This window comes from Asparagus officinalis, chromosome 1 (genome assembly GCF_001876935.1).
Source record: "Asparagus officinalis chromosome 1, Aspof.V1, whole genome shotgun sequence".
Taxonomy (NCBI): Eukaryota; Viridiplantae; Streptophyta; class Magnoliopsida; order Asparagales; family Asparagaceae; genus Asparagus; species Asparagus officinalis.
Genome location: NC_033794.1, coordinates 81,706,057 through 81,778,145, shown reverse-complemented (window position 1 = coordinate 81,778,145; position 72,089 = coordinate 81,706,057). Strand labels below are relative to the sequence as shown.

At 36.8% G+C, this 72,089-nt stretch overlaps 2 protein-coding genes across 2 annotated transcripts; both read left to right on the top strand.

Annotated features, from left to right (window-relative positions):
* LOC109836564 lies at positions 11,632–14,441 on the top strand. Its single transcript, XM_020404500.1, has 7 exons — positions 11,632–11,741; positions 12,372–12,793; positions 12,912–13,056; positions 13,135–13,200; positions 13,308–13,415; positions 13,804–14,050; positions 14,211–14,441. The coding sequence occupies exons 1-7, from the start codon at positions 11,632–11,634 to the stop codon at positions 14,439–14,441; spliced, it is 1,329 nt and encodes a 442-aa protein (XP_020260089.1).
* Positions 52,389–53,219, top strand: LOC109842991 (UDP-glycosyltransferase 73C5-like). The gene has a single exon (XM_020411911.1). The coding sequence runs from the start codon at positions 52,591–52,593 to the stop codon at positions 53,047–53,049; it is 459 nt and encodes a 152-aa protein (XP_020267500.1). The 5' UTR covers positions 52,389–52,590; the 3' UTR covers positions 53,050–53,219.

The window sequence follows — 72,089 nt, the reverse complement described above, 5'->3', positions numbered from 1 at the left end:
GGAGAACCCCAGCAACAGGGTAAGCGTTCACATCATTTGGGTTCTCATAAAAAAGGACCGCATCAGGATCAAAGGGGACGCAGATTTCCGAGCGCATGTTTTCATTATGGTAAATTTGGGCATAAGGCAGCAGACTGTCGGAGGGCACCGACGGGAGGCCATCAGAGCAGAGGTCAGGGTCAGCAGCTACAGAACCGTGGACATGGACAACAGCAACAGAGTCATAGACAGGGTCCACAGTAGCAGGGCCGCGGGCATGGCCAGCAGCAGAGGATTGAGGCACCGTTAGTAGTCCCGAGGATTGAAGGACAGATACGAGCTATTCAGGAGGCACCACAGGGACAAATAGTCCCATATTTTTCAGAGCCTACAACACAGCAGCTTTCAGCTACCGGCAGAGTTTATGCGGTGGTGCCGCGCGACCATGGTGCAAGTGGGGCTATGGTGGAAGGTACGTTCCTTGTAAAAACCTTTCCAGACCGTATTCTTTTCGATTCAGGCGCTTCGCACTCTTTTATCTCCTACGATTTTATGATTAGACTTCAGCTTGTAGCGCAGCCGTTAGATACCCCATTATCTATGTCTACTCCTTTAGGAGATGTCTCTTTTAGAGAGTATTTGTAGGAGATGTGTCGTCAGCTTGGATGATTCTGGGTTTGTGATTGATTTGATCATGTTACGTATGTCTGAGTTCGATGTTATCCTTGGTATAGATTGGTTATCTTCCTACCATGTGAGTATTGACTGTTTTGCGAAGACAGTCAGCTTGTGAGCTTGTGATGGGTCCGAGTTAGTGGTAGCGGCCTCTAGAGGTAACCAGTTTGCGGAGTCATTTCTGGCATACGTCGAGGAGTTGATGTTGCGGGATTGAGGCACAGATTTGACCGAGACGTGAGTGGTCTCAGAGTACCAGAATGTCTTCTAGGACATACCAGGTTTACCTCCTGTGAGAGAGGTCGAGTTTTGCATAGAGTTGCAGCCAGGTACTGTGCCGATTTCCCAAGCTCCTTACCGTATGGCGCCTACTGAGATGAGGAAGCTACAGATCCAGTTAGATGAGTTATTATCTCAGGGATTCATTCATCGAAGTCATTCTCCATGGGGAGCATCGGTCCTTTTTGTGAAGAAGAAGGACGGAAGTATGCGATTATGCATTGATTATCGCGAATTGAATAAGGTCACTATCCGGAACAGGTACCCATTACCAAGGATCGATGGCTTGTTTGACTAGTTACAGGGAGCACAGTATTTTTTAAAGATAGATCTTTGTTCTGGTTATCATCAGTTACGAGTTCGGGAGATGGATATTCCCAAGATCGTCTTCCTGACTCGATATGGGACTTTCGAGTTTTTTGTCATGCCATTTGGGCTGACCAATGCACCCGCAGTATTCATGGATTTAATGAATCAGGTTTTCCGTCCATACTTGGACTAGTTCGTGATAGTTTTCATTGATGATATTCTTATTTATTCGAGGTCGGAGGCCGAGCACGAGCATCATTTACGATTGGCATTGCAGATTTTGAGGGAGCGCCAGTTGTATGTTAAATTTAGCAAGTGTGAATTCTGGTTATCAGAGATCAGATTTTTGGGCCATGTCATCAGCCGGGAGGGCATTATAGTTGATCCGGCTAAAGTAGAGGCCATTCTTGATTTGGAGCCACCGAATACCATTACGGAGATTCGTAGCTTCTTAGGTGTAGCTGGCTATTATAGAAAATTTATTCAGGACTTCTCAAAGATAGCGACGCCACTTACACACCTTACTAAGAAGGGCGTACAATTCATTTGGAACATAGAGTGCCAGGACGCCTTTGAGATATTAAAGGCTAAGTTGACTTCAGCGCCAGTACTGATCATTCCCAGTAGTGATAGGACATTTGTTGTCTATACTGATGCATTATTATCGGGTCTTGGAGGAGTTTTGATACAGACCCAGAGAGTGGTGGCCTATATTTCGAGGCAGCTGAGAACTCATGAGCAAAATTATCCTACGCACGACTTAGAACTAGCAGCAGTGGTTTTTGCACTGAAGACGTGGAGGCATTATTTGTATGGGGTACAGTTTGAGTTATTTACAGATCACCAGAGCTTAAAATATCTCTTCTCACAGAAAGAACTTAACCAGAGGTAACGGCGATGGGTAGAGTTTATTAAGGATTACGAGTTCACTATATAGTACCATCCGGGAAAGGCGAACATGGTAGCAGACGTGTTGAGCAGGAAGCGACGTCGCGGGCTTGCAGCTTTGAGGTGCTCGTTATACCGAGATCTTCACACCCTTAGCTAGTTTGACTTTAGGCCAGAGATTGGCGGGAGTAGCACATTTTTAGGAGCTATGGTCGTGCAGTCGTCTTGGACTGATAGAGTGGTTAGCGCTCAGTTGGGAGACTCTTGGATTCAAACTCGTAAGGGGGAGATTCCTAAAGAGTCTAAGGCTGATTGGACCATTGGAGCAGACGGAGGTCTTCGAATGAAGGGCCAGTTAGTTATGTCGGATAATCTGCAATTGAAGTGGGATTTATTTGATGAGGCTCACCAAGTACACAGTGCATCTAGGTACAACCAAAATGTATAAGGACCTGAAGAGATATTTTTGGAGGAGTGGCATGCGTAAATTTCAGAGTATGTGGCTAAGTGTTTTACCTGCTAGCAAGTTAAGGCAGAACATCAGAGACCTACAGGGACCCTACAGTCTTTACCCATTCCCGAGTGGAAATGGATAGATATTTTCATAGATTTTATTGTAGGGTTGCCTAAAACAAAGAAAGGAAATGATTCTATTTGGGTGATAGTAAACCGGTTGACGAAGTCAGCGCATTTCTTACGTGTGAGGACGACTTATATGGTGGATACATATGCGAGGATTTTCATCCGAGAGATCGTTTGTTTACACGGAGTTCCGAAGATGATCATATCAGATCGAGGCTCGGTCTTCACATCACATTTCTGGAGGAGTTTTCAAGATGCTTTTGGCAACCAGTTATCATTTAGTAGTGTTTTCCATCCCCAGACCGATGGTCAGACAAAGAGGGTGAATCAGGTATTAGAGGATATGTTACGAGCATGTTGATAGATTTTAAGGGCAGCTGGGAGGACCATATCCCATTGATTGAATTTGCATATAATAATAGTTATCAAGCGACTATTTGGATGGCACCATATGAAGCATTGTACGGGAGGCCTTACAGATCGCCTATATGTTGGACAGAGCCTGAGGATAGCCTATTGCTTGGGTCGGAGCTAATTAGGCAGACCACAGAGAAGGTGACATTGATTAGAGAGCACATTCTTACCGCACAGAGTCGGCAAAAGAGTTATGCAGACCAGCGGAGACGACCACTAGAGTTCCAGGTCGGAGACTTAGTGATGTTAAATGTATCACCGATGAAGGGCGTTCAGCGATTTGGTAGACGGGGAAAGCTTGCCCCGAGATATGTTGGTCCTTTCAGGATTATTGAGCGTATTGGAGCTGTTTCCTATAGATTGGAGCTTCCAGCATCGATGTCGAGTATACACGATGTCTTTCATATTTCGATGCTCAAGAAGCATTTGCGCGATGAGGAGCACCAGAGGGTGATTGGTGCACCAGAGATCGAGATCCAGGATGATTTGACTACCGTAGAGATTCAAGTATACATTCTTGCTAGAGAGAATAAAAAGCTTAGAAATAAAGTCATTCTATTAGTGAAAGTTCAGTGGAGCCGGCATGGAGCCGAAGAGATTTCTTGGGAGCGCGAGGAGGATATACGTCGCGACTACCCACATCTGTTTGAGCAGGTAAGATGTTGATACTCATATGTGCTTATATGCATTGGTAGTTATGATTATATATGCTGTTTGGTCATATTTATATTTAACACAAGAATGGGGGTATTAACACTTAGCTCCTAATTATTCAGAATACATGATATATATATGGGGGGTTTCTTGTTTGGATTTTTCGCCCGACGTACTAGTTCCGTTTAGTTAGGGGTTAAATGGGAGTATTCGCATTTTAGATTGTTAAGCATAGATATTACTAGTGATTCATATCTAGGGATTAATAGTATTAGATGTGTACGGGAGGGTTTCCTTATCTGAGTTATCCCTTCTTAGTACTTTTCTCATATTATTAATTCCTAAGATACGATTATGGAATTTCGGGGGCGAAATTCTTTTAAGGGGGAAGAATGTAAAACCCCGTACATTTGAATATTTCATGATAAATAATGATAAATATGTTATATAGTAAAAATAATAATATATTTTAATGTTTGAGTATGATAAGAATTGATTTGAGATCAATTCAATGTATATTTGTGAATATATGAGTGCAAATGCACAAAACATGCATGAAGAAAATCTGGGAAAAATGACCAGTTAAGAGTTTCTATATTTTACTCAATGATACATTTGAAATCTGAAAAAACTCAAAAAATCAAAGTTGTAGGTCTCTTCAATAGCTTTCCAACAAATCATAGATCACCTCATTCCGAGATTGTACGAGAAAGTTACAGCTAAGCTGACAGGCTGTTTCCAGATTCTACTAGGTTTCGGGTTTGGGCTTTTTGAATCGGGTTTGCTGCTATATAAACACATGTTTGTACACGAAAAATACCTATCTTTATCAAAATTCCAAACCCTAGCAGCCCCTACCCTCCTCTCTCTCAAACCCTAGGTTTAGTTCTTGTGTTTTTGGGAGAGTTCGTGAGGCGAACATCGAAGGAAAGGCGAGATCTGTGGCGTTTGGCGGCGGGGAGTTGTTTCACATCAGTTTTAGAGCCTTGCACACGTCTTTAAGGCAAGATCACCTCTGTCCAAACCCTTCCCTAGATTAAAAAATCATGTTTTATGTAATATATGTGTTTGATCTTGTGTTTAGGGTAAATCTAACGTGTTAGAGTCATGTTTATGATGTTTATTGATGAATTAATTAGGATTAGATCCCTAATTAATCGAATTTACTTTGATTAGTGATGTTTAGGGAAGTTGGATCTCAAAATCATGATTTTTGTTAGGCTATGGAAATTTTTGCAGGCGGGTTCTTCGGCTATATGAGTTTAATTTCATAATCAAGAAGGTATTTTCCTACTGCCAATTAGTTACTAAGATTTAAGGCTGGCACATATGCTTAATTCTATAGCTAGCAATAAAGATCTTGCTAAGAGAATTAAAGTCGGATTTGTTTGTCTTTTTTAAATAATTTGTAGTACCTTCTGCTTCAGAGCTTTTAGCTTGATGACTGCTTGGCCGTCACTGTCAAGTTTGTGCTGGGAATTATAAAGTAATCTTTGACAACAGGGTAGCATATATATAACTTTACAAACTATACCAATTGGAACAAGTTTTCGTACATATTATTAGTTGGATGTAGGTTGCATCATATGTATATGTATATATATATCTTTTTATGTGAAAACACGTGCAATTGTTTAAGATGCAGACATTAATATTTGTAAAGAAATTTTAGAATAGTACCTTAGGTATTTGGGGTTTTGTAATGTGGTCCTGCATATAGGATTGTTTTATTTGGGTGATGCTTATGTTGTTTATTTGAATACAAGGATAAATAGGTGCATGCTTTCAATTACATTTTTCTTGGAGTTGGTGGTGGAAATTTATATAGCAATTTGCTGGCAATGCAAATAAGTGAGGGTTGAAGGTCTTCGAGCTGATATTTCTCGCTTCACTTAAAACACAATCCCCCATTTTATATTTCCAAGTCCAATCATTTTCGATCCGTCTTTGGGGTTAGTCAGGTCCCGCAATGAGACCGCGGATGGGCTACACTCTGAGTGTTTAGTTCGGGACCTGCAATGAGACCGCAGATGGACTACACTCCCTTATTGATCCGCACGGAGATGCGCAGAGGTTGATATACCTAACTATTGGTCCGCATGGTTATACAATGAATTGACATACTTAGTTATTGGTCCACATAGGAGTGCGATGAATTGACATATCTTTTTACCAGTCCGCATGAGGGTGCGATGAGTTAAAGAATTTTAGAGAAGGACGATTTGATAAATAACCTAAGTGTAGGTGAATTTTGATATCATTGATATGATCCAATGTGAAGGTGTTTCACAATTTAGTTACATGAGATAGTATATCGATATTAGTTTTGCCCACTAATGGTAGTATGATGAGTTGATATGACATTTTTGGAGTGTATGATATGTCATTTACTGTATTGTCTTTCTTGTATTCTTTTACTCTAGGTTTGGAGTTAATATTTAGCGCTTCATAATTTGAGACATATGGTATATACATGAGGGTTTCCTTGTTTGCATTATTTCGCTCGACGTACTAGTCTCGTGTTGTGAGTTTCTAAGTATTAACCCCAGTTTAGTACAGGGTAAATGATCTAGGTAGACTATACACTTATAGGTAGAGCCTCCATCATACTTAGTAGTCCTTCCCCTGGGGGCGGTTGGAGATGATCTTCCTAGCGCTCTGACACTATGGTTTTCACTTCTTTTCAGGCAGCGGAGCAGAGTTTCGGAGAGCCGCAGGTTGACGGACTTTCAGCATAGTCACCGTCACATATTTATAGTAGTTCTGCTCCACACATGTTTAATTTATATTTCTAGTTTATGTTTAGATTTGTATTTCATTTTGAGAGCTGAGAGAGCTTATGTACTTTTTAGTTGAATCTTGTAGTTGAGATTTTAGATTATTTGTATCAGATGGTTGGACATGTCTTCTTTTATATTTGTTGAGATCTGATTATTTAGAGATTTATCTAATATTTCTGTGTTCTATTTCTTATCATCATTTCCTTTATATCTGCTCGTACCTGTACTATCTTATTTGACTCCACAAGAGGATATCACTGTGATTGGTAAAACGTGTTTATGTATAGTGTGGGTGCATGGCAAGTTTAACATCTCTGTGTTCAGCTTGGACTGCAGCCATGTGTGAAAACAGAGGCGTCACAAAGAGCTCCTACTAAAATCAAAACAATGAATTTCCTTTCTGCTAATACACTTCCTCCAGCTATTGTTGATTACTAGGACTTCAAACCAAGGAGACTTGGTTGCAACTCACAAATACCTAGTACAGTCCCTAACATAGGAAGCCAAATATCGATTACCTTCCAATGATGCCTCCTTGAAAGGTCTCCAAATGCCTGAATGAATACCACCTAGAAGACCCCTTAATCGTCAAATAGAAGTGTCAAACTCCACCTCGGTCTCCTTGCTCATACCAATATGCTCAAAGGACTTCAATATGTAGGTCAAGGTACTTCTCAATAATCCAATATTCTAGCCTCAACTCCTTCTATCTCAGCTATCTATCTCAAAGCACCAACAAACCAATGCAGAACAAGCGAAGAATAGATCCAAACTGATAAATGAGAGATTTTTACCTCTAATTGAAACCCTAACAAGAGCCTCCAAAAGATCTCACCTCGCACGACAGAAACAAGATCCACAAATAGAAAAAAATCCCACCTTCATCACTAACTGAAGCCCTAGACTAACTTCTAAAGTGATCTACTCCTCCAATTAGCCCAAGAGTAGCCCAAGCTCTGATACCACTTGTTGGGCTCTGATAGCACTTGATGTGTGCGGCGGAAGCCAAACAACCGATGTGCTTCAATAAACCAAACAAATCGTCGAGAGAGAAGGCCACAAACTATTCAAAATAATAGCATGAACACAAACAACCAATTTTAACGTGGTTCGGCAAGTTGCCTACGTCCATGGGATAAGAAGAGGATGGGGTTTTCACTAATAGAGAATAAGAGTACAAACTGAGATTACAAATCACTCAAACTCACCAATTAATCTCACCAATAAATATCTAATTCTCTCCAAACAAAACCCTAACCAATAGCTCAGAAAATACCTCTTTTCTGTGCTCCAATTATCTCCAATTTACTACTCAATCAAAGCCAAAGAAACCCTCAAAATTGTGTTCCTATTTATATCAAAACAGAAATCCAAACAGAATCCAAATAAGAACTCTAACTATGCAGAAAACCCGCTATAAGTCGACTTAACAGGAGCTATAAGTCGACTTGGCAGAGCAAAAATCAATAACCAGAGAACATAACGTAAATCGACTTACCATGGACTTACCATAAGTCGACTTAACAGTCTCTATAAGTCGACTTGACCGAGCCAAAACCAATAATTCCAGAACAGAACGTAAGTCGACTTACCATCGACTTACCATAAGTTGACTTATGCTTGTGCATGAGTCGACTTATGACACAAAATCTGCAAAATCTGGACCGAAAACTGGAATTTTACTGAATTCTCCACAGACCCTAAGTAACTCTCATAACTATAGAATCTCTCAAAATAATCTATACTATTGATTTACTACTTTAAAGATAGGCTTGTGGGCTTATTTTCTCTTGCATTTAATTAATTAAAGACTCTTGGGCTTCTTAGGATTTAACTAAGCCATCAAACAATTGAATATAAATTAATTAAATTCAGAATTCTATAATAAATTTCTACTGCTGATAAACTTTCTGAAATCTGCAAATCTAGATGGCTTCATCTCTTCGAGATAGACTATTTTTATATATAATATGTTAAATTCTGCTTTATGGATTAGGAGATAACACATTTTCTTCATAGTTGACCATCCCGAGCACAAAATTTACTTGGTTTATTTTCATATTTGATTTGATGCTCAATTGTAGGTAAAGTTATTGATAATCACTGGCCAAGAAAATGATGAATGTTGAGATTTTACTTATAGTCTTGGACTTGGGCTTCAAACTTATGCATTTTGTGCTTCATTAGAGATCTTTTGGACTCGAGATAATTTTTATTTGAACTCTTATTTGATGATTGTTTATTACATGAAAATTAAGATAAAACAATATTATTCATAGATATATTTATTTAAAAAAAATAGATAACAAGAGCATAAAAATAAAATAAAATGTAATAATCAAGTGGTGTTTTTAAAGAGAAGAGATTTTAGTATAGTAAGTATACAATTCTGCCATCTCTTAGGGCGTGTTTGGTTTCGAAGATTTCTAATAGAATTTTAGATTTATTGACCATAAAAAAGCTATCAGAGCAGAATCTAAACTTACAATTTTGTTCTCGTATCCAAGAGGGTTTAGTCAAGTTCATAAACTGCATATGAGTAGTACTCCAAGCCTTCATATTTGACTCTTTTAGGAAGTACACACAAGAACTTAATTTAGTAAAATACTTAAGGGTGTGCATCGGAGGTGCCTTCTAACCACGCCTGAGTTGTTTATACTCATAGTCTGAAGAAAGTTAGGGGGTTATTGGTTGGGATAAGTTAGGGCTAAGTGGGATAATTATTCCAATTGAACAATTTTATCGCTGTGGGATATTTTGAGTGGGGTAAAGTGGGATAAGTGAGATAATGGGATAATTTGAATTTTTAATTTGACAATTCATGTGGGATAATTGATGATATGGCACCTTATTAATATAATTTATCTATCAAATACTTCTAAATTAACTCATCCAAATGGTTTAGTATATTATTTAGTATATTATTATAATATAAATATTATTTCACTTTATACTAAAATATAATATGTTAAACTAAATTTACTAATTAATATTATTAATTATATTAGCAAGCTATACTATATAATAGCTCATATAATATAAGAACAATATATTTAATATAATATTTTAATAATATAATATTTAATATAATACATTATTTTATTTATACAAAAATATAATATGTTATACTATCATTATTAATTAATATTAGTAATTATTATATTACATTATATTGGTATGCTACATTATATAATATAAAATTGTATAATAATATATATTAAAAGATATCATGTTATAGTATAATATAATATATTATTTCAAACTGTTGTATTATGTTATATTATATCATAATATGTTATTAATATTAGTAATTATTGCACTATATTATAATTGTATGTTATATATATAATAACTGATATATATATATGAATGATATATTTAATATAATATCTAATTTAATATATCAGAATAGAGTCGTAGGTTAAAATTTATTGTATAAAATATTGTAATATTTTTCATTCAATATAATATTATTTAAAATAATATATTGTAATTAAAATGTAGTATAATATTATATGATAATTACTATGATATATAAAAAATATCTAAAGCATAGTATATTATAGTACAATAATATATTATATTAATATAATATAATCACATGACATGATTTATATTATATTATATTTTATAATTAAATGTAATATACTAATATTTTTTATTCATTTTAATATGTTATATTATATTATTATGTTGGTTTAATATAATACACTATAATATAATTGCTATAATAAAATATTAACTGTATATTTAATATAATATATTATTACATAATATTATAATAAATATGTTGTACTATTATATAATATAATATGTGATATTGCATAATAATATATGCTAAATATAATAAAATAAATTATACATATAAATTAAACTATAATAATATTTTATTCTATTATATGATAATATAATACATTTAGTATATTATTACTTTATATTTTATATATAATGTTATATACTTATAATATAATTAGCGTGTATTAGAAATAAAAAAGGTTTTAAAATTATCTTAATTGCCTTCAAACTGAAACATAAATGTTCTAATATTGAGGATGGGGTAAATTTTTACTATTCGAACAAAACGTTTGTATATGAGTGAGATAATTTTATCCTAAGTAATGAAATTATCTCACTAGTATTCCAATAAACCAATGACACTAAAAGATAGTAACATTATTCAATTGTCCTAATGAATGAATATCACTATGAAATAGAATCCGTAAAAATATCATATTATACTCCCAGATTTCCTAATGAAAATGCCCTTAGAGAAGTTCGTACTAAAAAAACCAATTCATGTTTGGTTCCAAGTAAGTTCAGCACAGGGATAATAAGGGACACATGGTGACAGCTCACCAAAACACAATGTCAGAAGATCCTCACCGCTCCCTCTCGATTTTGGGAGCAAACGAGCAAAAGAACTATTTAACACAAAAACGTGGCTCCCATGCCTTTAAATCCCCTACATTTCATACGGAAACAAATCATAATAAAATAGCAGTGGGGTCCAAACATCACAATCAAACATTTTCAAACTTATATAAACCGAAGAAGAGATTATTAGAATCTTTTTTTTTTCGGGAAAAATGTGTCGAGGCCCCAAAAGCTGAAAAACCATGTGACGAGGCCCCTTATATTTTCCCCCTTGGGTATAAGCCCCAAAAAACAGCCTCTAATATTTCTAGGGCCCGCCACGTCAGCTGTATACAGCCAGAGGCATTATATTTTAAAAAAACCAGCCTCTAATATTTCTAGGGCCCGCCACGTCAGCTGTATACAGCCAGAGGCATTATATTTTAAAAAAACCCGACTTTGCCCTTCTCCTTCTTCCGTATACAGCCAGAGGCATTATATTTTAAAAAAACCCGACTTTGCCCTTCTCCTTCTTCCCCAGACGCTTCGTCACCTCTCTTCGTCACATCCCATTAAATGCAAACCACTGTAAGAAATGGAGGGAAATTTCCCCCATTTTTCAGTCTATCATGAGCAATAAATATCTAGTTATCCATTACTCTTCCATTACTCTTCCTCAGACCCAAATTCTCTCCATTACTCTTCCCTCCACTTCATAATGGCTGAAAAGGACATCACCTGCATCGTAGCTTCGGGTGATAGAGCAGTATTCATGAAGATTAACACTTCAACCACCATTCTTGATCTAAAATTTGATGTGTCAGATAGGTTAGATCTTCCATATGAATCATTAAGTTTGTCATTCAAAGATGAAACGAATGGAAGCTTCAAATTTCCTATCGGATTCTAATAGATTTGCTAGTTCTAGCCCACAACTTGTAGTTATAAACCCAGCCAGCGGTTTTAAATGAAAACTTGTTAAATCTAGCTATTACGTTAGTTCTACCTTCTATCCCACTAGTTCTAGCTTGTATACAGCCAGTTCTAGCCCACAACTTGCTAGTTCTAAACCAAGCCGATTTTTTTTCATGCTAAGTTGTTAATTCTAGGTACTACGTTAATTCATGTGATATCAGTTAATGTCGGTTCTAATAGATTTATTGTTAAGTATAATCTATTAGTTGTTAGTTCCAATAGACTTATTGTTAGTGCTAATCGATTTGCTATGAGATCTAGTTCAAACTGTGTTAGGTCCAACATGTTAGTTCTAAGTGACTTCATGTTCGGTCTAAATGTTTTCATGTTAGTTCTAAATGAAATCTTTTTAGTTCAATTGGATTCCACGATAGTTATAACACAAGCAGTTGATGTGTTTTTGCAGAATCGTTATTTGTGTTATTTGTTGATGTTTCTATTGTATAGTTTATGATCATTTGTTCATGTTCTTTAAATTTGCAGCGCTACCAGCAGCATGAACTCAAAAAGCATAAAGGGTGGCCCGCCGTTGTCGACGCCCACATGTGTTTCAGATAGGATCCCCAATGATAATCCTTCTGGAGATAATGTTCCGATGATTGATGACATGATTAGCAGATCAGAGAGGATTCCTGCTTGGTGGCACACTGCTTTAACCGATGAGGGACAACGGTTTGAGAGTGCGAATGAATTAAGATTGGCTTTACTATACTATTCCATGGCCAAAAAATTCGAGTACTTGTTTGCTAAGAATGAACCGAAGCGTATTCGAGTCTTTTGTCGGTTCAAGGAAGCCCAAAATTGCCCGTGGATGTTATTTGCCTCTCCAACACAAAATGAGAACAGACTTGAAATCAAAACCTTCGTGGACAACCACACATGTGGGAATTTTGGCAATAATGCAGGTCAATCTAGGGCGTCACGACAATTCATTGCGACCCAAGTATTACCCACGTTAAAGGTCCGACTAGATTTACGACCTATCGATGTACAAAAGGAGTTACTAACTTCGTATGGGCTTAGGGTCGATTGTAGCAAGATATGGTGGGGTAAAGAAAGAGCACAAGAGCAACTATATGGTGATGCCCATGAGTCCTACGATGGGTAAAGAAAGAGCACAAGAGCAACTATATGGTGATGCCCATGAGTCCTACGATCAATTACGATGGTAAAAGAAGATAATATCTATAATATAGACACTAATTTCATTTATGTTGATCCTAACATATAATCTTCAATGGTCTAGGTATGTAGAAGAGGTTAAGAAGACAAACCCAGGTAGCTACATTCATGTTGAACAAAATGAGGGGAGGTTTTCAAAGCTATTCATCTGTTATGCCGCCTGCATAAATGAGTTTTTGAACGGTTGTAGACCACTTATATTTTTGGATGGTACTTTTCTGAAAGATCATTTCAAAGGTATACTCCTCAGCGCCGTTGCATACGATGGAAATCAGGGGATATTTCCATTAGCCTATTGCATCTGCGATCAGGAAAATACTGTAAACTGGAATTGGTTCTTACAAGGTTAGTTCGGGTAATGTTAGTTCTACTAGAATTCATGCTAGTTCTAACTCATTCGTTGTTAACTCTAACTTCAAATATGTTAACTACAAATATTTATAGGTTTATGGTCTACTCTCTATGAAATGCCAGATCTATAGAACCCTCCACACAAGCTAGTTATAATATCTGATGCGGATAAGGGGATCAGAGAAGCAGTCAGAGAATATTTTCCGGATGCTATACACTCTAGATGTGTTCTGCATCTAGTTGAGAATTTCAGGACAAAGTTGCGGGATTTGGGTTTCAAGGCAAAGGATACTCGGATTTTGGGCAACCTTTTGCAATCTGCTTGTTGAACTGACATGAACTCTAACTCAGTATTTTTGATGAATTCCCTGTTATGTTCCAGATATGGTCATGTTACATCAAATGTTGCAGAGTCATTCAACAAATGGATACATGAGGCTAGGCTTCTACGGATACTACAACTCGTAGAACACATACGTAAACAGATTACGGTTCGCATGAATGAGCGACGATTAATGGCTGAAAGTTGGAATGGATTTCTTTGTCCCAAAGTTGAACTTGTCCTCAAAGAGAACATGGAAAATGGGCGTCCATTGGATGTGCGTCAGTCTCATACAAGATTATTTGAGGTACAATCCCATAAAACTTGTAAAGTGGATCTTGACAATAAAACATGCACGTGCCGCGCGTGGGATGTAACCCGTATCCCTTGCAAACATGCATGTGCAACCATTATGTTTATGAAGAGGGATGTTTACCAATTCTGTGACTGGTTTATGATGGTTGAAGCTTTTTAAAAAGAGCTACGAGCCAATCCTCTACCCCATCCCCGATTACGAGAAGCGTAGCGTACCACGGGAGGAGATACAGATCCTACCACCATTAACAACAAAAAGGAAAGGGAGAAATAAGACCAGGCGTATCAACAACAGAACAGTTTACACCAGGCCACTTAAATGCTCTCGATGTCATGTGGAAGGTCACAACCGTAAAACATGTAATGAATCTATTGCTGACTAAGTACTTGATATGTTGTTAACTATTTTGCTTGTATATTTACAAACTAGTACGTTTTGTTTAATGTTGAAAGTATTCTCATGTGTGATGAGAACTAGCATCATCTCCACTAGCAAAAATGATGTAAGTATTAGAACTATACGAGAACAAATAGATCTGACAATGGCTAAGATAGAACAGACACGACAGCATCAAGAACTAAAACCACAGCAGCTAGAACAAACATTGACTATCCTAGAAATAACATGACAGCAAATATAAAAACTGCGCAGGTAAAATACGAAGGGCTGTCATTAGAACTAACGTGGAACCTATAATTAACAATTTAGCATGAAAAAAACAAGGGATGTCATTAGAACTAGCAAGATGTGGGCTAAAACTGGTGGGATACAAGTTAGAACTGGTGGGATAGGAGCTAGAACTAACGAGGAAACTATAATTAACAATTTAGCATGAAAAAATCAAGGGCTGTCATTAGAACTAGAAAGATGTGGGCTAGAACTGGTGGGATACAAGTTAGAACAAGTAGGATACAAGTTAGAACTAACGTGGAACCTATAATTAACAATTTAGCATAAAAAAACAAGAGCTGTCATTAGAACTAGCAAGATGTGGGCTAGAACTGGTGGGATACAAGTTAGAACTGGTGGGATACAAGTTAGAACTAACGTGGAACCTATAATTAACAACTTAGCATAAAAAAAACAAGGGCTGTCATTAGAACTAGCAAGATGTGGGCTAAAACTTTTGGGATACAAGTTAGAACTGGTGGGATACAAGTTAGAGCTAACGTGGAACCTATAATTAATAACTTAGCATGAAAAAAATAAGGGCTGTCATTAGAACTAGCAAGATGTGGGCTAGAACTTGTGGGATACAAGTTAGAACTGGTGGGATACAAGTTAGAACTAACGTGGAACCTATAATTAACAATTTAGCAAGAAAAAACCAAGGGCTGTCATTAGAACTAGCAAGATGTGGGCTAGAACTGGTGGGATACAAGTTAGAACATGTGGGATACAAGTTAGAACTAACGTGGAACCTATAATTAACAATTTAGCATAAAAAACAAGGGCTGTCATTAAAACTAGCAAGATGTAGGCAAGAACTGGTGGGATACAAGTTAGAACTGGTGGGATACAAGTTAGAACTAACGTGGAACCTATAATTAACAATTTAGCAAGAAAAAAACAAGGGCTGTCATTAGAACTAGCAAGATGTTGGCTAGAACTGGTGGGATACAAGTTAGAACTGGTGGGATACAAGTTAGAACTAACGTGGAACCTATAATTAACAACTTAGCATGAAAAAAACAAGGGCTGTCATTAGAACTAATAAGATGTGGGCTAGAACTGGTGGGATACAAGTTAGAACTGGTGGGATACAAGTTAGAACTAACGTGGAACCTATAATTAACAATTTAGCAAGAAAAAAAATCAAGGGATGTCATTAGAACTAGCAAGATGTGGGCTAGAACTGGTGGGATACAAGTTAGAACTGGTGGGATAGGAGTTAGAACTAACGTGGAACCTATAATTAACAAATTAGCAAGAAAAAAATAAGGGCTGTCATTAGAACTAGCAAGATGTTGGCTAGAACTGGTGGGATACAAGTTTGAACTGGTGGGATACAAGTTAGAACTAACGTGGAACCAAGAAATAACAATTTAGCATCAAAAAAACAAGAGCTGTCATTAGAACTAGCAAGATGTGGGCTAGAATTGGTGGGATACAAGTTAGAACTGGTGGGATACAAGTTAGAACTAACATGGAACCCAGAAATAATAACTTAGCATGAAAAAAACAAGGGCTGTCATTAGAACTAGCAAGATGTGGGCTAGAACTGGTAGGATACAAGTTAGAACTGGTGGGATAGGAGCTAGAACTAACGAGGAACCCATTAATAACAACTTAGCATGAAAAAACAAGGGCTATCATTAGAACTAGCAAGATGTGGGCTAGAACTGGTAGGATACAAGTTAGAACTGGTGGGATACAAGTTAGAACTAACGTGGAACCAAGAAATTACAATTTAGCATTAAAAAACAAGAGCTGTCATTAGAACTAGCAAGATGTGGGCGAGAACTGGTGGGATACAAGTTAGAACTGGTGGGATACAAGTTAGAACTAATGTAGAAGCATGCATTAAAAATTAGCGGTTAGAATCAACATTGTAGCCAGAATTAACAATTGCAGCAACTATAACACGCTCGAGGGCTAATAGAACTAATACGATAGCCTCTAGAAATAACATATCATTCGGTATAACGGTTTTAAATAGAATTAACAACGATTTATAAAAACATGACCGTGAGGTACGTTTATAACAACGATTTATAACAACCGTCCACAACTTGCAACGTTTTTTAACAATGATTTATAACTATCAACGAATAGTTTCCTTCCATTACAGCAGCAAAATTTGACAGAAACTATCTTCATGCGGTGTTGTGGACCAGAAAGAACCTGGGTCCTCATTTGTTGCTTCCCTCGCTTTAGCGGTAGATGTCTGATAAAACTTTATCACTACTAGTTCTCTTACGCTTTCCGCGCGTGGATGATGGAGAGCTAGACTTTGATGAAGAACTTTGCGAGCCTGAAGTGTTTCCTGGCTGAGGAGAATTGACGGTGCGGTGAGCCGCCCCCAGATTGGAAGGGCCGATCCCTTGGTTTTGGAGAAAGCGCCGCCACTGTTCTCTATCCACAGTTATGTGCCTACCGTCCCAGCTAACCTCCTGCAACTCTGGATCATAACTAATAGGCTGCGCAGGCTGTAAACCTAAGTTAAGGCGAGTGGATCCCTGAGCCCTCTCCAAACCCGGCCTGCATAGGACCTGCGTTATGGCGTAGCCTTCCTTTAAGTTTCCGTCAACTGGAGATGTGTAACGGAACCCAAGCCTCTTAGGGATGGCAGATAAATCCCTAACCTTGAGGAGCACTTTGCAGTCTTCGAAGTTAGTATTGCTTATGACGTCCCCAGAGCACTTAATGCATTCACCAATACCAGCGAGGAGAGTTCGTAGGAATTCATAATTCCAGAGGTGGTATGGTACATTGAAGAGACGGATCCATACAAGAAAAGGTTGGGACACCGTTGTTAACCTGTGATCTTCCCTCCAACAGCGGAATCTTCCCCTAAAGGTGCCCATGTCTACTAGGCCGAGCTCTATGGCTTGGGCAAGTAGGGCGTCCGATGGAAACTGCACCATGAAGCTATGCCCTGCCGCGTTTTTTATTTGATGGGGCCACGACGTTAGATTGAATCGATAAGCCAGCATCTCTCTGAGCTCCTGGACGGATGGACGGCCCACTTCAAGATTGAAGATGGCGAAAGCAGAGAGATGCCTGATGGTGCTGGCGGTGGTGGTAGGGACGGTAACAAGATTGAAGATGGCGAAAGCAGAGAGATGCCTGATGGTGCTGGCGGTGGTGGTAGGGACGGTAAGCATCCTTGGTGGGGCCCGAGTAGTTATACCGGATGACAATCTCGAGAGTGGTGTCCTGACCCATGGCAATGTACACACGCGGAATCCTTATCCATCTTTGATGTTTACAAACAAAGATTGAAGAAGCTGGGTTTGAGAGTTCGTTTTGGAATAAGGGGTTTAGAGAGTCTGCCGATGCTGGTGGAAGAAGAAGAAGTTGATGGGTTATGAAGGTATGGCGGCGACGTGAGAATCGAGAGAAATAGCACTGAACTATACTATATTAAATGAGAATATATGATGGGACGACTGTTGGGGTGATAGGACATGTCTTGAAAAGGAGCAAATATCCGGTGTGTATTAAGGCAGTGATGAGAAATAATTTTCTTGGGAAGACGCGAACAAAATGAGCCAGAAATAAAATATTCGTCCATGAACTATCCTTAACCAAAGATAGAACTATGCCAAAATTATAGATAATAAGAATAAGCTTCTATTACCCTAGTTCTAACTTGTATACAGCCAGCTCTAGCACGCACCTTGCTAGTTCTATACCCAGCCATTGTTTTTTAAATGAAAAGTTATAAATTCTAACTTCTACTTCAGTTCTAACTTGTATTACCCTAGTTCTATCTTGTATACAGGAAGTTCTACAACAAACCTTGCCAGTTCTAAACACAGACCGTGTTAGTTCTAGCTCCTATCTCACCAGTTCTAACTTGTATCCCACCAGTTCTAGCCCACATCTTGCTAGTTCTAATGACATCCCTTGTTTTTTTCATGCTAAGTTGTTATTTCTGGGTTCCAAGTTAGTTCTAGCTCCTATTCCACCAGTTCTAACTTGTATCCCACCAGTTCTAGCACACATCTTGCTAGTTCTAATGACAGCCCTTGTTTTTTTCATGCTAAATTGTTATTTCTTGGTTCCACGTTAGTTCTAACTTGTATCCTAACAGTTCTAACTTGTATCCCACCAGTTCTAGCCCACATCTTGCTAGTTCTAATGACAGCCCTTGTTTTTTTTATGCTAAATTATTATTTCTTGGTTCCACGTTAGTTCTAACTTGTATCCCACCAGTTCTAACTTGTATCCCACTAGTTCTAGCCCACATCTTGCTAGTTCTAACGACAGCCCTTGTTTTATTCATGCTAAGTTGTTATTTCTGGGTTCCACGTTAGTTCTAACTTGTATCCCACCAGTTCTAACTTGTATCCCACCAGTTCTAGCCCACATCTTGCTAGTTCTAACGACAGCCCTTGTTTTTTTGATGCTAAGTTGTTATTTCTGGGTTCCACGTTAGTTCTAACTTGTATCCCACCAAATCTAACTTGTATCCTACCAGTTCTAGCCCACATCTTGCTAGTTCTAATGACAGCCCTTGTTTTCTTCTTGCTAAATTGTTAATTATAGGTTCCACATTAGTTCTAACTTGTATCCCACTAGTTTTAACTTGTATCCCACCAGTTCTAGCCCACATCTTGCTAAATCTAATGACAGCCCTTGTTTTTTTCATGCTAAGTTGTTAATTATAGGTTCCACGTTAGTTCTAACTTGTATCCCACCAGTTCTAACTTGTATCCCACCAGTTCTAGCCCACATCTTGCTAGTTCTAATGACAGCCCTTATTTTTTTTATGCTAAATTATTATTTCTTGGTTCCACGTTAGTTCTAACTTGTATCCCATCAGTTCTAACTTGTATCCCACCAGTTCTGGCCCACATCTTGCTAGTTCTAACGACAACCCTTGTTTTTTTCATGCTAAGTTGTTATTTCTGGGTTCCACGTTAGTTCTAACTTGTATCCCACCAGTTCTAACTTGTATCCCACCAGTTCTAGCCCACATCTTGCTAGTTCTAATGACAGCCCTTGTTTTTTTCTTGCTAAATTGTTAATTATAGGTTTCACGTTAGTTCTAACTTGTATCCCATCAGTTCTAACTTGTATCCCACCAGTTCTAGCCTACATCTTGCTAAATCTAATGACAGTCCTTGTTTTTTTCATGCTAAGTTGTTAATTATAGGTTCCACGTTAGTTCTAACTTGTATCCCACCAGTTCTAACTTGTATCCCACCAGTTCTAGCCCACATCTTGCTAGTTCTAATGACAGCCCTTGTTTTTTTGATGTTAAATTGTTATTTCTTGGTTCCACGTTAGTTCTAACTTGTATCCCACCAGTTCTAGCCACACATCTTGCTAGTTCTAACGACAGCCCTTGTTTTTTTCATGCTAAGTTGTTATTTTTGGGTTCCACGTTAGTTCTAACTTGTATCCCACCAGTTCTAACTTGTATCCCACCAGTTCTAGCCCACATCTTGCTAGTTCTAATGACAGCCCTTGTTTTTTTATGCTAAGTTGTTATTTCTGGGTTCCACGTTAGTTCTAACTTGTATCCTACCAGTTCTAACTTGTATCCCACCAGTTCTAGCCCACATCTTGCTAGTTCTAATGACAGCCCTTGTTTTTTTGATGCTAAATTGTTATTTCTTGGTTCCACGTTAGTTCTAACTTGTATCCCACTAGTTCTAACTTGTATCCCACAAGTTCTAGCCCACATCTTGCTAGTTCTAAACCCAACCTTTGTTATTTACTTGCACACTTGTTATTTTTGTTTTTACGAGATTGAACCAGCAGAAACGAACGTAATACACTTAAACAAATGCTCAAGTAGAGTTAACAAGAAAGAGCTATAACTTTCTCTTTTTGACCAACAACAGGACGTTAGATAGTCAAATACCTCTGTTAATGTACATTTTCAATCTAACTGCTACATACATAATTCTATTTATAAACAATGAATCATTCTCTTTGTATAAACATGTCATTCATCACTATAAGCTGACCCATCTGCATGTCTTTGCTCGCAGCCGGCTAACAATAATTTTGCGGCAACCCTCGCTCGCATAGCTTCAGGGGTTTCGTCCGGACGATTTACCCGCAATGTCGAGCGACCTTGAATTATTGCTTGGATGTAGAGGTAGACAAATACACCACAGTCAAAGCTGCAACATAGTATGCTATATTAGACATTTTCCCAAGAGATAGAACTATAACACTAGTTTAGCGAAGGAACTAACCTCCCTCTTTGTGACTCGCATTTGATGGCCCTGTATTTAAATACTCTGGATACATTTGACCTTACAAAATCAGCTTGCTGTTCATTAAAATAGTTTATGATTTTATGAACATGCTCCATCCAAGCTTCATGGCCAGCAGAACTGTAGTGGTTGATGACCTTTTCTTTCAAATCAACTTCAACCAGATGCCAATGGTCGTGCCTGACCAACGGAATCAACAGATGCTCTATTCGAACGGCTGTGTATTTTTCAATATATTACAAAAACAACTCGTAATTTGATGGGTCGACAGAGTAAAGTGAGTGCTGCCAATAGTAGCACGTAATGTTCAGTATTATGCATGAGGGAAGATAGAACCAACTTGCTTCTACATTAGGACTAACATGTTATAAGCTAGAACTAACATTCTAGTTGTTAGGGCTAACGTGACGCAAACTAGAACTAACATGGCTCGTGCAGAACTTACATGGCTAGAACTAAAACTAACATCCATTTTCGCCAAAACTACCACGATAATTTAGTACTTACAAGAAAGAACACCGAGACGACGCCAATTTTTTTGTCATATGACTCTTGCTGGATCGTGTCCAACAATGCTTCTTCCATCTGTAACATCAATGAAACATTAAAAATCAATATATGAACAAGACTTTATACATTATTAAGCGTATATAATCTAACCTTATCATCAAGCCGGCCACCACGAAGCAAATACAACAGCTCTTCTCTGTTCATAGAGCTATTGCCTGTTTTAATAACATCATATCTCCTGAAAATAAGAACTAACATGGATTAGGACTAACATGTAAGGAATTAGCATATAAATAGTCAATTGAACCTTACTTGTGATTCTTTTGGGAGCAAAACTTGGTTAGGCAATTATTTTCAGCTGCGGAGAGTCTAGCAGATACTTCAGATGGTATCCTAAAATTATGTACAAAGGTACCCCTGCTATCTATTATACGTATGTTAAACAATGCAATGTCTGGAATATCTCTATTTAACTCGCCCAATAGAACTTCTTCCTCAGCCGTCATTGCCTTCAAACTCAACTCATCCCAACTAGGATATTGTTTGCCGTTATAAAAATTGTTTTTAGAGGTCAAATAAATATTTTACAAATATTTTAGTTTAAGTCAAAAACCAGTCTGTGCAAATATATCAGAATGCGGTCGACCGGACCGGTCGACCGTACCTATGAGCATTCGTCACTGGACTCCAGAGAGTTTGTCGGTCGACCGCGCCGCTCAATTTTTTGGTCGGTCGACCGCACCGGTCGACCGATAAAGTCTCTGTTCATTTTCAAAATTTTCAAAGCGGCTAGCGGTCGGTCGACCGACGTAGTTTTTCGGTCGACCAAATGTTTGCTTCGGGCGACCGAATTTCTCTTCGGTCAGCCGCGACTTTTTTAAACGGTCGTTTTGCCTCGTTTGCTGTGCTTTCACTTAATAGTGCTTGGCACAGTCTGAGCTAACAATCTGAAGACCGACGTAGTTTTTCGGTCGACCAAATGTTTGCTTCGGGCGACCGAATTTCTCTTCGGTCAGCCGCGACTTTTTTAAACGGTCGTTTTGCCTCGTTTGCTGTGCTTTCACTAATAGTGCTTGGCATAGTCTGAGCTAACAATCTGAAAAGGAGATTATCTTCCTAAATGGGAAGATTGGGTTTTGTTTTCAAATGGTTTAATCTTTTCTATAAAAACCCTAGACCTCTTCTTCTTCCAGCTGCCCCAACCTTTGCAAAAACCAGAGACGCTGCTTTCTGAGAAAAACTTTCAAAGTTCTGGTTTCTGTGTTTTCCTTCTGTTTTGTGTGTGATTCACTTCCCAGCTTCAGTAATCTTTCTCTTTGCCATAGGGGCTGTGTAAAGAGAGATTCTTGCATCTTTTTTCTTCTGCTGTGTGAGTGAGATCTTGTGTAGATCAACTGTGAGGGAGTGTGATCTGTTGAGATCAAACTGTGTAGTAAGAGAGATCGTGTGGGATCGCTGTGTAGACGAAGTTCCGGCTTCCAAACCGGGTGTGTAGTGGATTTCTCCTCGAGAGTGGGGAGCGGGGACGTAGGCCAGAGGGCCGAACCTCGTTAACACATCGCGCGTCAAGAATAACGAACTCCTAACCCTATCTCTCTTACTTTAACTGCTTTACTGTTTTGTGGTTTGCTTGTGTTTAATTTTTATTACATTTTAGAGCCTCTTGACCCTAATCACCCCTCCCTCTAGGGTCCAACAATTGGTATCAGAGCTTGGTCTCTATATTAATTTTTGGTTTAACCACCTTAGAGAAAAGATCTAATGGAGGCCTCTTTGAATATGCCTATGTTAGAAGGACAATCAACCACTAGACCACCACTCTTCACCGGGACCAATTTTGCTTATTGGAAGGCTAGGATGAGAATTTACCTTCGCTGTATTGATCTTGACATCCTAGAGTTCATAGAAAAGAAATATGTAGAGAAGTCCAAAGTCGAGAACATGTCCGATGATGAAAGGCACCTTGCCAATCTAAATGTGTGGTCTTTCCCCCAATGAATACAATAGAGTTTCCACGTGTGCAACCGCATACGAAATTTGGGTAAAGTTATGTATAACACATGAAGGAATCCCCCAAGTTAAGGAATCTAAGATTAGTGGGCTTATGCATGATTATGAGCTATTTAAAATGCTTCCTAATGAATCCATTGATGCTATGTTTTCCCGTTTTACTAATATCATCAATGAATTACATGGTCTAGATAAGCAATTATCCATTCAAGAGATGAACTACAAGATACTTCGCTCCTTGACTCCGGCATGGGAGCCCAAAGTGACCCCGGCATGGGAGCCCAAAGCTACGGTAATTGAGGAAGCTCATGACCTCACTACCTTAGCTCTTGATAGTCTCATCGGAAAGCTCAAAGTGCATGAGAAGAAGCTCAAAGGGAAGGAGAAGGAGGAAGTTCCCTTACGGGAAGTTAAGGAGCCATCACCAAAATTGAAGACCATAGCTCTCAAAGGAGCTAGTGACAACTCATCTTCGTCGTCGGAGAGTGAAGTTGATTTTTCTAGAGAAGTGGCTCATCTCTCTAGAAGAATCTCTAGACTTATAAAAATGAACAAAAAATTTAACCCTCGATCTAACAACAAGTTTTCCTCTCGTGTAGGTAAATGTTTTGAGTGCAATGAACCGGGCCACATCGCTAAGGATTGCCCCAAGCTCAAGGAAAAGTACATGAAGTACAAAAAGAAGAAGGCTATGTATGCCGGATGGGAAGAATCCGAACCAAGTGACTCGGATAGTGATGAAGAAGGAGCCAAACTTGCTCTTCATGACCCAAATGTTTGTTTCATGGCAAATGAACATGAGGTAATATCCGAGGCCGAAAGTGAATCTTTCTATATGCAATGTGACATAGCTATGGCTTTAGAAGAGTTGAACTTTGAATTTAAAAGAATGTCTAAAGAATACTCTTCTTTCAAAAAATTGCATGCCTCTTGTGATATTAAGCTAGAACAACTAACAACCTCTCTTGCTCTTAAAGATGAATTGCTAGGAGATCTCGATTTCGAGAACAAGCAATTAAGATCAAAGATTAAAAGATTAGAAATTGAGGGTTGTAGGACTAGACCCACTCATGCTTATGCCAACTACAATCACCATGGTAGAAATAGGTTTCATAGTTCCAACATTCGTACATACAAAAGAAATTTTGTATGCACCTATTGTATGAGACATGGACACATTTCTACTCATTGTAGAATTAAAGACAATGAAGATTTTTATGGTTTGATATGGGTACCCAAAGGTACCAAAACTACTAACCACCAAGGACCCAAGACATGGGTACCTAAAGCTACTACACCTTCATCTTCTTCTTTTGTAGGGAACGTCACGGCAACGACGTAAGGAGATGTGGTACCTTGATAGTGGTTGCTCACATCATATGACGGGCAACAAAGAGTTATTTGCAACCCTATCAAGGATTGAAGGAGGCAATGTCTCCTTCGGTGGTGGTGAGAAAGGTAAAATCATTGGTATCGGGTCTATTGGTAAGAAACCCTCACCCACAATTGAAGATGTTTATTTAGTAAGTGGTTTGAATCATAATCTTCTTAGCATTAGCCAATTAAGTGATAAAGGTTTTGATATTTCTTTTAAACCGGATAAATGCATCATTAGTATGGATGGAAAAATTGTTTTTATTGCAAACCGCAAGTCTAATGTTTACATTTTTGAGATGAATGAGTTAGTGAATCAAGATGTGAAGTGTCTTGCGGCAATTGATGAAAATCCTTGGATTTGGCACAAGAGACTTGGACATGCAAATATGGAGTTAATATCAAAATTGTCTAAGAAGAATCTTGTGAAAGGGCTACCTAGCTTGCACTTCATAAAAGATACAATTTGTGAGGATTGTGCCAAAGGTAAACAAACAAAGTCTTCTTTCAAATCCATCCATGAGGTATCGACTTCTAAACCCTTGCAATTACTTCATCTTGATTTATTTGGTCCTATGCGTGTTACCTCTCTTGGAGGCAAACACTATGTTTTTGTGATTATTGATGATTTTTCTCGTTTTACATGGACAATATTTCTTGCAAAGAAAAATGATTGTTTTGAAGAATTTGCTAATCATGTTAAAAGGATTGAAAATGAAAAAGATTTGAAAGTTGTTAAAATAAGAAGTGATCATGGTGGTGAATTTCAAAATGAATTTTTCTATGATTTTTGTGCTCATCATGGTATAACTCATATGTTTTCCGCTCCTAGAACACCACAACAAAATGGTGTTGTTGAACGGAAAAATCGCACCATACAAGAGATGGCACGCACTATGCTTAATTCTTTTGATTTGCCAAAATATTTTTGGGCGGAAGCCGTCAACACGGCTTGCCATGTTTTAAATCGTGTTTTGATTAGACCAAAGCTTAAGAAAACCCCTTATGAACTTTATTATGGAAAAACTCCTTTCATTGGTTATTTTCGTGTTTTTGGTTGCAAATGTTTTATCTTAAATACAAAAGATCACCATGATAAATTTGATTCCAAAATTGATGTTGGTATTTTCTTGGGTTATGCACCTCGAAGTAAGGCTTATAGGGTCTTCAATAAACGAAGCCTCGTTGTTGAAGAGTCTATAAACGTTACTTTTGATGAGACTAATGTTGGCTCTCAAGTTGTGTTGCCTAGGAAAGATGATGATGATGATATTGAGGGAGGATTGGACTTGTTGCAAATCAATGACACTCCCTCTATAGAAGCTCAAAAGGATGTAGATTGCACAAATGCTCAAGATCAAGTTGAACAACCTAAAGCTTGGAAATTCACATCAAACCACCCAAAGGAACAAATCATTGGGAGCCCTTCAAAAGGAGTTATAACTCGCTCAAAAGCCTTGAGTGAATGTGGTAATGTTGCATTTCTATCTCAACTAGAACCTAAAAAGGTTAATGATGCTTTAAATGATGAGTTTTGGGTTTTGGCTATGCATGAAGAATTAAACAATTTTCAAAGAAATGAAGTTTGGAAGTTAGTTCCTAGACCTAACAATGCTAGTGTTATTGGTACAAAATGGGTTTTTAGAAACAAACTTGATGAACATGGCATTGTAACTAGAAATAAAGCACGTTTGGTTGCCCAAGGATACAATCAAGAGGAGGGCATAGACTATGATGAAACCTTTGCACCGGTTGCAAGGTTGGAATCTATTAGGATGTTTTTGGCATTTGCTAGTTTTAAAAATTTCAAACTATTTCAAATGGATGTCAAAAGTGCTTTCTTAAATGGTTTTATAGAAGAGGAAGTGTATGTTGAGCAACCCCCCGGTTTTATAGATCATGCTTTTCCTAATCATGTTTACCGGGTACAAAAAGCTTTATATGGGTTGAAACAAGCTCCTAGGGCTTGGTATGCTCGCCTCTCTAGTTTTCTTGTTGAAAATGGTTTTTCAAAAGGATCTATTGATAACACACTTTTTGTGAGAAAAAGGAAAAATGATTTCATTTTAGTTCAAATATATGTGGATGACATTATTTTTGGTGCTACTAATGAATCCTTGTGCAAGGAATTTTCTAAAGTTATGCAGGATCACTTTGAGATGAGTATGATGGGAGAGCTTACATTCTTTCTCGGGCTCCAAGTCAAGCAAACTAAGGATGGGATCTTCATTTCACAAAGCAAGTATGCGAAGGAATTGGTGAAGAAATTTAAGTTGGAGAATTCTAAGCATGCGCCTACTCCCATGAGTACTAGTGTTAAGCTTGATGCGGATGAGAGTGGTGAAGATGTGGACCAAAAACTATACCGAGGTATGATAGGTAGTCTTCTTTATCTCACCGCTAGTAGACCCGACATCATGTTTAGTGTATGTGCATGTGCACGTTTTCAAGCTTCTCCAAAAGCATCTCATTTAATTGCGGTTAAAAGGATCATTAAGTATGTTAATGGAACTTTTAACCTTGGTTTGTTTTATCCAAAAAGCACCACTTTTGATTTATATGGTTTTTGTGATGCCGACTTTGCCGGATGTAAGGTAGATCGCAAGAGTACTAGTGGAACATGCCAATTCTTAGGAAATTCCCTTGTTTCTTGGGCTTCCAAGAAACAAAATTGTGTTGCATTGTCCACTACGGAAGCGGAATACATTGCCGCCGGCTTATGTTGTGCTCAAGTTTTATGGATGAAACAAAGTTTAGTTGACTATGATTTGAATTTTCAAAATATTAAAATCTTTTGTGATAACACAAGTGCCATAAATATTTCCAAAAATTCGATGGGTCGACGGAGTAAAGTGAGTGCTGGCAATAGTAGCACGTAATGTTCAGTATTATGCATGAGGGAAGATAGAACCAACTTGCTTCTACATTAGGACTAACATGTTATAAGCTAGAACTAACATTCTAGTTGTTAGGGCTAACGTGACGCAAACTAGAACTAACATGGCTCATGCAGAACTTACATGGCTAGAACTAAAACTAACATCCATTTTCTCCAAAACAACCTCGATAATTTAGAACTAACATGTACTTACAAGAAAGAACACCGAGACGACGCCAAATTTTTTAGAGACGCTGCTTTCTGAGAAAAACTTTCAAAGTTCTGGTTTCTGTGTTTTCCTTCTGTTTTGTGTGTGATTCACTTCCCAGCTTTAGTAATCTTTCTCTTTGCCATAGGGGCTGTGTAAAGAAAGAGTCTTGCATCTTTTTTCTTCTGCTGTGTGAGTGAGATCTTGTGTAGATCAACTGTGAGGGAGTGTGATCTGTTGAGATCAAACTGTGTAGTAAGAGAGATCGTGTGGGATCGCTGTGTAGACGAAGTTCCGGCTTCCAAACCGGGTGTGTAGTGGATTTCTCCTCGAGAGTGGGGAGCGGGGACGTAGGCCAGAGGGCCGAACCTCGTTAACACATCGCGCGTCAAGGATAACGAACTCCTAACCCTATCTCTCTTACTTTAACTGCTTTACTGTTTTGTGGTTTGCTTGTGTTTAATTTTTATTGTATTTTAGAGCCTCTTGACCCTAATCACCCCCCCTCTAGGGTCCAACATATTTAACTCGCCCAATAGAACTTCTTCCTCAGCCGTCATTGCCTTCAAACTCAACTCCTCCCAAGTGGGATGTTGTTTGCCGTTATAAAAATTGGTAACTTTGTCAGCTTCGTGTACACCATCAGGACTTGAAAGTATATCTATAACTTTTTGCTTTTTCTTTCCCTTTCCCTCTGTGTATGGGGTCTTACACTATTTAGACCGCTTGCTTGCCCTTCGAACCTTCCTCCGTGGGGCTGCTACAATCTCTTCTGTTTGCACATCCCTTGACAGAGCTTCAAAGATTTTGTCCACCTGATGTGAAATATTAGCAACAGCCTCGGCAGAACTATCTACATTCTCATTGTCCACCTGATGTGAAATATTAGCAACAGCCTCGGCAGAACTATCTACATTCTCACTTTCTCTTCCAACATGCTCCTCTTCCCTATACACAATCTCCGTCACTTTCTCTTCCAACATGCTCCTCTTCCCTATACACAATCTCCGCCTCTTTCTGTACATTCTCCTCATCCCTGCTATCTACATTCCCCCTTCTCCACCAACAAGCTCCTCTTCCTTCTCTGATTTCCTATCTACATTTTCCACCTCCTTATCTACATTATCCACTTCCCTATCTACATTTTCCTCCTCCTTATCTACATTATCCTCAACCTTGTTATCTACAATAACCTCCTCTCTATCTGAATTCTCCACAGCTTTATTCTCAGGGGGTTCCGCTTCACCATTCTTCTGGGGGGCGACATCCTCCCCGTCTTCCCCTTCTATTATAGCTTTCCCCTTAGCTATATTCCCAACATCAGCTCCTTCTTCCATTGAACCAACAGGCTCCACAACTTTGCCTTCCATTGTGGTGCCCTCCAATTCAACTTCACATCCATGAACAGCAACATCATCAACAGGCTCCTCAGCATCATCCTCAGCCATCTTATGTTCAGCTTCTTGCATGATGGGGTCTTCCTTATGTAATCTACTATATTTGGAAGGTTGTTCCTCCTCATCAGGCCGTGGATTCAGCTTCATTTTTTTTATAATTTTTTGTTTGATATTTGCCTTCAGCACCGTCGAGTCTATGACGTCATCAGGTCTTCCAAGTTCTTCAATTATTCTGTTTAGCCTGTTGATCTCAATCATAAATTCTTTACAATATGTACTTTTGCTCTGCTTTGTGGCAAAGAGTAGTCGTTGGAGGAATTTAGCAGAATTTCTCCAAAAGGTAAGTTGCTGCTCAATGGGTAGATCCTTCACCTCCTCTTCATCTTCAAAAGCATTGTCAATATGTTTTGACATGATCTGAAATTATTAAGAGATTATATTATAATAAAATAAGATTATACATACATGGATATTGTTTACATTTAGCTTTAGACAACTTAGACTTAACAGGATACTTACATAGCCTATTGAGAAGTTCTTCGTTTCCTCCGCCCTCGCCTTCCTCTTTAACTTAGGCACATGAGGCACTCCTTCACTCCCCTGAACGGCGGGAGGGGCAACAAGCTTTGAAGGAGCAGGCGCAACTTCCACAACAGGCCGATCAACTTCAGTTATTGAAGCTGATTTAGCCTTATATTTAACGGTCCTCGTCCTCAAATATGAGACTTTCACCTCCTTTTCTGATGCCCAGTTTGTCATTGGAGGTCTGGACTTGTCGATGTAGGGATATTTTTTTAACCCCATCATCTCGTAGTACCAAAGCTAAAGCAAATACATTAAGCATTCAAATCAGAACTAACAAGGCATAAATTAGAGCTAACAAACAGATACTCCATTAGAACTATTGTGACCCCAACTAGAACCTAGAACTAGCATGGCTCCTATTAGAACTAAGGTGAGATGCAATAGAACTAACCGAACTTTATTAGAACTACCGTGACCCAATTCTGAACTAACATGGTGCCATTTAAGGCTTAGCAGCATGACCCAAATAAGGACTAACATGAATACGGCTAGAACTAACATGAGCAAAAACTAGAACTAACGTGGTGAAAAGTAGAACTAACATAGCAGAAAACAGAACTAACGTGGCATAAGTTAGAACTCACATGGCATGAATCAGAGCTAGAATGAACCAAATTGAGTAAAACATGGCACTTACACACATAAGTGTCATGCAACCTGGGACATATGTGACCCCTGGCCCCTTCTTGCACCCCATAGCAGCTTTAATCCCCCTGTTAATTTCTGTATAAAAGAATTGAGCCCAAGCTACCTTATTGACCCTCTCCATGCTATCCAGATATCTGAGTAGAGGTCTAGGGATACCCTCCCCGCTTCTGGGGCACCATATCATAGAGCATTGGTACAGAATTTGCAGCAGAACAAAATCTCAGATATCATCTTCTTCTGTAGACTCCACGAGCCTTTCCAGCTGCCCTTCAAGGTATCTTCGATGGGTAATTGTTGCTTTTTTTAACTTCTTCCCATCTTCAGTTTTAAAAAGATGAGCGAAGTATTGCAACCAGATTCTGTTTGTTGAGTCCCGGTTGATATGTATGAGTTCCCCATAAGCTGGGAAGTATGTATGGTTATGGACCCATTGCAAATCAAATTTAACACTTTTCAAGCCCCCAGTCTTTGAATCAGGGATACAAAATGTGTCATTGGCCCTATCATAATAACTCAGCAGCAGTTCAAGCGTGGGGCGATCAGGCTGGAGAGCCCCGAATAAAATGTAGTGCTGAAATATCGATCCGCGATATGCATCCATGTGGCACTGACGCATCTTCGGAGCAATAGACTTCATGAATTGCCAATAACCCGTGATATTGACGGTTAGCCTTAATGATTCAAACGGGTTAAATTCAGCAAGCCTTTTCCTGTAAAAATAAAAATTTCAAGTTCAATTAGAACTAACGTGAACTGAATTAGACCTAACACTAAACGGCATCTAATAGAACTAACGCCGACTGTTATAGAACTAACATGGACTCAAACTAGAACTAACATTGCCTAGCACTAACATTAGGGCACGGCATCTAATAGAACTAACGCCGACTGTTATAGAACTAACATGGACTCAAACTAGAACTAACATTGCCTAGCACTAACATTAGGCAGACGAACCGTCTTTTTCCTTCAAATCGCTGCGATGAGAGATTTCGTAGTCATTTACAGATTCCGCTTCCCTGGACGACATTTTCCGGCGAAAAACCTAGACAGCGAAAATATACTCCGTCGCTGGAAATGGAAGATTGAGAGTTTCGGTAGCTCTTTTGTATTTTGGAAGAAAGTAAAAATAGAGGCGGTGTAAAAGAGGCGTCGTAATCGAGTCCAGTTTCATTTAATGAGATGTGACGAAGCGTCTGGGGACGAAGGAGAAGGGCAAAGTCGGGTTTTTACAAAATACAATGACTCTAGCTGTATACAGCTGACGTGGAGGGCCTTAGAAATATTAAAGGCTGCTTTTTGGGGCTTATACACAAGGGGGAATATACAAGGGGCCTCGTCACATGATATTTCAGCTTTTGGGGCCCCGACACATTTTTCCCTTTTTTTCTTTGATTATTTTAAAAGTCATTGCGGGTTACCGAATAATAGTCCAAAGTCACGGGGTTTTTATGATATTTAGCATGGGTATTTTATGTTGTGCACGGCGGAACAAACACAAACGCCGACAGAGAAAGCCAAAACAATCCAAAATAACGGCACCAACTCAAACATAAAAGTTTAACGTGGTACGGCAAATTGCCTACATCTACGGGGTAAAAAGGGATGGGTTTCCATTATAGAGAAAGAGAATAAAAAGTAGAGATTACAAGATCACTCAACTAACCTCTCAAACAAATCTCTCAAATCTCTCAAACTAAACCCTCAAACAAATTGCTTAGAAAGATCTTTTTTTTCTGTGCTCAAAATCACCTTCAAGCTACCAAATCAATTGGTAGAAAACCCTAAAAAATATGGCTCTATTTATAACAAAACACAATCCCAAACAGATTAGGATTCTAAAAACGAGTCTATCACACATTGGTGTGGCACACACCACACCCATGACAAACAGGGAAGATTCTATCACACCATGGTGTGGCAGACACCACACCCATGGAAAACAGGGCAGATTCTGCCATACCCTGCCACCTGGGTGTGGCAGACACCACACCCATGTTTTGCTTATTTTTTACGTTTTTCTCAATTCTTTTCCTCAATTCCTTCACCGTTTTCACAATTCTTCACCTCGGCGAAGTTTTTTCAAAACTGAACCAACACCAACCAAATCAAATATCTCACTTGTTGTGTCCGGTACGAAGTGGAACAAACCCACGACAACGGACTTAATCCACAACAAGTCGAGACCCAAACGAGTATGCAAACACTTTTCAAATGTCGGTATCAACTCACCAAACCGGCTGATCAAATTGACTGCCTACGTACCCCCTCTTCCAAGGGATCAAGCCGCCTGTAGTTCATCAAATGGCCTCCAAAGGCCCTCAATCAAATAGAAAAGTTTGCAACTCTTCATCAACATCACCAACAGATCTGCAACTGATGACGCTCCCAATGGCCCCAAAGTAAAACAAATCAAATACCTCCACCCGAGGTGAACCAGTGGCTGTATCCAAATCATATCCACCAGCTGCATTCGAATCAACCAACTCATCATATGCACCCAAATCCAAATGATCTCCTAACTGTGTCACCTTAGCTGGAATCACAAACGATATAAAATGATCTGGAGTATGTGGAGTAATCTCCATCTAATATGGAGTAGCATCACTCTCCACCCGCTGCGATACATCTAAGGTCTGTCCAAAACTCTCCACCTGCTGAGAGTCAATTTTCTCCCTTATCGAAGCCTCAAGCGAAATGATACTACCAGACTAAACATCCAATGGAGTTTTACCTCCAATAACAACGGTCGATAACCTATGACCAAGATGACCTAAATATGTCAAAGCCTCAACACCAGAATTAATGCTCGACATTAAACGTCGGTCCTCCTCCAGCAAGGAACAGCTCACCAAATCTGCCATCTCATCTTGTTGTCCTAAGATTTTCTTTCCACCAAAGTGTCTCAAAATGGCGTGAGCTCGACTCGAATGCAAAAACAGGTCCCTCTTATACCTCCCACCAAAATCAGAATGAAGTACCTTCAACTTTCTGCCAATCTCACACTTCTTCAATCTGTTGGAGACTACTAGGACTTTATCCAAAGGGGTTTTGGTTACAACCCAAACACGCCTAGAACAGCCACCAACAAAGGAAACCAAACATTTATTACCTCCTAATAATACCTCCTTGGAAGGCCCCCAAACATCCGTTTGAACTCCACCTAAAAGACCCTTAGTGCGGTGAAAAGAGGTGCCAAACTTCACCTCGGTCTTCTTGCTCACATCAAAGTGTTGACTGAACTTCAAATTGTAGGTCTGTGCACCCATCTCCAAATTAATACTAGAATGACTAAGCTCTAAATGTCGTAGTCTAGTCGAAACAACAGAAGTCACCAGCTCTCTACCTGTCACCAAACTTCTAATTAAATAGTACATGTTATTCCTCCTAACGCCCTTCATCACAATCAAAGAGTCTTCCACGATCTCGAGAACCATGTCCTCAACACGAACCTTCAGACCCTCTCCAACCAAAGCTCCCAACACGAACCTTCAGACCCTCTCCAACCAAAGCTCCAATTGAGATCAAGTTCTTCCTCAAGGAAGGAATATATCTCATACCATATAACTCCCTAACTGTCCTGTGAAACATCTTGATGCGAATTCTTCCTATCCTAAGGATCTGGCATGCACAGTTATCACCCATGTACACCACACCACTATCTAGCTTCTCAAAACTAGAGAACCATTCCTTTCTAGGGTACACATGATAGGTCGTACCACTATCCAACATCCACTCAGATTCCTCCGAATAGCTACCTGTAGGACTGATAAAAAGCGAATAAATAGAAGTATCAAAAATATTACCATCCGATATAACGATGTTTACTTTTGATGATGGTTACTTCCCTTTTCCCTTCTGCTTATTCTTCATCCATTCGTCGAGCTTTAGACAATCTTTCTTTCAATGACCAGTCTCCTTGCATCAAGCACACTGAACTTTTCCAACTGTAGGATGCCCTACTCTAGATTGTGACTTCTAATTCTTTTGGTTTGGATTGTTCCCTCTTGCGACCAACGCCACAGCTACTGTGCTACTTGTAGAATCCTTATCTTTCTTTCGAAGCTAATAGTTTACAAGTGCAGCGATGACCTCATTATACGAAAGAGATGTCTTCCCATTGATAAGAGTAATGATGAAAGTCTCATATTCCTCGTCAGACAAGGAACTCAACAACAACAATGCATTGTCCTCATCTTCAATCAAAATATCAACATTCACCAAATCCGTAAGAAGCTTCATGTAGTGGTTCATGTGATCACCATTGGAGGTTCCTTTCTTAAATTGGAAGAGATAAAGCTTTCTCTTCAAATACAAGTGATTCTCCATACTCTTGGTCAAATACTTGCTCTTAAGGATCTCTCAAATCTTCTTAGCTGAAGTCTCATTGATCACATTATACTTTAAATCTTGAGTCAAACAAGACCTAATCACACCACACGCTATTCGATTCATCTTTTTCCAAACCCTCTCATTAATATCATCTGGCTTGCCATCTAATTCCAAAGTATCTTCTAAATTTTGCGCATTGAGCGCATCCAAAACTTCACATCGCTAAAGTTCAAAATTAATAGTGTCATTAAACTTCTCTACATCTATCTTCATAGAGTGAATATTCAAACTTTGGACGGTCTTCACACCTGAAGTACATGTTAAACCCTAGAGGGGAGTGATTAGGGTCTTATGCTAATCTAATCCGATTTTATGCTAATTAAAACTAATAACAAGTTATCCTAGTAAGAATAAAATACACAAAGATATATGATCTAGGATAAGCAATATGAACAAAGAGATATATCCTAGTAATGAGATATACTATGAGATATATGTAAGGATATACAACTTAATACAAGCGTGAAATAAACATAAACAAAACAAGAGTGATAGTGTGCAAATAAACAATGCAAACACACAATATGATCACGGAGTTCGGACCTTCCGTCCTACGTCTCCGCTCTCCACTCCCGAGAGAAATCCACTAATACAACCGGATTTTCTACGCTTACACGAACAACGTTTATACCTCACATTCGGTTTTCTAGCTAATCGAAAACTTTACAATCAACACTCTTGCAATCCCGCTCTACACCCTCTCAAGTGTTGGACCTAGACGTGTCTCTCTCAAGTGCTCGAATACAACCTCTCCCTAGGTTTGTCAACCGACGCCACTCCTCTTAGGACGATCCCCGACTTACACCACACACTTCTCTCGGTGTACAAGTGTATTACAAAGTGAATCTCACAATTAAGCACAAATACAACAAATGATTATTCTCTAATATGGATGAGAACACAATGAAAGCTTACACTCAATTGTTACAATTCTCACCAACCCAAATATACTATGTATGAAAATATGATAAGCTCATGTGTGTGTGTGTAACAATGAGAATAAATAAAATCTAACTCAAAAAGAACTAGCAATAAAATTGATATGAAATACAATAGTAAAAATGCTAGGAAATTGAGTTAAGAAAACTTCTCTATAAACACAAAGAGAGGATGATGAGATATTGAAGATGAACTCCTCAACAATTAATGTAAGCTCTTCTTTGTAAAAGCAAACCCCAAACTTAAAATAAAGTAAACCAGCTTATACCCTTATTAAACTTTTGTTTTAAAAACTTCTTGGTTTTTTAGAAAGATGAGAGCAAGGGGGTATATCTAGCCTCTCAAAATCTCAGCCAAAAACCTAATAGAAATGACCAAAAAGCCCATAGAAAATAGCTCAGGAAAAAAGCCGTTGAAGCAGATTTGACTGTTCGGCGATCGACCGTGGAAAACTAACGGTCGAACGCGAGCAACTAAAAGGCAAAACTGGGCTCTGGAAAAACAGATGGTCGACCGTGGCGGTCGACCGCGAAACCCTCTGAACTGCATCTGGTCGACCGCCACGGTCGATCGCGAGCCATCAAGAAACATACCGAGTCTCTGGACTCAGGGGCGGTCGACCGCAAACTGATACTAGAAAAACCAGGTTTTGAAAGTTGATTTCTGATTTTAAAACCTTGTTTAAAAATATCGAACAAATTCCAAAAAATATAAAACTTTGGAAAATGATTATAGACATGATAATGAACATGCTACAAAAACTAGTTTTTAAAAAGAACCTCCCAAATAAAAAATATCGTTATTTTGCAAAATAGTTAAAAACATAAAAATGTAAACATATGAGTTTTGATATTTTAGCTTAACCATGTTTTGAAACATTACAAAATAATTATATAAACTTAATAAAAGATGTAAACTATTGTTATGAAGTCTATAAACAATGAATATAGTATTTTCACAAATACAATAGAATATAAAACATATGAGTATGAATATGATTATATATTTGTTTCATATTTATGAAATTAAACCAAACCAATTTATCCACGTAAAAACAAACATGTATGAATATAAATATTTATTTATATGCTAGTAAAAACTTTGTTTGTGGATAAACAAAAAGCCAAAATGTGTATATATATATAACTATATATATACATAGAAACCAATAAAATGTGTGTATATGATATTGAGCTTAAAGTACTTAACACACATAATATAAACTCCTAAACTAATTATACCCAAGCTTGTGATCTTCAATGAAGATCTATCTTGGTACACTTGCGGATGAAGCTTGAACTTGGATCTTGAATTTTAAATTGCGTAGGCTTCATACCATAGTTCCGCCAATCTCCATTGGATATGATCGTGAATGCACAATTCTATCCATCCTCTAACTTATTGTTTGTCTACAATAAATAGAAATATACAAACACTAGATAAACAATATTAGATGTAAATTGTTTGTAAATCATCATCAAAATAAGAAGGCCAATAATCTTCCCTTTTTTATGATGGCAAACAATTTACAAAAATGATATATGCATGAAAAGAAATGAATATATAAATTAGAATACATCATGCATATAAATAAGAAGGACTATACTCACAATATTTTTCCTCCTTTGACAACATCAAAAAGGGGAAAACAAGGAATGAAGAAAGCGAAGGCTCCCCCTATCAATATGCATGGGTGAGTATAAAAACAATAATAGAAAAGGGAAGACTCCCCCTATCAAAATGCCTTATGGAATATATGAAATGAAGGCTAAGGCAATCATATGTGAGTAAGCATAGATGAATATGCTAAATATCACTCACATACTACAAGATAATAAGAACACATATGGATGTACCATTGAAATAATGTGTCTCAACAAATAAACATAAAATTCATGTGTAAAAATAGATTTATGAATTCAAAAGAGGGAGGAACATGAGAATCATACAAAAAGTTTTCAAATAAAAACAAATCAACCAAAGGAAATCATAAATCAAAGTTTATATTCAAAAATGATGTTTGATCAATAAAGAAAATTTTCTTTGTAAAACTTGATCAAACCACATAAAGAATACATTATAAAGCATATTTGAAATTTGAATCATCTATTTGTGCTTATATAATGAATTAAAAGCAATAAATCAAAACAAAATTTTTAACAAAATACAAGAGAGGCAGCAATATATCAAGCTCTTAAGCTTGTTCCAACCCATATAAGGACTTTTAGTACCCGGTAAACAAGATTTGGGAATAAACACCCAATAAACCCAGAGGGTATATAACTACAAACCTCTCATTTAAAGTTGAAACTAATAGTCATAAAAACAAAAGATTTGATAAAAGAAAAAATTATTTTTATAACCAAAAGATTTTAAAACATAATTTTCAAAACCAAGAAAAGGAAAAAGAAAAACGCTAAAATACTTGGTTTAAAAATTAAATTTGTTTTGGTACCCAAGAATTCTTAGAACCAAAAAATTTAGGAACATGACCCCTATCATTTAAGGTCAAAACCCTAGGGTTATGAACCCTTTTGGGCACATGTGGTGCCCTAACACGGTCAAAACAAAAATTATGTAAATGACCTTTCTGATTGTAATAAGTGCAATGAAAGAGGCCCATTTGATTTTGTTGACCAAGTAGCGGTGCACGGGAATCATTTTCAAACATAGATGGCCTTTTAAGATTATTTTGCAAATGAGAAATATTGTTAAACAAACGTGGTTTATTTAAAAATTTTGGCAAGTTTGAATATTTTCTCAAATCAAAGCAAAACTTTGCCAAATGGTCAAATCTACCACAAACATCACATTTAAACACATTAGCATGCTTATGATGAACTTTATGAGTATGAGCATGTGAATGTGTATGTGTACATGAAGATGAAGCTTGATGGGATGCACAAGGAACATTAGATTTCATGGGTTTACGTGCATCATAGCAAAATTTGGCTAAATGACCTTTACGACCGTAAATTGAGCATTTGTAAACTTTGCTATACAAGTGTGCATAGTGTGTAGGTGATTTAGAAGTTGTAACACTAGATTTAACACACTTGTCCATAAGTCTCTTATGATTATCAATGCATGTGTTAAGAGTTGAATCTAAAGATGAAATGCAATGTTTAATGTTATTCAACTCATCATTAGGCATAGAAGCATTGACAATAGAAGTAGAGCAAACATGGTCATATTTAAATGATGTGAATTCATTTTTTATAGCCTCTACTTCTAACATGACATTGTTTTCCTCATGAGTTAACTTAGCAACATTTGAGATTAAAGAACCATGATCCAACTTTAATTTTTCTTTGTTTTCTTTTAGGATCACATTCTCATTAGAAATAGTCTCAAACCTAGATGCTAACAACTCATGATCGGATTTTAAACTAACATGCTTGCTTTTTAGATCTATAAAATTATTATGCAACTTAGTATAGGCATGCATTAATCTATCATATGCACAAGCGAGTTCATCACTAGATAAATCATTTTCGGGTTTGGAATCGCATATCACACTAGGGCTATCGCCTAGTAGACGTGTGCATGATGAGGCTCCACATGAACTTGAAGAGAAAGCCGCCAAAGCTTGTCGGATCGCCTCCAAGTTTACTTGATGTACTTCTATGAATTTCCATAATTTGTAAGCACTATCAAATGAATTAATCTTGTAAGAAAAAGATGAATCAATCTTGTAAGAAAAAGATGAATCAAAAGCGTTACGTAAAAATTCTAACAATAGCTTATTCATTGCAAACATCTTATGATCATTTTTATTCCACTTGGATTTCTCTAAAGTGGGCACAATATAAGCATTTTTAATAATTTCTCATAAATCAAAATGTTTAGATCTAATAAATATATTAAATATAGAACACCATTGGTCATAGGGAAAATCATTAAATTTAGGAGCAACACTAAAATCATAGCCTAAACAAAATGTACCATTCATATCCATAATTTATAAAAATATGCAAGCAAGATACAAATGCAATCAAAACAAGATTAGCACAAAAAGATAACTTGGATCTTTAACTCAATATGATTAGACCTTAAATCAAAGAGCACCAAGCTCTGATACAAATTATTAGACCCTAGAGGTAGGGCGATTAGGGTCTTATGCTAATCTAATCCGATTTTATGTCAATTAAAACTAATAAAAAGTTATCCTAGCAAGAATGAAATACACAAAGATATATGAGCTAGGATAAGCAATATGAACAAAGAGATATATCCTAGCAATGAGATATACTATGAGATATATGCAAGGATATACAACTTAACACAAGGGTGAAATAAACATAAACAAAACAAGAGTGATAGTGTGCAAATAAATAATACAAACACACAATATGATCACGGAGTTCGGACCTTCCGTCCTACGTCTCCGCTCCCCACTCCCCGGGAGAAATCCACTAACACAACCGGGTTTTCTACGCTTACCCGAACAACGTTTACACCTCACACTCAGTTTTCTAGCTAACCGAAAACTTTACAATCAACACTTTTGTAATCCCACTCTACACCCTCTCAAGTGTTGGACCTAGACCTGTCTCCCTCAAGTGCTCGGATACAACCTCTCCCTAGGTTTGTCAACCGATGCCACTCCTTTTGGGACGATCCCCGACTTACACCACACACTTCTCTCGGTGTACAAGTGTATTACAAAGTGAATCTCACAATTAAGCACGAATACAACAAATGATTATTCTCTAATATGGATGAGAACACAATGAAAGCTCACACTCAATTGTTACAACTCTCAACAACCCAAATATACTATGTATGAAAATACGATAAGCTCATGTGGGTGTGTGTAACAATGAGAATAAATAAAATCTAACTTAAAAAGAACTAGCAATAAAATTGATATGAAATACAAAAGTAAAAATGCTAGGAAATTGAGTTAAGAAAACTTCTCTATAAACACAAAGAGAGGATGATGAGATATTGAAGATGAACTCCTCAACAATTAATATAAGATCCTCTTTGTAAAAGCAAACCCCAAACTTAAAACAAACTAAACCAACTTAAACCCTTATTAAACTTTTGTTTTAAAAACTTCTTGGTTTTTTAGAAAGATGAGAGCAAGGGGGTATATATAGCCTCCCAAAATCTTGTTAGACCCTAGAGGGGGGGTGATTAGGGTCTTATGCTAATCTAATCCGATTAAATGCCAATTAAAACTTATTAACAAGTTATCCTAGCAAGAGTAAAATATAACAAGATATGTAAGCTAGGATAAGTAATGTGAACAACAAAGAGATATATCCTATATGATGAAAATTATAGGATATGTAAACTAACACAAGGGGTAAACAATCTAAACAAGATAGTGGATGATATAGATAATGAGCAATGCACAATGGCGATATAAGATATGAACATAAATATGAATGAACGCCAAAGCACACTCAAACAAGCAATATGATCACGGAGTTCGGACCTTCCGTCCTACGTCTCCGCTCTCCACTCCCGGGGAGAAATCCACTAACACAATCTGGTTTGGAAGCCGGAACTTCTTCTACACACTCGGTTTTCTAGCTAACCGAAAACTCTACAACTCACACTCTTGCAATCACACTCTACACCCACTAAGTGTTGGACCTAGCCGTGTCTCCCTCAAGTGCTCGGTTACAACCTCTCTCTAGGCACGTCAACCGACGCCACTCCTCTTGGGACGATCCCCGACTCTCACCACACACTCCTTACTCGGTGTACAAGTGTATTACAAACTGATTCTCACAATAAGCACAAATATAACAAATGATTGTTCTTAAAACAATGTGAGAACTCAATTAAGCACAACTCTTAGTCACAAACCCACAACCCCAAATTATACTATGAATGTAAATACAATAAGCTCAAAAGGTTGTGTGTGAACAAAGAGATATAAATCAAAACTAAACTCAATATAGTTCTAGCTAAATAACAATGATAATCAAATATATAAAATAGCTAGAAATAGAGTTTAGAAAACTTCTCAATATATCAAGAGTGGAGGGAGAAGAGTTGGATGCCCAAACACCAATAGATGATCTCCTCAAGCTCTTGTAGAATTGAATCACAAAACCGAAACACTCAAATGCTTAAAAGCTTCTTAAAACAAACTTAAACAAACACTAAACAAGTTTAAACCCTTGTTAAAATCTTTTAAACCATTCTCTTTTTTGAAAGATGACAGCAATAGGATATTTATACCCACTCCAAAACTCAGCCAAAACCCCAAACAAAATAACAAAACAGTCCCCAGAAGACAGCTCAGAAAAATAACCGTTAGTGTCTAACGGATCTATTGTCGGTCGACCGAAAATTCTGTCGGTCGACCGATGGAGAATTTCGGTCGACCGACGGAAAAGTCCGGTCGACCGCTATCCAGGTCAAAACGAGAAAAACAAAAGCTGACTTATCCGGTCGACCGGTGCGGTCGACCGAAGGAAGCTCTCGGTCGACCGCGGTGGTCGACCGACGAACTCTCTGGAGCCTACTGTCGAAAGAACAAAATAGCGGTCGACCGGTGCAGTCGACCGAAAACTGATATGACAGGTTCTGAAAACTGTTTTACTGATTTTAAAATGCTGTTTAAATATATCAAATAAATTCTAAAAAATGTAAAACTTTGGGGAATGATTGTAGACATGATAATAAATATGCTACAGTGACTGGTTATCAGAAAGGACTTCCCAAATATAAAATATCATCATTTTGCAAATATGTTCAAAAACATGAAAACCTGAAAATTGATATTTTGATATTTTGACTTAAACAACATTTTGAAACATTATGAAATGATTGTATAGACTTGATAAAAGATATAACATGTTGTTATGAAGTCTATAACCTAGAAATACAATATTTTCATAAAATTGCATATTCTATGCAAATATATTCAAAACACTAAATATGATTTCATTAAATATAAGCTTGTTAAAGGTGAAATCATATATAGGCATATAAACATGAAACAAAATAGTATTTTCCAATTCTATTCATTTGTTTCATAGTAAAACTTGAAAACTATCAAAGTACTAACACACATAATATAAAACCTAAAACTAATTTACCCAAGCTTGATCTTGATCTTCATTGTAGCTCAACTTGGTACACATGCGGATGAAGCTTGAACTTGATCTTTAACTTGAATTGTATAGGCTTCAACCCGACATTCCGCCAACCTCCTTTGGATATGATCGTTGAAGCTCTATTCCATCCATCCTCCAACAACGTTGTTTGTCTATAATGAATAGATAATTCAAGCACTAGACAAACAACATTAGTTATAAATTGTTTGTTAAACATCATCAAAACAAGAAGGCCAACAAATCTCAGCCAAAAATTCAACAGAAATGACCAAAAAGCCCATAGAAAACAGCTTAGGAAAAAAGCCATTGAAGCAGATTTGACTGTCCGACGGTCGACCGTGGAAAACTCGCAGTCGACCGCGAGCAACTAAAAGGCAAAACTAGGCTCTGGAAAAACAGACGGTCGACCGTGACGGTCGACCGCGAAACTCCCTGGAATGCATCCGGTCGATTGCCACGGTCGACCGTGATCCATCAAGAAATATACTGAGTCTCTGGACTCAGGGGCGGTCGACCGCAAACTGATACTAGAAAAATCAGGTTTTGAAAGTTGATTTTTGATTTTAAAACCTTGTTTAAAAATATCAAACAAATTCCAAAACATGTAAAACTTTGGAAAATGATTGTAGACATGATAATGAAAATGCTACAAAAACTAGTTTTTAAAAAGGACCTCCCAAATAAAAAATATCATTATTTTGCAAAATAGTCCAAAACATGAAAATGTAAACATATGAGTTTTGACATTTTAGCTTAACCATGTTTTGAAACATTATAAAATAATTATATAGACTTAATAAAAGATGTAAACTATTGTTATTAAGTCTATAAATAATGAATATAGTATTTTCACAAATACAATAGAATATGAAACATATGAGTATGAATATGAATATATATTTGTTTCATATCTATGAAATTAAACCAAACTAATTTATCCACGTAAAAACAAACATGTATGAATATAAATATTTATTTATATGCTAGTAAAAACTTTGTTTGTGGATAAACCAAAATCCAAAATGTGTACATAACTCCTAAACTAATTATACCCAAGCTTGTGATCTTCAACGAAGCTCTATCTTGGTACACTTGCGGATGACGTTTGAACTTGGATCTTGAATTTTAAATTGCGTAGGCTTCATACCACAATTCCGCCAATCTCCATTGGATATGATTGTGAATACGCAATTCCATCCATCCTCCAACTTGTTATTTGTCTATAATAAATAGAAATACACAAACACTAGACAAATAATATTAGATGTAAATTGTTTATAAATCATCATCAAAAAAAGAAGGCCAACAGTACCCTCCACAACTCCTTCTTTCTCCGCCATAATTCCTCAAAACACCAACAACCAGAGCGTAACAAATGAATAATAGATCTAAAACTTAGAAAAGATAGAATTTTTACCAAAAAGATCCAACCTCTAACTCTAAACGAAGCCCTAGCCGAACTTCCAAAGTGATCTACTCCTCCAAATAGCCCAGCATCACCTAAGCTCTGATACCACTTGTTGTGCGCGGCGGAACAAGCACAAATGCCGAGAGAGAAAACAAAAACAATCCAAAATAACGGGACTAACTCAAACACAAAAGTTTAACATGGTTCGATAAATTGCCTACGTCCACGGGGCAAAAAGGGATGAGTTTCCACTATAAAAAAGAAAGAGTTAACCTCTTAAATAAATCTCTCAAACTAAACCCTTAAACAAACTGCTCAGAAAGATCTTACTTTTCTGTGCTCAAAATCACCTTCAAGCTACCCAATCAATCGATAGAAAACCCTAAAAAACGTGGCTCTATTTATGATAAAACATAATCCTAAACAGATTAGGATTCTAAAAACGAGTCTGACACACCCTGGTGTGGCATACACCATACTCATGGCAAATAGGATAGATTCTGGTACACCAGGGTGTGGCAGACACCACATCCATAGCAAACAGGCCAGATTCTCTCACACCCTGCCACCTGAGTGTGGCAGACACCACACCAGGGTGTGGTGGAGTCTGTCTTGCTTATTTTTCATGTTTTTCTCAATTTTTTTCCTCGATTCCTTTGCCGTTTTCACATTTTATAGAATAGTTAGACTAACATACATAAGTAATTGGCGAAAATATCAGATTCGCCTAAAAAGTAATACGATTTTACCATTTTGGTTTAAAATTTGATACAGACAATATTTTGATAAAAAAAAGTAATAAGTTGGTGACATATGAACTTTTATATCACCAGATATAATTTTTAAATGGAATATTAATGAAGTTTTGCATATAGACCCCTCAATCTCTTGTATTACCCCTCTTTCCAAATTCTAAAATTTGTAACAATAAAAAAAAGACTCACATTTCTCACTATCTCCTTCCTCTTCCCAGATCTCCAACATTCCCTCCTCTTTGCCACTCCTTCCTTTTTATATGTCTTCGTTCTTCTCCTTTCTCCTTTCTACTATCTCATCCATTATTTTTTCCTCTCAGTCCCCCCAGCATTTCCTCCTCTCTCCTACTCTCTCTCCCTCCTTGCTCTGCCCATTCCCTCTTCACCGTCCAATCATAGAAAAATCCAACCTCTGATAGAAATCTTATAGCATGATTAACATAAATTAACACTCATTTACATACTAAAACAAGATTGAATTAGATTGTTCATATTGAATTAGATTGTTCATATTGAATTAGATTGTTCATACCTTCTTTCATTATTGAATACAATAAACACCGAATTGCCGATAATTGTTCTTCCTTGTCCACTCCACAACACAAAACTGAAATTGATGGATTATTATCATAGGACTTTATTCATTGATCATTCATTTGTGTGTGGATAAGTGACTCCCTTTATAGAACTCCCACCATTAAGGAGTTCATAACTACTCAATGTAGTTATGTCTTAAAACTACCAAAGTAGTTAATTTTAAAATTCAAATTTAAATTTATATCAATGTCACATAAAAGAACATGAAGAGTCAAAATTTTAACATTCTCCCACTAGACTCAAATATTCCATTAATGTTCTAATGACATAACAATATTGTAACTATACTTTATGGCCAAACAATTTGTTGCAATTGAATAAGCAATATAATTAATTATTAAGAAGCTTCATATATATATATTTATGTACATATAACTTTTGAGTCACACTTTATATGCTTAAATAGAAATGAACACATGACTTAAACATAATGTGTACACTTTATTTGTCATGAATATAAAACACTAACAACATCATGCCTAGATATAAAACATAACAAACACTTAAACATTATCAAGCCCCATGTTGCTTACATGACCCTTAAATGGAATGACTGGTATAGCTTTAGTCAATGGATCAGCAATCATGAACTTGCTTACATGACCCTTAAATGGAATGACTGGTATAGCTTTAGTCAATGGATCAGCAATCATGAACTCCGTTCTTATGTGTTCAAACTTAACGAATGACTGGTATAGCTTTAGTCAATGGATCAGCAATCATGAACTCCGTTCTTATGTGTTCAAACTTAATAATGTGATCACGAACTCGACCTTTAGCCTTAAGGAACTTGATGTCAATGTATTTCGATCGACTTTACTTTTTTTGTTGTTAGCAAATGCAACCGCAGAGGTGTTGTCACAATAGATAAGCAATGGTTTTGAATAAAATCAACCACTTTAAGCTCCGCAACAAAATCCCTCAACCATGATGCCTGTGATGATGTCTCATAGCAACCTATAAATTCTGCTTCAATAGTCGAGGATGCAACTATACTTTGTTTCATACTTTTCTAGGATATTGCACCTCCAGCAAGTAGAAAAATATATCTTGAAGTAGATTTTCTTGTATCCTCACAACCAGTCCAATCAAAATCCGTATATCCAATCATTTCCAAATAATCTGAATAACTATATGTGAGCCTATAATCTTTAGTCCCTTTTAGGTATCTTATTATCCTTTTGGCAGCTTTCCAATGATCCATTCCAGGATTATTTTGATACCTTCCCAACATTCCTACTGAAAAGGCCAGATCTGGTCTTGTGTAAATAGCCGCATACATGAGACTTCCAACTGTAGAAGCATATGGAATGTTTTCCATTTCTTTTAGTTCTAAAACATTGCTTGTACATTGGTCCAAACTAAACTTGTCACCTTTGGAAATAGGTGCACCTTTAGGTGCACAATTCTGCATTCCAAATCTATCCAAAACTTTATTAATTTAAGTCTTTTGAGACAATCCTAATTTTCTTAGGGATCTATCTCTATGAATCTCTATTTCAATGACATAAGAGGCTTCACCTAAATCCTTCATTTCAAAGTTTTATGACAAGTAACTTTTAGTCTCATGTAACGGTCATTATCATTATATGCAAGTAATATATCATCAACATATAGGACTAATATAACAAATTTACTCCCACTGATTTTAACATATATGCATTCATCCACAATATTCTCTATAAAACTAAATTGAAGAATTGTATTGTGGAATTTTATATGCTATTGACGGGAAGCTTGTTTAAGCCCATATAATGATTTATTTAGCTTGCAATATAATTGATCTTTTTTCCCAAAAGTAAATCCTTCTGGTTGTCTCATGTTTACTTTTTCCTCAAGATCACCATTTAGAAAAGCCGTTTTCACATCCATTTGATGTAACTCTAAATCCATATGAGCTACTAATGCCATAATTATTCTTAAAGAATACTTAGAAGAAACAGAAGAAAATGATTCATGGAAATCAATGCCTTCCTTTTGGGTAAACCCTTTGGCTACAAGTCTGGTTTTATATCGTTCAACTTTACCAGATGAGTCTCGTTTTATTTTGAATATCCATTTACAACCAAAAACTGAGACTCCTTTCGGTAATTCAACGAGATCCCATACATGATTCTTTTCCATAGACTCTAATTCTTCTTTCATAGCATCAAGCCATAAATTAGAATTTTCTCCATTAATGGCTTGTGAAAACGAAGTAGGATCATTTTTAGGTCCTACATCAGTGTAAGACTCTTGAAGATATATAATGTAGTCACTAGGTATTGCTGGTTTTTTTTTATTCTAGAGGATCTTCTTAGTTCAACTTGATTATCCAAATTTTCTTGATTTTGGATAACCGGTACCTCAACTTGATTATCCAAATTTTCTTGATTTTGGATAACCGGTACCTCATGAATTTTCACAACATGAGGAAGTCCATCATCTATTTCATTTTAAATTAATTGTTCGGTAACTTGATTTGGTGTGTCTTCTATAATAGGCACAATTCTCCTTCGAACAAATAATTCATTAACTGTAGATGATGAACTAGGATCCTTTATTTTCTCAATTCTCCTTTTATGAGGAAACTCATCAAAAATTGAATGCTCAAGAAATTTAGCATTCCTAGCTTCTACAATCTGTGGTGTGTGCAATAGATAATAGAATCTATATCCTTTTGAGTTTAAAGCATAGCCAATAAAGAAGCCACTTTCGGTTCTTGAATCAAGTTTCTTAACGTAAGGATTATATATTCTCACTTCACCTTGACAACCCCATATGTGTATATGATTCAGACTAGGTTCCCATCCTTTCCAAATCTCAAAAGGAGTTTTCGGATCTGCTTTTGATGAAACACGATTAAGTATATACACAGCAGTCTTTAGTGCTTCACTCCAAAAGGATGACGGTAGATCAACATTACTAACCATGCTTCTAACCATATCCATTAGTGTCCTATTCCTTCTTTCCGCCACACCATTTTGTTGTGTTGTACCCAGCATTTTGTATTGTGCTATAATACCTTCACTTTTAAGGAATTGGATAAATGGACCTGGCATTTGTCCTTTGTTAGTGTATCTCTCATAGTACTCTCCACCTCTATCTGATCTCACAATCTTTTTTTTCTTGTCTAATTGATGTTCTTCCTCGACCTTTTAAGTCTTAAAAGCATCTAATGCTTCAGGTTTTTTATTTAGAAGGTATAAATACATGTACCTAGAATGGTAATCAATAAATGAGATGATGTATTTTTGACCATTTAGACAAAAAATTGGAGATGGTCCCCATATGTCTGTATGAATAATTTCTAGACATTCTGTACTCCTTTTAGAACCCTTTTTAGTAATGTTAATTTACTTTCCCTTTATGCAATCCACACATGTACTAAAGTTAGTAAAGTTTAGATTAGGAAGAATCCCTTCATTTGCTAACCTTTTAATTCTGTTCACTGAAATATGGCCTAATCTCTTATGCCATAATATAAAGGAGTTTTCCTTAATAATACTCCTTTTCTTGCCAACATTATCGATGTTTAAAGAAAGTAAATTATTTTCAAATTTTTTGTTTAAATCAAGTTTGTAAAGATTTTCAAATAATATTCTACTACCAATGCAAACTTCATCTTTATATAAAAGCAATCCATTAACGTTGAAATTAATTTCATAACCACAAACACTTAGTTTTGATACAAAAAATAAAATTTCTAGAAAATGAAGGTACATAGAATACAATTTTCAAATCTATTACATACCTAGATTTTAAAATAAGTCGATACGTTCCCACGGCCTTTACAAGTGACCGCATCCCATTTCCCGAATAGATGCCTAATTCACTTTCCGTTAGTGTCCATCGGGTTAGAAACCCCTGCATAGTATTGACAACATGAATTGATGAACCATAATCAATCCACCAAGTTTACTAAGAACATGCGTAAAATTAGATTCAAAACAAACATATGATATGATATTACCTTTGGGGGGGAGCCATTTCTTGTATTTCAGACAATATTTCTTAATGTGTCCTCTTTTTTTTTTTTTTTTTGTAGAAGAAGCACTTTGGATCCTTGCCTTTAAACTTCATAGGTTGTTTTCCTTTAACCTTTAACAGATTAAATCTATTCTTGCCTTCAAATACATTTTTCTTATCATGAGTTGTTATATTAACAGTTTCTATAACCTCATGTTTAAGTCTTTCTTCTTCTTGAACACATATGGTTAGGAGTTCATTTACGGACCTATTCTCTTTGTGTATATTGTAAGAGATCTTGAAAGGTCCATACTCCAATGGAAGTGAAGAAAGTATGAAATCCACAAGAAATAATTTATATATATCAATTTTTAGAGGTTTAAGTTGGGAAGCAATATCCCTTAATTGCATGATATGCATGCGCACACCCTTACAAGCATCATATTTCACATTTGTGAGTTTCTGAATCAAGGTTGTAGCCATAGCCTTGTCACAAACAATAAATTGCTCCTCGGTTTCTTTCATGAAATCCTTTACCTTATCAAATTCAGGAATTGATCCCTGAATACTTCGACTAATATGAGATTTCATAAGCATCATACTGAGATGATTTTCACGCTCCCACTTTTCAAATTCAGCCTTCTTACTTGGTTCCGTAGTCTCCATGGGAGTAGAAGGACATTCTTTATGGAGAGCCAAGTCTAGATCTAAGCAGCCCAATTTTAGAAGGATCTTGTCCTTCTAATCTTAAACATTATCGCCGCTTAGAATCAGGACTTCATTAACTACTAAAACAGGAACAACTGTATTAAAATGAAACAAAACTAATGCTACAAAAATTAAACTTTATTCAAGTAATGACTTTTAACCTTCCTGTGGGTAGAAGTCCTAAAATGCATAGATTCATTACTTAGTCTTTAATTAAGAACAACAAAGTTTGATAATAAATAAAGAAAATTTCTATGCCTATGGGTATAAGAAATTTTCCCATTATAAACAAATATGTTTTCTTAACCCAATAAACTTACATAGATCTTTACTTCCCTATGGGGTATAGTAGAGATTTATGTAAATATAATTACAACTCTGGATTGAATTGACATATTTAATAATGAGATGTAATTTTTTTAATTATGACTCATAGATGCTGTGGCCATTCTACAAGTTTAAAAAATTAATCCCATTAAAAAAGTTATTATAAAAGCTTTCAATCCAAAAGAATTCATTATAAAACAGCCCTTATAAAATTCGAATTGCAATTTAAGAGTTTTAAAAAAAATATTCGGTTTTTTTATCAAGCCTAAGACCCCCAAGGCCCCGAGGCCCTTTGTCAAGATATATTAATATGGGGGGATTTGAACATTGGAACTTGGATTTCGCACTCAAAACTTTTACCACTAGGCTACTCAATGTACTTAATAAAAGATAGTTCCGAATTTTATAAAACCTTCAATATTATTGAAAACAAATTGTACCAAAATAAATTCGGTAGAACAACAAAATTCATCATAAATTCGGTAGAAATGCTCTGATACCAATTGATAGAAATCTTATAGCATGATTAACAGAAATTAACACTTGTTTACATGCTAAAACGAGATTGAATTAGATTGTGCATACCTTCTTCTATTGTTGAATACAATAAACACCGAATTACCGATAATTATTCTTCCTTGTTCACTCCACAACACAAAACCGAAATTGATGGATTATTATCACAGGACTTTATTAATTGATCATTCATTTGTGTGTGGACAAATGACTCCCTTTATAGAACTCCCACCATCAAGGAGTTCATAACTACCCAATGTAGTTATGTCTTAAAACTACCAAAATAGTTAATTTTAAAATTCAAATTTAAATTGCTATCAATGTCACATAATAGAATATAAAGAGCCAAAATTCTTACAACCTCCTCCTCTCCCTCTCTTAGATCCAACATCAAACATTCTACTAAGAACTCAGCCTCCTTCAGCTCCTCCTCTCTTGACTTTAATCATGCACGCGTAGGCCCCACCATCCCCCAAGGTCAAGCATTTCGGCTTACTCATCAACTTCGTTTCTCTCCGGTTCCCAACCACCGAGGCTGGCCTCCCCGATGGCCATGAAAACATGGACATGTTCTCGAACGTTGACCAATTCAAGAACTTCCTCGATGCGCGATGTGCATGCTTCGTGACCCCCCTCATTCTCCACCTTCGATCCCATTAGCCTCTTCCCACCCGCATTAATTGTGTCTGATCTCATCAACTACTGGACTCAAGATGTCTCCTGAGAGTTTAACATCCCTAGGATCATGTTCCATGGGTACGGATGCTTTCCCCCTTCTTTGTTTTTACGTTGTATCCGTAGTTGTAACGAGATGGAGGAGGCAATGAAAGATGAGAATTAAGCAATTGCGGTTCCTGGATTGCCTGTTACAGTCGTGATAACGCAGGCGCAGCTACGAAGCTTCTTGAAGATGACAACATAGGTCGAACATGTGAAGCAGATTAGGGAGGCCGAGCTGGCATCTGACGGTGTGGTTGTTAATGCTTTCGATGGTTTAGAGATGTTGTATTATGAATTGTATCAAAATACTACAGGGAAGAAGGCGTGGACTATTGGACCATTGTCCGACTTCCCATCATAGAGATGTCGGAAGATATAGCTTTGGGGGTTCGGGGGGGGGGGGGGGGAGCCTCTATTAACAAGGATCATTGCTTGAGGGTGGATGAATCAATGATTCAGGCTCGGTAGTTTAATTATGTGAGCTTGGGCAGTCTTGTTTGAATAATTCATTCCTAGCTTCTTAAGATAGGATTGGGCTTGGAGGCTTCTCATCGATCGTTCATCTGGGTGATCAAAGACGGAGAAAGGCTTTTTGAGGTGGAGCTATAGCTCTTAGAATTTGAAAAGAGAATGAGGGATCAAGGGCTTATAATTAGAGGATGGGCACCGCAACTGATGATTCTATCACATCCGTCAGTAGGAGGATTCATAACACAGTTAGAGTCTGTGTCAGCAAGCTTTCCTATGGTGACTTGGCCTAACTTTGCCGAACAATTTCTGAATGAGAAACTAATAGTGGAAGTACTGAGAATTGGAGTATCACTGGGGGTAAAAGGGCCAAGCAAATGGGGCGTGGAGAATACAGATGGAAGGGTGAAAAATGATGACATAGAGAAAGCAGTAAGCAGTTTGTTTGGTGAAGACAAGGAAGCTAAAGAGAGGAGGAAGAGGGCTAAAGAGTTGGCCGAAAAGGCTCAAGAGGCCTATAGGAGGGTCTTCTTATTCCAATCTTGTGAGTTTCATTCAGCATATGAGTGCAAAATAATTGCCTCTAGCAAAAAGATAATTTTTGCATTGGTAGAACATTAAAGGGGGCTTGTTTTTTTACATCCTTTGCATTCGTACGCTTTGATATTTGTCCTGTGGCAGTAACGAGTGAGGTTTGCATCTGTTTAATTTTTCTCCATTGAAGCTGTTCGCCATGTTCAATTTTTCTTGGAGCGGAGAAAGATTGAATGTAGTTATTACCTATCAAGATGTTTCTAGTTCCTAGTTTTCTTGACTTGTATTGCTTGATTCAGAGTAGAATATCAAGTGATTTCCCTGCACATTTCATGACTTCTTTGATCACTAATTGTAGAAAGAGAAATTGCTTGCGATTTAATTTGTTCACTGAAAAATGCATGGACAAAAATAGTCTCTTTTGCCGACACAACGAGTTTGAAAATTTGCGAAAGTATGTTTTTCTTTTTTCAGATAGAAAGAAGAGCAAGAATATGTGCATGAACAAAACACATTTTGTCTTTTGTACCTTTTCATTTCCTTCTATACCTATCTGCTCTTTCTNTCTCACAACCCACTCCTCAGGGGCAAATGGTCATCATTCTTCCTCTTCAACCATCAACCTTGTCACCATCTCCTTGAAAAGTAACATGACCCACAAGAACTTAATTTTGATTCGTCCCCATTTAATTAGAGCCTTCATTTTGACCATGATTCCAATTATCAGTATTTCCACTTTTAGTTTCTCGTTACAAAACTAGTCTACAAAGTGCGGCGAAGTAATCATTGGTACACTTGAACATGCAGATTCTAATGTCAAGTTTCATTTAGAATGTGCCATGAATCCTCCAACTGCTGGATCACATAAGATCTGTAGAAACGGCAAACATATTGACGAGGTTCAGGAAATTTGAAGCTGGGAACAGTTTGAGTGTTGTCCGGTCGACCACCGAGTTCGTCACGGTCGACCGCAAACGTCACAACAAAGGGAAGATTTCGACAAAGGTCGCGGTCGACCGCTGCGGTCGACCGTCAAACCCTGTAATCGATTTTTGGTTTCTGTCATAGATTTCGTTCGACTGTGAGCTTTGCGGCGATCGACTGCGAGTCGGGTCTGGGCTTGCTTTGGTTTCCAGCACTATTTAGGATTTCTATTTAATATAAATAGAAACACAATTTGTTTAGGGTTTCTAATCATATTGATTGAGTTTTGGGGTTGCTCGAAGGAGAGTTTTGAGCACAAAAAATAGAGTTCTTTCTGAGCAATTTGTTTGAGGGTTTTGTGAGAGATTTGAGAGTTTAGTTTGAGAGATTATTTGTGAGCTTTTGAGTGATCTTGTAATCTCCATTTTGTACTCTATTTCTTTATAGTGAAAACCCATCCCCTTCTTGCTCCGTGAACGTAGGTAATTTGCCAAACCACGTTAAACTTCTGTGTTTGAGTTGTGCTATTATTAGGTGATTTGTGTGCATTCTCTCTTGGCAAATTTGTAAATCGTCACAACACAAGTAGTACTCCCAACAAGTGGTATTAGAACTTCTGGCTTTGCTTGGGGTTAGGTAGAGGAGTAGATCGCTTTGGAAGCTCGTCTAGGATTTTAATTGGAGATAAATGTGGGATCTTTTTTTATAAAGAATTTATCTTTTCTCAGTTTATATTTATTCTTCAGTTTGTTCCGCATTGGTTGTTGGTGTTTTGTGGAAGATGTTTGGGAAAGAAGGTGCTGAGGGTGGTGTTTCTAGCATGAAGACCATTCAGAGTTTTAATATCCACTCTACGAAGATAGATGTGGAGAAGTTTAATGATACGAACAATTTTAGATTATGGAGATGTGAGGTTTTGGATGCACTGAACGCACAAAATTTGGAGGATACTTTTGAATTGGATGGCAAGCCAGATGATATAGAAGAGAATGTTTGAAAGAAGATGAATCGAATGGCGTATAGTGTTATTAGGTATTGTTTAATGCAGGATCTAAAGTATAATGTGATGAATGAGACTTCTGCAAAGAAGATTTGTGAGATTCTTGAAAGTAAGTATTTGACTAAGTGTGTTAAAAACCGCTTGCATTTGAAGAGGAGACTTTACCGTTTCCAGTTGAAGAAGAGAATCTCAATTAGTGATCACATGAATCTTACGTATTTGGCGAATGTGGATGTTATTATAGAGGATGAGGACAATGCATTGTTATTGTTGAGTTCCTTACCAGATGAGGAGTATGAGACCTTTGTTCTTACCCTAATTAATGGGAAGGCATCCCTTTCGTACAGTGAGGTAACCACTGCTCTTGTGAATTACCAACTAAGGAAGAAAGATAAGGAGTCTACAAGTAACACAATAGCAGAGGCATTGATCGCAAGAGGGAAGAATCCAAACCGAAAGAATGAGAAATCACAGTCTAAAATAGGGCATCCTACAGTTGGTAAAGATCAATGTGGTTGGTGTAACTAGATTGTCCAAAGCTCAGTGAATGGATGAAGAACAAGCAGAAGAGAAAGGGAAAACAACCATTATCAGAAGCAAACCTCATCATATCGGATGATAATCTTTCTTAGTTATCTGTTTATTCACTTTCTATCAGTCCTATAGTTAACTATTCGAAGGAATCTGAGTGGATGTTGGATAATGGTGCAACCTATCATGTTTGCCTTAAAAGGAAATGGTTCTTTAGTTTTGAGAAGCTGGATAGTGGTGTGGTATACATGGATGATAACCGTGTATGCTAGATCCTTAGGATAGGTAAAATTTGCATCAAGATGTTTGATGGGATGGTTAGAGAGTTATATGGAGTGAGATATGTTCCTTCTTTGAGGAAGAACTTGATCTCGATTGGAGTTTTAGTTGGAGAGGATTTGAAAGTTCATATTGAGGACATTGTTCTCGAGATTGTGGAAAACTCTTTGATTGTGATGAAGGGCATTAGGAATAATAACCTGTACTTTTTTATTAGAAATACGGTAACAAGTGGAGAGCTGACGACTTCTATTGATTCGACTAGACTGTGGCATTTGAGGCTTGGTCATTCCAATATTGATTTGGAGAAAGGTGCATCGACCTATAGTTTGTGTTGGCCTTCTTGTTTTGATGATGTTTAACAAATAATTTACCACTAATATTGTTTATCTAGTATTTGTCTTTTCTTATTTATTATAGACAAACAACGTAGTTGGAGGTTGGATGGATTGAGCCTACACGATCATATCAAGAGGAGGTTGGCGGAATTGTGGAGTGAAGCATCGTACAATTCAAGTTCAAGATCCAAGTTTAGCTTCATCAGCAACGTTTACCAAGTCAAGCTTATTGAAGATCAAGATCGGCTTGGGTAATCTAGTTTAGGTTTTATATTATGTGTATTAAGTACCTTAAGCTCAATATCATATACACACACGTATTTGGTTTCTATGTATATATATAGTTATATATATACATGCATGGTTTTGAGTTTTCATGCTTTGGACACACTTGCAAAATACATGAGTTTTCACAAATAGAAATTCAATTTGAGAAATTATTTTTCTAACATGTTTTTTTTCATGTTTACAAACATTTTCGCAAAGTTTCATCAAGTTTGGAATTGATTTGTTATGTTTAATGGAATTTACAAAATTATGTTTTTGTTCGTGCACATGTTCGTGCATGTTTTACAAAACAGATGAGTTTTCATAAATGGAAAGTTGTATTCAATAAATTCTTTCTTTGACATGTTTATCTACATGTTTAGAAACGTTCCTCAAAATTTTACTATTTTTGGAGTTAATTTACTATGCCCAATTGATTTTACAAAATCGTGTATGTCAGCAGATTTTTAGAAACTGTATTTCTGTGTTCAAACATTTATTTCTCTCAACTGAGAAATTCTTTTTCATAAATTCTTTCTCTAACATGTTCTTATACATGTTTAGAACCTTTCCTCAAAATTTCATAATTTTTGGAGTTGACTTACTATTTTTAATTTATTTTACAAAGTTAATACATAGTGCTACAGTACCCGCGTCGACCGGAACGGTGACCCGCAACAATCTGGATGTTACTCAGCTTTGCATATGGCTCACGGTCGACCCGTACCGGTCGACCGAAGTTACTGTAGCAGCGACCGTTTACACGCAGTAACGGCCTGTGTAGCTTCGTCATTCTCTTGTGTGTTAATGGTTTTTTGGGGTTTTTGGGGTTGGTTTCTTCAAGCCTATATATACCCCTTTGCCATAACTATTTTCCATCATCCAAGAGAGTTTTTACCCAAGTTTAAAAGAGTTTTAACAAGGGTTTTAGTTTGGTTTAAGTGTGTTTAAGAAGCTTTTAAGCATTTGGAAATTTGAGTTTGAGAAATTAATTTCACAAGAGCTTGACGAGATCATCTATTGGTGTTTGGGCATCCAACTATTCTCCTTCTACCTCTTGATCAATTGAGAAGTTTTCTAACTCTTTTCTCTAGCAATTTTATTATTGATTTTCGTATTCTTATTATTGCTAGTTTGCTATTTGAGCTAGATTTGATTTTATCTCATTGTTACACACACCCACTTGAGCTTATTGTATTTACATTCATAATATATTTTGGGTTAGAGTGTTGATTGTAAAGTTTTCGGTTAGCTAGAAAACCAAGTGTGAGGTGTAAACGTTGTTCGGGTAAACGTAGAAACCCGGTAGTGATAGTGGATTTCTCCCCGGGAGTGGGGAGCGGAGACGTAGGACGGAAGGTCCGAACTCCGTGATCATATAGTGTGTTTGAGTGTGCTTTGGCGTTCATTTATATTTATGTTCATATCTTATATCGCCATTGTCATTAGCTCATTATCTATATCATCCACTATCTTGTTTACATTGTTTACCCTTGTGTTTATATATCCTTGCATATATAGAAGAAGTTCCGGCTTCCAAACCGGATTGTGTTAGTGGATTTCTCCCCGGGAGTGGGGAGCGGAGACGTAGGACGGAAGGTCCGAACTCCGTGATCATATAGTGTGTTTGAGTGTGCTTTGGCGTTCATTTATATTTATGTTCATATCTTATATCGCCATTGTCCATAGCTCATTATTTATATGATCCACTATTTAGTTCATATTGTTTACCCCTTGTGTTAGTTTACATATCCTTGCATATATCATATTGTATACCTTTTTGGTAGGATATATTATCTTGTGTTAGTTTATATATCCTTGCATATATATTTTTATCATATAGGATATATCTCTTTGTTCATATTGCTTATCCTAGCTCACATATCTTGTTGTATTTTCATATATATATCATGAATATGAATATGTTTCGTTTAGGCTATGATTCAAATGTTGCTCCTAAATTCATTAATTTCCCTTATGCTCAATGGTGCTCTAAATTTAAAATATTTGTTGAATCTAGAAATATTGACTTATGGGAAGTTATTAATTGTGCTTATATTGTACCCACATTGGAGAAATCCAAGTGGAGCAATCATGATGAGAAAATGTTTTCAATGAACAAGCTTTTGAGAATGATCATCGTATGTTTACAATGAATAATATTTTGTTAGAATATTTGCTAAATGCTTTTAATTCATCTATGTCTAACAAGTTTGTTCATTTTGATAGTGCTTACAAAGTTTGGAAATTTATAGAAGCACATCAAGGGGACTTGGAGGCGATCCAACAAGCTTTGGAGGATCTAACTTCAAGTTCATACGGAGCTTCATGCACACGGCCACTAGGCGATAGCCCTAGTGAGGTTTGCGAGTTCGAACCCGATAATGATTTATCTAGTGATGAACTTGCTTGTGCTAGTGAAAAATTATTGCATGCCTATAACAAATTGCAAAATGATTTTAATGATTTAAAAAGCAAGCATGATGTTTTAAAATCCGATCATGAGAAGCTAGTGTCCAAATTTGATGTCATTGAAAATGAAAATACTATGCTTAAAGAAAGCAATGACTTATTAAATTTGGAAAATGGAAATTTGATCTCATCTATTGCTAGCTTATCTCATGCTAAGATTGATGCCATGTTAGAAGTAGAGAACATAAAAAATAATACAGCTTCTTTTATAAATAATTATTTATGTTCTACTTCTAAAAATGCATATGTGCCTAAAAATGAAGATTTGAATCTTATGAAAAATAGTATTTCATCTTTAGATTCAACTTTGAAAATATGCATTGATAATCATAAGAAACTTATGGACAAGTGTGCTAAATCTAGTAAATCACCCATACACTATGCACACTTGTATAGCAAAGTTTACAAGTGCTCCTTTTGTGGTCGTAAAGGCCATTTAGCTAAATTTTGCTATGATGCACAAAAACATAAGAATATTAATCCTTCTTGTGCATGTCATCAAGTTTCTTCATCACATGTACACACACATGCACCTATTTCTCATCATAAGCATGCTCTTGTGTATCATTGTGATTTTTGTGGTAGAGTTGGTCACTTAGCCAAGTTTTGTTTTGATTTGCGAAAAGTTTCTAAATCGCAAAATATTTCAAGTAGACCAACATTATTTCAAAATGTTTCTCATTTGCAAAATAATCTTAAAAGACCATCTTTATTTGCAAATGTTCCTCGTGCACATCCACATGGTCAACATAACCAAATGCATCCTCTTCATTGCACTTATTGTAATCGAATGGGTCATTTACATAATTATTGCTATGACCGGACCCGTGCACTAAATGCGCCCAAATGGGTTCATAATCCTAGGGCTTTGAGCTTGAATGATAGGGGTCATGTCCCTAAATCTTTTGGTACCAAGAGTTCTTGGGTACCAAAACAAATTTAATTTTTAAACCAAGAATTTTAGAGTTGTTATTTTCCTTTTTCTTGGTTTTGAAAAATGTATTTTAAACTTTTATGAAAACAATTCCTTTTATTGGTCAAATTCTTTTGTTTTCATAATTCCTAGTTTTGATTTTGATGAGAGGTTTGTATTTATATAACCCTCCGGATTTATTGGGTGTTTATTCCTAAATCATGTTTACCGGATGCTAGAATGATTATATGGGTTGGAACAAGCTTAAGAGCTTGATATATTGTTGCCTCTCTTAAAATTCTTTTATCACAGACTTTGTTTTGAATTATTGCTTTGAATTCATTATATTTCACTTATATGATGATATTTATGTGTTTGTGCTTATGGATCATCTATTCGTGCCTTATAATGTATTCCATATGTGGTTTGATCAAATCCCACAAAGAAAATTTTCTTGATTGATCAAACATCGTTTTTGGATTTAAACTTTGATTTATGATTTCTTTTGGTTGATTTGTTTTCAGTTGAAAACTTTTTGCATGATTCTCATGTTCCTCTTCTTTTGATTTCATCTTCTTTTGATTTCATAAATCTACCTATACAAATGGTTTTTATGTTCTTTGATATGAGACACTATTTTTCACCTTGATATATTTATATATGTTCTCATTGTCTTTATGTATGTGAGTTGTGTTTTAGCATTTTTTTTCCATCTATGCTTGCTCACATGTTTTTGCCTTAGTCTTCATTACATATATTTTATATGGCATTTTGATAGGGGGAGCAATTCCTATACTTGTTTCATACTCACCCATGCTTATTTGTAGGGGAGCTTTCGCTCTCTTAATTCTTTTGTCCCCTTTTTTGATGTTGTCAAAGGGAGAGAAATAGTTTATTCTTTCTTGTTTATATGCTTGTGAATTATAAATTATATATTCATTTCCTTCATGCATATATCTTTTTTTGTAAATTGTTTGTCATCATCAAAAAGGGGAAGATTGTTGGCCTTCTTGTTTTGATGATGTTTAACAAAAAATTTACCACTAATGTTGTTTATCTAGTATTTGTGTTTTCTTATTTATTATAGACAAACAACGTAGTTGGAGGATGGATTGAGCCTACACGATCATATCAAGAGGAGGTTGGCGGAATTGTGGAGTGAAGCATCGTACAATTCAAGTTCAAGATCCAAGTTTAGCTTCATCAGCAACGTTTACCAAGTCAAGCTTATTGAAGATCAAGATCGGCTTGAATAATCTAGTTTAGGCTTTATATTATGTGTATTAAGTACCTTAAGCTCAATATCATATACACACACGTATTTGGTTTCTATGTATATATATAGTTATATATATACATGCATGGTTTTGAGTTTTCATGCTTTGGACACACTTGCAAAATACATGAGTTTTCACAAATAGAAATTCAATTTGATAAATTTTTTTTCTAACATGTTTGTTTTCATGTTTACAAACATTTTCGCAAAGTTTCATCAAGTTTGGAATTGATTTGTTATGTTTAATGGAATTTACAAAATCATGTTTTTGTTCGTGCACATGTTCGTGCATGTTTTACAAAACAGATGAGTTTTCATAAATGGGAAGTGGTATTCAATAAATTCTTTCTTTGACATGTTTATCTACATGTTTAGAAACTTTTCTCAAAATTTTACAATTTTTGGAGTTGATTTGATGTGCCCAATTGATTTTACAAAATCGTGTATGTCAGCAGATTTTTAGAAACTGTATTTCTGTGTTCAAACATTTATTTCTCTCAACTGTGAAATGCTTTTTCAGAAATTATTTCTCTAACATATTCTTATACATGTTTAGAACCTTTTCTCAAAATTTCATAATTTTTGGAGTTGACTTACTATTTTTAATTGATTTTACAAAGTTAATACGTAGTGCTACAGTACCCGCGGTCGACCGGTACGGTCGACCGCCCAACTCTCTGGACGTGGGACCGTACCGGTCGACCGAAGTTACTGTAGCAGCCGACCATTACACAGTAACGGCTAGTTGCTGATTTTTGTTTTTTAATGGTTTTTTGGGGTTTTTGGGGTTGGTTTCTTCAAGCCTATATATACCCCTTTGCCATAACTATTTTCCATCATCCAAGAGAGTTTTTAACCAAGTTTAAAAGAGTTTTAACAATGGTTTTAGTTTGGTTTAAGTGTGTTTAAGAAGCTTTTAAGCATTTGGAAGTTTGAGTTTGAGAAATCAATTTCACAAGAGCTTGACGAGATCGTCTATTGGTGTTTGGGCATCCAACTATTCTCCTTCTACCTCTTGATCTATTGAGAAGTTTTCTAACTCTTTTCTCTAGCAATTTTATTATTGATTTTCATATTCTTATTATTGCTAGTTTGCTATTTGAGTTAGATTTAATTTTATCTCATTGTTACACACACCCACTTGAGCTTATTGTATTTACATTCATAATATATTTTGGGTTGGTGAGAGTTGTAACAATTGAGTGTGAGCTTTCATTGTGTTCTCATCCATAGTAGAGAACAAACATTTATTGTATTGAGCCTTATTGTGAGATTCACTTTGTAATACACTTGTACACCGAGAGGAGTGTGTGGTGAGAGTCGGGGATCGTCCCAAGAGGAGTGGCGTCGGTTGACGAACCTAGGGAGAGGTTATAACCGAGCACTTGAGGGAGACACGGCTAGGTCCAACACTTGTGAGGGTGTAGAGTATGATTGTATTGTGCTTATTGTGAGGATTCACTTGTAATACACTTGTACACCGAGAGAAGTGTGTGGTGAGAGACGGGGTCGAATCCAAGAGGAGTGGCGTCGGTTGACGTGCCTAGGGAGAGGTTGTAACCGAGCACTTGAGGAGGAGGACACGGGCTAGGACCAACACTTAGTGTGTGAGGTGTGATTACATAGTGATTGTATTGTGAGGTGTAAACGTTGTTCGGGTGAACGTAGAAAACCCGGTTGTGATAGTGGAGATCTCCTCGAGGTGAGGAGCGGGGACGTAGGTCGTGGGGACCGAACCTCGTAAACATATCGTTTTGTTTGTGATTGCATTGGCGTTCTTATTCTTGTTTTCATATCTTATATCGCCTTTGTGTATTGCTCATCATATTACCCTATCACTTGTGTAGATTGTTTATTTTACCCTTGTGTTAGTTCATATATCCTTGCTCATACATTTGTAATATCTCATTGCTAGGATATATCCCTTGTTCATATTGTTTATCCTAGCTCATATATCTTGTTGTATTTTATACTTGCTAGGATAACTTATTAATTAGTTTTAATTGGCATTTGATCGGATTAGATTAGCATAAGACCCTAATCACCCCCCCTCTAGGGTCTAACAATTGGTATCAGAGCTTGGTGCTCTTTGATTTAAGGTCTAATCGCCTTGAGTTAAAGATCCAAGTTATCTTATTTGTGCTAATCTAGTTATGATTGTATTTGTCTTGCTTGCATGTATTCACATATATATCATGAATATAAATGTATTTCGTTTAGGCTATGAATCAAATGTTGCTCCTAAATTCATTAATTTCCTCTATGCACAATGGGCTTCTAGATTTAAACTATTTGTTGAATCTAGAAATATTGACTTATGGAAAATTATTGATTGTGCTTATATTGTGCCCACATTGGAGAAATCCAAGTGGAGCGATCATGATGAGAAAATGTTTTCAATGAACAAGCGTTTGTTAGAATTTTTGCTTAATGCTTTTGACTCATCCTTTTCTAACAAATTTGTTCATTTTGATAGTGCTTACAAACTTTGGAAATTTATTGAAGCACATCAAGGGGACTTGGAGGCAATCCGACAAGCTTTGGAGGATTCTTCTTCAAGTTCATGTGGAGCATCATGCACACGGCCACAAGAGGATAACTCTTGTGTAATAAGCGATTCCGATTCCGAAAATGTTTTATCTATTGATGAACTCGCTTGTGCATATGAGAAATTATCGCATGCCTACACTAAATTGCAAAATAATTTTGTTAATTTAAAAAGCAAGCATGTAAATTTAAAATCCGATCATGAGTTATTAGCATCTAAGTTTGAAACCATTTTTAAAGAAAATATGATCCTAAAAGAAAACAATGAGAAACTAAAATTGGATCATGATTCAAACGTTGCTATGTTAACTCATGAAAGAGATAATGCCATGCTAGAAGTAGTAGCTATTAGAAATACCATATATGCTCTACTTCTGTTATTAATGATGTTGTGACCAATAATGAATTGAATCTTGTGAAAAACCGTATATCATCTTTAGATTCAACCCTTAAAACATGCATTGTAGATAATAAGAAACTTATGGACTTGGGTGTAAAGTCTAGTACTACAACTTATAAACCCGTACACTTTGCACACTTGTATAGTAAAACTTATAAGTGCTCTATTTGTGGTCGTAAAGGCCATTTAGCTAAGTTTTGTTATGATGCACAAAAACATAAGAATATTAATCCTTCTTGTGCATCTCATCAAGTTTCTTCATCACATGTACACACACATGCACCTATTTCTCATCATAAGCATGCTCTTGTGTATCATTGTGATTTTTGTGGTAGAGTTGGTCACTTAGCCAAGTTTTGTTTTGATTTGCGAAAAGTTTCTAAATCGCAAAATATTTCAAGTAGACCAACATTATTTCAAAATGTTTCTCATTTGCAAAATAATCTTAAAAGACCATCTTTATTTGCAAATGTTCCTTGTGCACATCCACATGGTCAACATAACCAAATGCATCCTCTTCATTGCACTTATTGCAATCGAATGGGTCATTTACATAATTATTGGTATGACCGGACCCGTGCACTAAATGCGCCCAAATGGGTTCATAACCCTAGGGCTTTGAGCTTGAATGATAGGGGTCATGTCCCTAAATCTTTTGGTACCAAGAGTTCTTGGGTACCAAAACAAATTTAATTTTTAAACCAAGAATGTTAGAGTTTTTATTTTCCTTTTTCTTGGCTTTGAAAAATGTATTTTAAACTTTTACGAAAACAATTCCTTTTATTGGTCAAATTCTTTTGTTTTCATAATTCCTAGTTTTGATTTTGATGAGAGGTTTGTATTTATATAACCCTTCGGATTTATTGGGTGTTTATTCCTAAATCATGTTTACCGGATGCTAGAATGATTATATGGGTTAGAACAAGCTTAAGAGCTTGATATATTGTTGCCTCTCTTGAAATTCTTTTATCAAAGATTTTGTTTTGAATTATTACTTTGAATTCATTATATTTCACTTATATAATGATATTTATGTGTTTGTACTTATGGATGATCTATTCGTGCCTTATAATGTATTACATATGTGGTTTGATCAAATCCCACAAAGAAAATTTTCTTGATTGATCAAACATCGTTTTTGGATTTAAACTTTGATTTATGATTTCTTTTGGTTGATTTGTTTTCATTTGATAACTTTTTGCATGATTCTCATGTTTCTCTTCTTTTGATTTCATAAATCTACCTATACAAATGGTTTTTATGTTCTTTGATATGAGACACTACTTTTCACCTTGATATATTTATATATGTTCTCATTGTCTTTATGTATGTGAGTTGTGTTTTAGCATTTTTTTCCATCTATGCTTGCTCACATGTTTTTGCCTTAGTCTTCATTGCATATATTTTATATGGCATTTTGATAGGGGGAGCAATTCCTATACTTGCTTCATACTCACCCATGCTTATTTGTAGGGGAGCTTTCGCTCTCTTAATTCTTTTGTCCCCTTTTTTGATGTTGTCAAAGGAGGAGAAATAGTATATTCTTTCTTGTTTATATGCATGTGAATAATAAATTATATATTCATTTCCTTCATGCATATATCTCTTTTTGTAAATTGTTTGTCATCATCAAAAAGGGGGAGATTGTTGGCCTTCTTGTTTTGATGATGTTTAACAAACAATTTATCACTAATGTTATTTATCTAGTATTTGTATTTTCTTATTTATTATAGACAAACAACGTAGTTGGAGGTTGGATGGATTGAGCCTACACGATCATATCAAGAGGAGGTTGGCGGAATTGTGGAGTGAAGCATCGTACAATTCAAGTTCAAGATCCAAGTTTAGCTTCATCAGCAACGTTTACCAAGTCAAGCTTATTGAAGATTAAGATCGGCTTGGGTAATCTAGTTTAGGTTTTATATTATGTGTATTAAGTACCTTAAGCTCAATATCATATACACACACGTATTTGGTTTCTATGTATATATAGTTATATATATACATGCATGGTTTTGAGTTTTCATGCTTTGGACACACTTGCAAAATACATGAGTTTTCACAAATAGAAATTCAATTTGATAAATTCTTTTTCTAACATGTTTGTTTTCATGTTTACAAACATTTCGCAAAGTTTCATCAAGTTTGGAATTGATTTGTTATGTTTAATGGAATTTACAAAATCATGTTTTTGTTCGTGGACATGTTCGTGCATGTTTTACAAAACAGATGAGTTTTCATAAATGGGAAGTGGTATTTAATAAATTCTTTCTTTGACATGTTTATCTACATGTTTAGAAACTTTCCTCAAAATTTTACTATTTTTGGAGTTGATTTACTGTGCCCAATTGATTTTACAAAATCGTGTATGTCAGCAGATTTTCAAAAACTGTATTTCTATGTTCAAACATTTATTTATCTCATCTGAGAAATGGTTTTTCAGAAATTCTTTCTCTAACATGTTCTTATACATTTTTAGAACCTTTTCTCAAAATTTTATAATTTTTGGAATTGATTTACTATTTTTAATTGATTTTACAAAGTTAATACGTAGTGCTACAGTACCCGCGGTCGACCGGTACGGTCGACCGCCCAACTCTCTGGACGTGGTTACTATAGCACAACGGATATATTTTTCAGATTTTGATATAACACAGTAACGGCTAGTTGCTGATTTTTGTTTTTTAATGGTTTTTTGGGGTTTTTGGGGTTGGTTTCTTCAAGCCTATATATACCCCTTTGCTATAACTATTTTCCATCATCCAAGAGAGTTTTTAACCAAATTTAAAAGAGTTGTAACAAGGCTTTTAGTTTGGTTTAAGTGTGTTTAAGAAGCTTTTAAGCATTTGGAAGTTTGAGTTTGAGAAATCAATTTCACAAGAGCTTGAGGAGATCATCTATTGGAGTTTGAGCAATCAACTATTCTTCCTCCATCTCTTGTCATCTATTGAGAAGTTTTCTAAACTCTTATCTAGCTTTAAATTTGCTTGGTTATTTGATTATCATTCTTTAAAGCTAATTTTTATATTGAGTTTAGATTTGATTATATTATATCATTGTTACACACACCCACTTGAGCTTATTGTATTTGCATACATAGTATATTAGGGTTGTGAGAGATTATAACAATTGAGTGTGAGCTTTCATTGTGTTCTCATCCATATTAGAGAACAATCATTTGTTATATTGTGCTTATTGTGAGATTCACTTTGTAATACACTTGTACACCGAGAGGAGTGTGTGGTGAGAGTCGGGGATCGTTCCAAGAGGAGTGGCGTCGGTTGACGAGCCTAGGGAGAGGTTGTAACCGAGCACTTGAGGGAGACACGGCTAGGTCCAACACTTGTGAGGGTGTAGAGTGTGATTGCAAGAGTGTTGATTATAAAGTTTTCGGTTAGCTAAAAAACCGAGTGTGAGGTGTAAACGTTGTTCGGGTGAACGTAGAAAACCCGGTTGTGATAGTGGATTTCTCCCCGGGAGTGGGGAGCGGAGACGTAGGACGGAAGGTCCGAACTCCGTGATCATATAGTGTGTTTGAGTGTGCTTTGGCGTTCATTTATATTTATGTTCATATCTTATATCGCCATTGTCCATAGCTCATTATTTATATGATCCACTATTTAGTTCATATTGTTTACCTCTTGTGTTAGTTTACATATCCTTGCATATATCATATTGTATATCTTTTTGGTAGGATATATTATCTTGTGTTAGTTTATATATCCTTGCATATATATTTTTATCATATAGGATATATCTCTTTGTTGTTCATATTGCTTATCCTAGCTTACATATCTTGTTGTATTTCATACTTGCTAGGATAACTTATTAATTAATTTTAATTGGCATTTAATCAGATTAGATTAGCATAAGACCCTAATCACCCCCCTCTAGGGTCTAACAGTTTAAAGTCCAGTGAACATTTTGATGTGAGCAAGAAGACCAAGGCAAAATTTGGCACCTCTATTCACCGAGCTAAGGGTCTTTTCGATGGAGTTCACGTGGGCATTTGGAGGCATTCCAAGGAGGCATCATTAGGAGGTAAAAAATATTTGGTTTACTTTTTGATGACTGTTTTAGGCATGTTTTGGTTGCAACCAAGTCCTGTTTGAGTGAAGTCCTAGTAGTCTACAACATGTTAAAGAAGTGTAAGAAAGACAAAAGGATGAAGGTACTCCATTCTCATTTTAGTGAGAAGTACAAGAGGGATCCATTTCTGTATTCGTTCCGAGCTCAAGGCAATTGGAGACCCTTCATTGCAGAGAAAATCTTGGAGCAACTAGATAGGGTGGCAATGTTGGAGAAACGTGTCTTGCTAGAGAAGGATCGGTGTTTGTGGTTAAGAAATGGTTTGCAGAAGAGTTTTTGGACCGAGGCTTCGTCATATTCGAGCCACCTTATTAAAGGGTTGCCAACTGTTGTGATAGGAGGTAAAACTCAATTGGAAGTTTGGTTTAGGAATGTTACTTTTGATGAGGCTTTGATGAGGGAGATAATTGACTCTCAGCAGGTGGAGAGTTTGGGACAGACTATAGATGTATCGCAATGGGTGGAGAGTGATGTTACTTCACATTGTGTGGAGACTATTCCACATACTTCAGATCATTCTGTATTGATTGGGATTCCAGCTGGGGTGATATAGATTGGAAATATTGTTTATGGTGATACAGATGATGAGTTTGAGGATCGGGAACTTGATGTTCAGGATCATGATTCGATTGCAGCAGGTGTTATCAGTTGTAGATTTGTTAGTGTTGATGATCGAGATGTTGGTGAAGGATTGAAAATTATTCTAGTTGATTGAGGTCATTTGCGACCATTTAGTTGAACAACGTGAGGATTGATTCCTTGCGCAAAAGGATGTGTAGGAAGTCAGTTTTCATGCAGCCGATTTGAATGGTTGATACCGACATTTTGGAGTTTGTTCGTATTTTCATTTGGGTTCCCGACTTATTGTAGATTGAGTCCGTTGTCATAAATTGTTTCACTTCATACTAGATGCAACAAGTGGTACATTTGGTTTGACTAGTATCAGCTCGGCTTAGATTTGGGAAAACTTCGCCGAGGTGGAGAATTGTAGAAATGGCGAACACATTGACGAGGTTCGGGAAATTTAAAGCTGGGAACATTTTGAGTGTTGTCCGGTCGACTTCCGAGTTTATCACGGTCGACCGTAAACATGCACAACACAAGGAAGATTTTGACATAGGTTGCGGTTGACCGTCGTGGTCGGCCGTCAAACCCTGTAATCGATTTTTGGTTTCTGTCGTGGATTTCGGTCGACTGCGAGCTTTGCAGCGGTCGACCGCGAGTTAGGTCTGGGCCTGCTTCGGTTTCCTACACTGTTTAGGATTTTATTTAATATTAATAGAAACATGATTTGTTTAGGGTCTAATTGTATTGATTGAGTTTTCGGGTAGCTTGAAGGAGAGTTTTGAGTACAGAAAAGAGAGTTCTTTCTGAGCAATTTGTTTGGGGGTTTTGTGAGAGGTTTGAGAGTTTAGTAGGAGAGATTATTTGTGAGCTTTTGAGTGACCTTGTAATCTCTATTTTGTACTCTCTTACTTTATAGAGAAAACCTATCCCCTTCTTGCCCCATGGACGTAGGCATTTTACCGAACCACATTAAACTTCTGTGTTTGAGTTTGTGCTATTATTAGTTGATTTGTGTACCTTCTCTCTTGGCAAATTTGTGAATCCTCAGAACATGTGCAGTACTCCCAACAAGATCTCCATCTGCACTTCCCACACACTAATTATAAGGCTTTCTGCTGCTTGTTCTCTCCTTCAGCCCTTGAAATAGCCATTCTTCGATCTCCAAAGGCTTGCTACCAATTTTTATCACCCATATGAGCGAACAGTTTGAAGCCTCTTAACTCTAAACTAATATCGATATATAGATTTCGAAGGAGAAGTAGGAGAGAGACTTCCAAAGCTCATATAGAAAAGCCTTGTTACCTTTGAAAACCATACAACAACGTTTTTATTGTACAGTGACATCTGACCAATCGTCCAAACTCGCCTTACTGAAGAAACCTAATGTGATGAGGTATTATAGTTAGAAAGAGCAGTGAGGTAAATACAAGTACAGGTTTTCAATGATCTATTCTACCAAAAAGAACGGACTTTGGTCTTGGTCCGTAACTCTCTGAACTTTCTAAAATGTGAACGCATTTTGTTCACGCATTTTGCTCGTGGGGGCCACACCCACGAGCACCTCCCCACGAGACATGTTTTCTCGTAGGGGCGTGGGGGCCACACCCACGAGCTTGCATCTCCCTATATAAACCCTAGTTTTCTAGGGTTTCCGTGGGAGAACGCAGAAAGAAGAAAAAACTTGCAGCTGTGAGGGTTTTTAGCGGCTGTCCTTTTGAGAAGAAAAATAGAGAGCCTTTTTCAGATCAAGAGGAGAGAAATTGTGAGAGATTTGAGAGATTGTTTGAGGTTTTTATTTGTGAGACCTTGTGTGATTATAAATCCTATTTTTATTCTTTTCTCTCTAATAGTAGATCTCCCCCCTCCTTACCCCGTGGACATAGGCATCTTGCTAAACCACGTAAAGTTCGTTTGTCTTGCTGTGATTTGTAATAGCTTGTTAGGTTCCCTCGACAAGTCAGTCCTAGAACTAATGAGAGGAAGAGTGTATATCTTACTTTGTTGAGATATATCTCTTTCGATTCTTATTTCCTTTATAAAACAGAGATTTAGTTGTGCTCTTACTCTCTTGTTATGCACCAGAAGTGCTGCCAAAATTTCTACTGTGTACAACAACTGGTATCAGAGCTACAGGTTAGGCTTGGAGCTTGTTTGAAAGATTCCCTGAAGAATTCCAATTTTAAGAGTTAGATCGATAACATGGGTGAATCAAGCTCATCAGGTTCGTCTCTTACGAAGACAATACATATTCTGAGCATCAATAACACAAAGATTGATATTCCGAAGTTCGACGACAAGATCAATTTCGAATTGTGGAGGTATCAGGTGATGGATGCCTTGGATGCACAGAATTTGGAGGAGACTCTTAAGTTACAAGAGAAACCCGAAGACATGGAGGATAAGGTTTGGATGAAGATGAACAGTAGGGCTTGTGGAGTTATTCGGTCATGCTTGATGCCAGATCTTATTTATGATGTTATGAACGAGACGTCAGCAAAGAGATTGTGGGAAACACTCAATGAGAAGTATCTCACTAAGAGCATTGAGAATCAGCTTCACTTGAAGAAGATGTTTTACCAATTCAAGATGAAGAGGGGAGTTTTCATTAGGGAGCATGTAAACAACTTTACGAAGCTACTTTCAGATATGGCCAATGTGGACATCATGGTTGAGGATGAAGACAAGGAGATGCTACTTTTGTGTTTGTTGCTGGAGGATGATTATGGTACATTCATTCTCACTATGATCAATAGAAGAACTACTGTTAGTTATAAGGAGGTGACCTCAGCGTTGGTAAATTATGAGTTTGAGAAAGAGTATGATGAACCCTCCGAGAAGGCATCGGGAGATGCATTAGTAGTTCGAGGCCGTGATCCAAACCACCACCAGTTTAACCACTCAAAATCGAAGAATAAAGGTGGCCATAAGAGTATTGGTAGGAATCAATGTCACTTTTGTAAAGAAGAGAGACATTAGAAGATCGACTACCCAAATTTGAAGGCCAATGCCGGGAAGAATAAAGGAAAAGTTGTATAAACTTCGGCAGTGAATGTTGTCAAGGTTAGTGATGACAATTCAGATACGGATTCTTCAGGATTTTCATGCTCAGCATTACCGTCAGTTTGTTACGGTGACTCTATGGAGTGGATGATGGATTCTAGTACTACATACCATATTTGTCCTAGGAGGGATTGGTTCTCCAGCATTGGGGAGTTAGAAAGAAGGGATGTCCTGCTTATAGGTAATGATTATGTATATCCTATTGGTGGTATTGGTATAGTACGGATCCGCATGTGTGATGGGGTGACTCGAGAGCTGAAGGAAGTAAGGTTTGTGCCGCAGTTAGCTGTTTTCGTCGAAAGTTGCCTTCATCATTGATTTCATTAAAACTTCAAACGTTACAAATGAATTCAAACAACAAAGAAATAAAAATTACAACTTTCTAAAAAAAATAAACACAAGATCCGTTCGTCGTCTCTTGCTTGCGTGGGTCTTTAGCCTGTGACGGGGACGTTGATATCCGT

What these genes read in the sequence shown, in the direction of transcription:
- LOC109836564 (XM_020404500.1), top strand. Translation starts at nt 11,632, where the DNA reads ATGGCTGAAAAGGACATCACCTGCATCGTAGCTTCGGGTGATAGAGCA. An exon ending in GTTGAACAAAATGAGGGGAG is followed by an intron (nt 13,201 to 13,307) that starts GTTTTCAAAGCT and finishes ATCATTTCAAAG; the next exon opens with GTATACTCCTCAGCGCCGTT. An exon ending in CTCATACAAGATTATTTGAG is followed by an intron (nt 14,051 to 14,210) that starts GTACAATCCCAT and finishes TGATGGTTGAAG; the next exon opens with CTTTTTAAAAAGAGCTACGA.
- LOC109842991 (XM_020411911.1), top strand. Translation starts at nt 52,591, where the DNA reads ATGAGGGATCAAGGGCTTATAATTAGAGGATGGGCACCGCAACTGATG.